Source organism: Cryptomeria japonica, chromosome 5 (genome assembly GCF_030272615.1).
Source record: "Cryptomeria japonica chromosome 5, Sugi_1.0, whole genome shotgun sequence".
In the NCBI taxonomy this organism is placed as follows: domain Eukaryota; kingdom Viridiplantae; phylum Streptophyta; class Pinopsida; order Cupressales; family Cupressaceae; genus Cryptomeria; species Cryptomeria japonica.
This window is the reverse complement of record NC_081409.1, coordinates 180,003,139-180,075,227: the sequence shown is the minus strand read 5'-3', so window position 1 is coordinate 180,075,227 and position 72,089 is coordinate 180,003,139.

Below are 72,089 nucleotides of genomic sequence, written 5' to 3'. Positions count from 1 at the left end.
TGATCTTCTTTTATTTCAACAAATGCCCATCCCTTATCTGCTAGATCTTCATCTGTAACACCTTCATCTGCATAGTAATATGACTTATCTCTATTTTTCTTAAATTTGTATCTCTGATATTCAGAGTTAGGCTTATATGTTCTCTTAGCTTCCTCCCTTAGTCTTGCATGTCTATCAGGACATCTAGATGTTATATGACCAACTTTATAGCAATTAAAACATTTGAAAGGTGCCTTGTCTTCATACTTGCTTCCTACTGGACCTTTAGGCATCTTCCTTGCAAATAGTGCTTCAAGTTCTTCAAGTTTTTCATTTTCTCTCCTCATATCTTCAAGTTATTTTGCATAAAGTGCTTTCCAATCAATTTTGTTAGATGATGATGATGATGATGATGCTGATGATGATGCTTTGAAAGCTAACTCAGTCTTAACTGTAGCAACATGACCAAATTCCTCAAGCTCAAATGCTGAAAGTTTTCCAACCAAAGTATCTCTAGAAACTCATGTACTAGGCATTGTTCTCAACTCATTAATAGCAGTCACTTTCATTTTGTAGGCTAGTGGAAAAGCTCTTAAAACTTTAGAAACAATTTCATCTTCACTTAAAGATCCTCCACAACATTGTATTCGTAAAACAATTTCATTAACTCTTTCTATAAATGCAGAAATTATTTCATCTTCTTCCATTTTTAAATTTTCATACCTGACCCGGTAACATTCCAGTTTTGCAATTTTGATAGTGGTTTCCGCTTCATTCAATGTTTCCAGTTTATCCCAAATAGCTTTAGTAGTAGATCGGTCTCATAATCCCATGATTTGTTGATCTGATAATGCGCTCAGAAATGCTTCTCTTGCTTTGCAATCATTCTCCAAGTCCTTACCCAATGTCGGTGGATGAGGTTGATTTGGAGTAGGAGCAACATAGCCATTCTTAGTAACATCCCATATATCTCTTCTAATGCAGTTCAGATGTTTCTCCATTCTAATCTTCCATATACCATAGTTAGTTCCATCAAGTTTTGGACTATCCTTCCTAAAAATATTTGCTGCCATAGGATCTCCTTAAGTTGTTAGGCTTCTGCAAAAAGAGAACCTAACTCTGATACCAATTTTTAAGGAACTGGAAAGACAACTGAGAGGGGGAGTGAATCAATTGTTAACTAGTTGTATATAAGTTATAACACAAGTGCAAATTATTCCAACTTAAACTTAGTATCGGTAAACCAAACTTAAATGTTGGTAAAATAGATTAACTGCTATAGCAGTACCTGTTGGCAACTGCTCACTCCAATGAGACATTGTAGGTGATTGAAGGTTTTGTCATTGATGGCAACCTTACAATCCTATGACACCGGCAAGGCAATCCACCAGCACACAGACCACCGGCACCGGCAGTGAAAGGAACCATACCGGCACAGAAGCTGATAGGAATTTTGTTGTTAATATATTTTGTTTATTATTGTAAAATCATTGTAAGCTGACTTGGCAAGTTGTAAAATGACTCTTATATAAGAGAGTTCATTGTAGAACATTGTGAAAAAAAAATATATAGATGTAATGTATGGAGGAATGTAATTAAGAGAAATAAGGCAGACCTATTATGTGAATTATAGGTTAAGGGTTTATGTATGAAGTAGAGCTATAAACCGGTACTAGATCTGGCATAGTAGATGCTATTTTGAAGCAGTACAAGACATTGGATTTATATAATCCAATTTGTAAGTCAGTGAGACTTACCATTTTGTAATTGAGTAGTGAGCTTTAGGCACTCGGCCTTCCCGCATGTGCAAGCCCCTCTTGTAGCAGTAATATTCTCTTATTGACTAGTAAGTGAATATTCTGGGTCACAAATCCCACCGAGGTTTTTCCCACACTGGGTTTTCTCGTTAGAATATTGTGTTATGGTGTGTTTTTCATGTGGTTGTTTTTATCTCTGTTTATTGCATTACTTTTTGTTTACCAGTACACAGTATTAATATGCTTTACATGTTTTAAGTCAAGAAAATCTACAAACCGGTTAGATACTAATTCACCCCCCCTCTCAGTATCTGTGGGAATCCTAATAGTACTGGTAAAACTTAATGCATTGAACAGAGAGAGAAACAACATTCACAACACATGACACAGAGATTTTGACGTGGAAACTAGGTAAAGGGAAAAACCATGGTGGGAAACCTTACCCACAATCAGATGATACTACTACAAATAGTAAGTGTATACAAATAGGGTCTTGACATGCAGAAAGGCCAACTACCTAGAGCTCACTACTCAATCACAGAATAGGAGTCACACTGACTACAGTTGGATGGTTAAATCCAATACAATGTACTGCTCAATATAGCATCTATAATGTTGGATTCAGTACTAGTTTAAGCTCTGAACATGAGTGCTAAACACCTTCATAACCTTCCTTCAAGCTTCATATAATGTTTATATGATTTGCACAAGGATCTTCTTATTTTTGTTCTTCAATATACACACACACTCATGCCATATCCATACCGTATCTCATGAATGAGATCTTACATTTATTTATACAAAACCTAAGACCAAATGTTAAGGTCGGTTCACTAAAGATATTACAATTAAATCAATTACAAAATAAGTCTTGATGCGATACAATATGTCGGCTCAATACATTATCCAATCAATAAATCATCTCCATAACATGTCATGCTGATCTGGAATAGATATCATGTACTGGTCCATAACCTAGTCCTATCTGCTGGTAAAGAAAAACATGTCAACCCGATTAGACTAATAATCAAAACACCAAATCCAAACATCCAATCCATGTCTTCGACATAACCAAATGATCTCTAGATGATACCTCATTATCATCACTATTCGGTGAACATATACTGGTGAACAATAAACCAATATAACCAGAGTTCCAAACCAACAATGTAGATCTCCATAAAGATAAGTGTTGACATCAATGACAAAACCAATGCAACACACGATGAAGTCATCCATAATACCAACACATATGCCGCAGAAAGAGGTTCTAGAAGATGTTCTAGATAATGGAAATTATTATCCGACATGGATATGTTCTATTCGAGATCTAGTATCTTTCACTGATAGTCATTTATGTCAATGGAAGATTAGGGTTTTTCTCCAAGGTTAAAAGGTTGAATTGACTTCTTTATTGATCACCTTGCATTTAGAGTGATCAAAGGCATTATGGAGAAATCAAATTTCTTCTTGAGCGATTTCACCGGCGTCTAGAAGAATTTGTTGAAGGTTTTCACCGAGAGCGATCAAAAGGTATTTATCTTTAAACATGGAAGCATGATCATCAGCTATTCCTATTTTTGTTGCAAACTCGACTGTAGTAGAGGTCAAGGACCGCCCTAGGCAAATTTTCAAGCGGTATCCACATGTGGCTACCCTGGAAGATTTGGTTGGAGCATTTTCTCGCATTCCGGAGAGAGTTGTCTATGTAGAAGATGTTAGCACATATATTCATTGTTACATTGAGGATTTGGGAACTTCTAAAATAAAGGGCATTTATATGAGTGAGCTAATGGGAGAATCTGAAAAGATCAAATTGGTATACAAGCATATTGAAGACTTAGGGTTTACCACCATTTTGGACAATCCATAATTTGAAGATGAGATGATTAGGTATGTTTTGAGAAGTACATGGGGAAATTAATATGGTTAGACAGACCCTACAAAATTACCAAGGAAGTCATCTAGGCAATCACTGGTTTACCATCAGTTGGGCGACATCCAGACAAGAAGGTTTCAAATAATTTCATGAACAAGATCACCGACGTAAAATCTGATAGGAGATCTATGAGAGTGAGTACTATTACCAACACAGACATCAAATTAGGTAGCATGATCATCTGGTATAAGGTAAATCAGTTAAACCAACTGAATAATGCTTCCTATTCCTGCATTTTAGCTACATACAAAATGATGAGAGAGAATGTGAAATTGGATCTATGCGGTTGGATGCTAGATGAGTTATTAATAAATCAAGGAAAAATTAAGGGTGAAAAAAAGGGTACCTTCCAGTATGGCAACTTGATAGTTTGCTTAATGTTATTTTTCATGAATGATACACCTAGTTTTGGTAAGAGGCAATGGGAATTTGACATCCTGGTAGGGAGGCAATTGAAATAGTCAATTGCTGCTTCAGGCAATCAGAGAGATGATAAAGTTTGGGGATATTTCAAAGCATTTCAAAAATCTATGAAGTCTAGGGTAAGGGTTCCTGAGAATATTGTAGAAAAATATTCAACTAATATATGCTTCATGGTGAAGAAGGATGAAACACTTATGGAAGTAGTTAAGCCCTGAAATATTTGGATCAAGGAAATGGGCTATGAGGTGGATGCACAGATTCTTGATGCCTATGCAAAAATGTTGATTGATGCACCTATTGATGAAGCAGAGAAGCCTTGTGGTACTGTGCAACAGAAAACACATGAGGTTGAAACAGAGTTCAACCGGAAGAAGAGAGAGAAGGCGGCAAGAAAGGATAGCAAATTTATTAAGAAGGTCTCATAGGCCATAAAAGCATTAATTGGTGTTGTCTCAGAGAAAGGCGGGAAGAGGAAGAATCTAGAAGTACACATTGACCCTGTTACTGCAAAGTTTGAATCTGAGGATGACACACTATTGGCATTTAAGAGGGTTGTTAGGAAGTAAATAGAGGAAACAAAGGTAGAAGCTAAAAAGTAACTAGTTAGAAATGTTACACTCAAAATACCGACACAGAAGCAAGCACCAAAGGTAACACCTTCAGCAACATCCGGTACTGTAAAGAGGAAGAAGAAGAGTGACATCGATTTAGCAATTCAATCTAATAATGTGACTATCATCCCACCTAAAACTTGTGCAGAATTAGTAGGTTAAGTCAATAAGGATGGCATGTTGAAGAATGTACAGTTTTACTATGATCACTTAGAGGATTATGAACAAAGAGAGGTGGAGGAAGCAGTCTTACTATACTTGGATAATTATCAGAAAGCCTTAATAGAAATTGAAAATCAAATACTGGTTGAATTGTATAATGTGTTAGATGTTAGAAGATTGTCAGCTATGCAAGAAGACAAACATATTAAGATTCAAGAGGTATTATCTATTTGTGTTACTATTGCTCCAGAGGAAATGGAAAGAACACTTCAAGTGGCAGATATAAAAGTCTCTAATAGAAAACATAGAATAACTAGCTTGATGCTAGGAAGGGTAAATGAAATAATAAAGGAGACTCAAAAAGCATGGGTTAAATTCTTGGGAGAGAACAGAGGATAATTTACTTCACCGGAATCCAAGACACACACTGTAGACAACCCAATTGAAGGAAAAGGGAAGGGGATTATGGGTACTTCACCCTCAGTTTTGAAAAATATTAAGATAGTGGAAATTGAGCCCCCAATTGATACAAATGTACATACAAATATTGAGATACTGGTTAATACAGAGATTGAACAAGTTAATGTTGTGCAGGATACTAATATTGAGGATAACAGTCCTTCAAATACAAATGTATAGGTTTAGGTCACAGTTCCTATAGAGGAATTGGCAGTTACACAAACTGCACCAAGTGGTGAAGCCACCAGTGCAAGTGAGAAAGCTATAAAGGATAAATTTTCAGAAGAGAAGAAAGGGGAATCCAACAGGGAATCGGTAGTTGGTCCATCATTGTTGTCAATCGACACCTCATAGGTCAAAAAGAAAAACATAACAGAGATGAGTCCCACTGAACTCATGATGATGGCAATACAAAAACTATTGAAGGATGGATCTACAAATAAAGGGATTATTGATAAGTCAATCACTATTTTACAAAGACTAGTCCCAGAGTGCAAGATTGAAAATGAAGCAAGCCCATCCGGCAAGCTTTAAATAATTAGTGAGCATATTTCAAAGGATTTTCAATCCTTACAACAGATTTCAAACCAACAAGCACTAGAGAGATTCACTCAGGCTAAGAGAGCTGCATTTGATCAGTTGATTGAATCTGAGAAGAAGAAGATTGATGAGAAGCTAAAACTAATAGAAAATTCTTTGAAGCAATGTACAAATATTTATAGGGTATGTTGTAACACTGATATACTTATAGCTAATGTGGATAAGAAGATAAAAGAACTTCAAGAGAAAATTGCAAATATAGATAATTCCTTTGACAGATTGATTTCATTGACTACATCAATTGATGGTAAAATTTTGATTTTGGAAAACCAAATTTATTATCTTGAAAAGGAAAGAGACAAAATAAAAAGAAGAGCCAGAACTTCGAGAGGCTTGGTGAGTCCCCGGTTGGATTCACTTAGTGTACATAAGAAAGAATGTATGGATATGGTGGGAAAACCCACACCAGTAGAGGTAAATGAGAAAGAGTCATTTGCACATATATTAAGTAGACTTGTATCTTTTTCTGGCTCATTTAAAATAGGTTCAGATACCTATCTTGAGCTACTGGAGAAGGCTTATCTGGAAATTTTAAAATTTGTCAAGGTCCGGTGAGATATTTTTGAGATGTTCATTGTACAATTTTTGGATCTTTGACATTCTTTTTATAATTTTTGATGGCATTGATATCAAATCGGGAGTGGTATAGATGTGAAAAAGAAAAAAGGAGTTGTATACATTAGGGGGAGATATGGAGATGTGGAGTATTTTGCATTAATGAATATTCAACTCAGGGGGAGCAAGCAGGATGTGTTGGTATTATGGATGACTTCTTCATGTGTTGCATTGGTTTTGTTATTAATGTCAACACTTATCTTTCTAGAGGTCTACATTAATGATTTGGAACTCGGGTTATATTGGTTTGTTGATGAATTGGCATATTGTGGTCTCCGTATGGATATTGGCTTATGCACAGTTACTGATATATGTTTCACCAGCAACTCAGGAAGTTTATGATGACTTTCTATCATCTGGAGATCATTTGGTTATGTTGAAGACATGGATTGGATGTTTACATTTAGCATTTTCCATATTGGACTAATCGGGTTCACATATTTGTCTTGACTGACAAATAGGTCTAGGTTATGAACCAACATAAGAAAACATGTTCCAGATCAGCACGACACATTTTGAAAATGATTTATTGATTGGATAATGTGTAACTGTATTGAGGTCGACATATTATATTGCACTAAGACTTATTTTGTAATTGATTTAAATGTAATATATTTTGGGAGCCGACCTAATGGTTAGGTCTTAAGTTTTGTATAAATAATTGTAAGATCTTGTTTGGAAGAAGTGTGCGTATGTGTTGAGATTATTGTGAAGAGAGAAAACAAGAAGATCCTTGTGCAAATCATGCAAACATCATCTGAAGGTTGAAGGAAAGAATGTTAAAGGTCATGAAGGTGTTTATTCCTCATGCGCAAATATTAAACTGGTACTGAATCCGACATTGAAGATTCTAAATTGAAGCAGTACCTTGATTATTTAATTTAACCATCCAACTATGTAGTCATTGAGCAATGAGCTCTAGGTGGTTGGCCTTTCTGCATGTGCAAACCCCATTATTGTATTCACATACTATCTCCAATAGTATCATCTGATTGTGGGTAAGGTTTCCCACTGTAGTTTTTCCCCTTATAAAGTTTCCACGTCAAAATATTTATGTCATTTGTTCTAGTTGTTGTTTTGCTTTTTGTTTCATGCATTAAGTTGTATCGGTATTACTATAACTATTAATCTATTTTACCGACACTAAGTTTTAAATTGGAGTAATCTATTTTGCATTGCAATTTATTGACAACTAATTCACCCCCCCCCTCTTAGTTGTCCTTCCCAGTTCCTAACAATTGGTATCAAAGCCTTGTCCTTTTTTTGCAGAAGCCTAACAACTTGAGGACATCCTATGGCAGCAAATATCTTTAGGAAGGATAGTCCCAAACTTGATGGAACTAACTATGGTATATGGAAGATCGGAATGGAGACACATCTGAACTGCATTGGAAGAGAGATATGGGATGTTACAAAGAATGGCTATGTTGCTCCTAATGAGAATAACCCTAATCCACCAACCTTGGCTAAAGACTTGGAGAACGATTACAAAGCAAGAGAAGCACTTCTAAGCACATTATCAGATAAGTAAATCATGGGATTATCAAATAGATCTATAGCAAAATCTATTTGGGATAAACTGGAAACATTGAATCGAGGAGATTCCACTGTCAAAATTGCAAAACTGGAATGTTACCGGGTTAGGTATGAAAATTTAAAAATGGAAGAGGATGAAATAATATCTAGATTTATGGAAAGAGTTAATGAAATTGTTTTAGAAATATAATGTTGTGGAGGATCTTTAAGTGAAGATGAAATTGTTTCTATAGTTTTAAGAGCTTTGCCACCGACTTACAAAATGAAAGTGACAGCTATTAATGAGTTGAGAACAATGCCTAATACATCAATATCTAGAGATACATTGGTTGGAAAAATTTCAGCATTTGAGCTTGAAGAATTTGGTCCTACTGCTACAATCAAGACTGATATAGCCTTCAAAGCATAATCATCATCATCTGACAAATCTGATTGGAAAGCACTTTATGCAAAAGAACTTGAAGATATCAGAAGAGAAAATGAAGAACTTGAAGAACTTGAAGAACTATTTGCAAGAAAGATGCCTAAAGGTCTAGTAGGAAGTAAGTATGAAGGTAAAGCACCTTTCAAATGTTTTAATTGCAATAAAGTTGGTCATATGGCATCTAGGTGTCCTGATAGACATTCAAGACTAAGAGATGAGGAAAAGAGAACATATAAGCCTAACCCTGAATATGAGAGATTCAAATCTAAGAAAAACAAAGATAAGTCATGTTACTATGCAGATGAAGGTGTTATAGATGATTCTGATGAAGATCCAGCAGATAGTGGATGGGCATTTGTTGCGATAAAAGAAGATCAATCAGCACCTATTGTCAAACTGGTAGAGTAGGCATTAGCAACAAAAATTGAAGAAAGGGATGAATGGATCATTGATAGTGGATGCTTGCATCATATGACTGGTGATAAAAGCAAATTCTTATCATTATAGGAATATCATCGAGGTCAAGTAATATTTGGAGATGACAAATCTTGTTTGATCAAAGGAAGAGGCACTATATCTTTGGATGGTAAGCACAATACTAACAATGTTTATTATGTTCAAGGTTTAAAGCATAATCTTTAGAGTGTTGGTTAGTTAGTGGAAAAAGGATTTCAATTACAATTCAAGAATGGAAAATGAAAAATCATAAACGGAACTGGATTAGAGATTGCAACCGGTAATCAGACTAAAGGTAATATCTTTCATTTGAATGTTGGCATATGTGCAGAGTTGGATGACATGATGATATTGTATGTTGTCATTGATGTCAATATGTTGAAGTATGAACTAGTATATTGAAGAAAGCAAACTGGCAAGAGAACCGGTATAATGGTATGAATCGATATATGCAAAAAGGTGAACCGGTATGTTGGAATGTGAACCAGTATATGCAAAGTTTGTATCAGGGTTTCATTTGATATGACTACCGATTGGTAGTCTTAGCTTTAGGGTTTTCAGTTGATGCATTTCAAGTCTGTGTGATTCAACTGATGACATCCTGTAATGAGTTAGCATTGAAATGAAGATCAGATCATGTTGCCACATCAGCCTTGTGCGTGTGAAGAATTTCCTTGAGGATCTTGCATGAAGAAGATTGATTCTATCTACCTCGAGAATGTACAAAGTCTCAGTAAATGGTGGAGAGTGCGTGATGGGTTATCAACTTCCAGAAGTGGTGAAGAACGAACAATGGAGAACATCTTGATATTTGTTCAAGATTGTTTTACCCTGTGTAGTGAGATTTAACCGTCAGGATTGGACCGACTGTATTGTTAACCCATATGCTTAGGGTTTTAGGTTTTGGTTATCGACCTAATCGTTGTCTATAAGGTCGATGATGATTCTCATTTGATGTTGTTGGCAAATGAATGTGTGTGAAGTGATTCTTGCCAGATCAGAGAAAAGAGTAGAGACCTACAGAGTTTGATTGCAGAAGTAAAGGAACTGAAGTGGATCTGCCTTGGCATTGAATGTTGTTATCAAATTAGTGTATTACCTGTTGACTTCTAACCATTTAGCAGTTGGAAAATCCCTTTACCAGGTAGCTTGAACAATTTTTTTGTAAATCCTTTAACAAGGTGACTCAAAATCATTGAGCTCTTTAAAATCCTCTAAAAAGGTAACCTTTAATAGGGTTTTAACCTCTAACCTGGTATTTAGCCATCCCTTAACCAGGTGATCCCTAGTAGGATCAGTTCCTAGCAGAACCTATTATAAAGTCTTTAATAGGACTAGGCTCCTAATAGAGTGAACTTCAGAAGAGTTCAAGAACAAGTTGTGGGTATTCATCCCCATCATGGTTTTTCCCAGTTGGGTTTCCATGTGAAAAATCAGTGTGTTATGTGTGATCCTTTTTCATGTGATGTTTTAGTGTTTTTTGTTAAGCTGTAAAGCATGTTGATCCAATGGTCATTGTATTCTGATGTTTACTTGCTTAAGCATATGGGTGAAGTTGAGATGAGATGTTAGGTCTGAAGATGATCTAGATGAATTGGTTTATGTCTTTCACAGTCATACTATGTGTTACCGGTAGTGCCTTGTTTTAGATCGGTGATATTGTTTGTCAATCAGTGGAGTCTTTGTAGTTTAAGTTGTTTAAGGAAGTTTTTGTCTATACTGATTCACCCCCCCACCTCAGTATCTATTGGGTATTTATTGTTCATCATTATTCATCAATTGGTATCAAAGCATCCTCCAGGTCCTCTGTGCTATAAGCTTAACCGCTTGAGGAAAAGATCCTATTCTAATGATGAAGAGGGAAGGTCCTAAGTTCAACAGAGATAACTTTAAGATATGAAAAGACAGAATGAAGATATACATTAAAAGCATGGGTGCTCAACACTGGAACTAACGGAAGCCCAAAGCCTCTCCTCTGTAAAACCCCTTCCCAAAGTGTGCACACGCTGGATGAGATTCTCCGGTTACCCGGGTCGAGAGAAGGAATATCAAACAAGGAGGAACTCAATGAAGGAATCTCAACTAGAAGCAAGATTAAGAAAAAGGTGGATGTTGGAAGTCAAAATAAAAAGCAAGGAAGGCCATCCCTAAAACATCAAAGGGAATAGGAAAGCTGGAAGAACCATGTTGATGGAACACAGTGTTTCATCAAGTCAGCCCTATCCCCAGTTAAAATATGAAGATTATATCCTGGAATATCAGAGGGCTAAATGCCCCCCATAAGCAGGATGTGTTATGAAATGTCATCAGAGATCATAAACCGGATGTGGTCCTTGTTCAAGAAACCAAGATGTCTAAAGAAAAAGTTAAAGGATCATAATTTTCAAAAAAAATGGACTCATAGGAACTAACTTGGAAGGTGCTTCTAGAGGAACTGCGATTTTTTGGAACAAAAATACTATAATAGGAAAGGAAATCATCTTTGCCTTTATCAAGAACTCGGTTTTGCTTGAGCATATTAAGGACAACTTTGTTTGGGTGTTATCTAATGTCTACGCTCCTAATACTAAATTTGGGAGAGCTAAATTCTGGAAAAGCCTTGCCACTGACAGACTCCAGTTTGCTGATCAAAGCTGGATTATTATGGGAGACTTCAATACCCCGCTCAAAGACAAAGATAAGATGGGAGGAATCTCCCTACATCTTGATGGAAAACAAGACCTTATGGATTTCATTAATGACCAAGCTCTCATTGATATTGATCTCCAGGGAATCAATTACACATGGACCAATAAAAGAACCAGAGCTGGTTTGATTCAAGTTAGGCTTGATAGATCTTTAATTTCTCCTAACTGGCTTTCTAAGTATAGTTGCTCCCTTGGTTCTGTCATCAAAATCAGTTCAGACCATTTCCCCATCTCATTTTCTGCCAACTCTTTTTTGGCTAAGAGAAACTTCCCTTTCAGATTTGAAAAAGCTTGGCTTTCCCATCCTTCTCTGGAAGACTGCATTACTAAATGGTGGAACTCTGAAGTGGAGGGTAAGGCTCTTTTAGAATTGCTAAAAAGCTCAACATCATAAAAGCCAAAATTAAAACCTGGAACAAAGAGATTTTTGGGGACATATTCAAGAACAAAACTCAAGTCAAAGTTGAATTAAAGTATGTTCAGGATAAAATCCAAGAGGTGGGGTTGACCGAAGATCTTAGGATGGCTGAAAATGATCTGTTATCTAAATACCACTCCATCATCTCCAATGAAGAGACTTTCTAGAGACAAAGATCTAGAGCTTTGTTCCTGAAGGGAGGTGATAAAAACACCTGCTTCTTTCACTTAACCGCCCTTAAGCACAGGGCAGCCAACAAAATATCCAGACTCACTTGTAATAAAGGTGTCCTAATAGAGGATTGTGGCATTAGGAAGGAAGATCTCGAGCATTTCAGTACCTTGTTGGGTGAAGTGGACAACCTGTATTACAGTAAGCAAAATACCCTATTACAAGCTATCCCTTCTATCCTGTCGGAAGCTGACAATCACCTCTTATCCCATATTCCTACTAATCCTGAAATTAGAAAGGAAGTGTTTTCCTTTCAAGGTGATAAATCCCTTGGCTTGAACGACTTCCCCATGTTTTTCTTCCAAAAATTCTGGCACATTGTGGAGGCTGACATTTGCAATGGTGTTAAGGAATTCTTTGACTCCAAAAGACTTCTCAAGGAACTGAACGTCACTTTCATTGTCCTTATCCCAAAGATCCCTGGAGCTGATTCTCTTAACAAGTTTAGACCCATCAGCTTGTGTAACTGTGTCTACAAAATCCTTTCAAAGGTTTTGACTTCCAAGTTGCTAGATGTTCTCCCAAGGATTATCTCTATCCAACAGAATGGCTTTTTCCCCGAAAGACAAATTTTGGACTCTATTATCTCTATTCATGAAAATATCCACTCCTTGAAAGTGGTGAGTAAACAGGGATTCTTCCTTAAGTTAGACATGGCTAAATCTTTTGATATAGTGAACTAGCAGTTCCTCCTCAGGATCATGAAATCGTTTGGTTTTGGCAATAAAGTTATCTAGCTCTGTTCTCAACTCATGGAAACTTCCTCCTCTGCTATCATTGTTAATGGCTCCCCGTCTAGTTTCTTCAAAAACTCCAGAGGTCTCAGACAGGGAGACCCCATCTCCCCTATCCTATTCACCATTCTTGTTGAATGCTTGGGTAGATTCATCCTTAAAAATGTGGAAGAAAGAAATATTAAGGGTCTGAAACCTTCTTCATCCAATGTTGTTTGCTCTCATGAACAATTCATTGATGACTCTATAACCATGGGGGAAGCCACCATCTTGGAAGCCAAAAACATGAAAATCATTATAAATACCTATGAATCTACCTTTGGTCAAAAAATCAACTGGGATAAAAGCTCTCTATTTTTCATCAACACCCCGGCCCAAAGGCAAATTAGGATTGGTAGGATTCTTGGTTGTAACATATCTGAGTTTCCCTCTACCTATTTGGGGCTTCCTCTTTGTCTCAAGCCTGAGGATTCCTTCTAGAATAAGTTAATTGACAGACTCAACCTGAAACTCGCTGGCTGGAAAGGGGTTGTTCTTAGTCAAGCTGGTAAAGTCACTCTGCTCAAAGCCACTCTCCAAAATCTTCCTGTGTGCACTCTTAGCTTGTTCAAAATCCCCTCAAAGTTTGCAGAAGCTATTGAAAGAATCCAAAAAAAGTTCCTTTGGTCAGGTGTGGAAGTTAAAAATAGAATCCCCCTTATAGCCTAGAATAACATTTGCTCCCCTAAGGCCTCAGGTGGGCTAGGCTTAAGGAACACTAGTTCTATGAATAAAGCTTTATTAACCAAGTAAATTTGGAGATTCAAAGGGGAGGAAAGAGAATGGAACTCTATTTGAAAAAACAAATATCTCTATATGTAATCTTCTGAGGAAGAATTCTTTGACAACTCTTTCTCTATTGATGGATCAGCCATTTGGAATGTTGTGCAATCTGCTAAAGGCTGGGCTGCTGCTGGTAGAACCTGGAACCTTGGGGATGGGAGGAAAATAAGATTTTGGGAAGATAGATGGATCCTGGATAAACCTCTAGAGGAAATCCCTATCCTTAAAGATTGGAAAGATAGTTTCAAATGTAGGTACAGTGAAATGGTAAGAGATTACTAGATAAATGGGGACTGGATTGAGTTTAGCTAGTAGTGCTTGGATCTCAAGTTCCTTCAGATTGCTCTTTCTGCTAAAATCCCTAGAGACTCTGTTTCCTCTGTTGTGGCTATTCACAATGTCCCGGTGGAAGCTACTCCCATCTAGGCTAAAGTTTGGAATAAGAACTTAGTTCCCAAAGTCAACATCTTCTTTTGGATTTTCATCCAAAATAAGATATTAACCCTAGATAATCTTCATAAAAGAGGCTTTATTTTTCCTAACATGTGTTCTCTTTGTTGCAGGGATGAAGAGACAGCTTGCCATATTCGCAACCAATGCTCTTTTAGCCAGGACATCTGGAAAATCATCCTGTCTAGGTGGAACCTGAGCTGGGTCTTCTCGAACTCTCTTGGTGGCACTTGGCTTCAATGGCATTGTCCTAACTCTAATCCTAAAATTGTGGAGACCTAGAGACTCACTCTGCCATTTTTTATTTGGAATACATGGAAAGAGCGCAACAACAGGATTTTCAGGGACAAAAGGGCTATTCCAGAAGTGGTTGCAGACAAAATCCTTAGGAGTATTTTTGAATGCCTCTATGGTACTGATCAGGGACTTGCTGCCAAACGGGATTTCAAAGACAAATGGAATCTTTCTACTACCACTATTAGCAAGGAGAAAGGCAGAGAAGGTCTTGTCTGGTGTTTCCCCCCATAGGGATGGATTAAGGCCAACTTTGATAAGGCTTCTAAAGGAAATCTGGGTAAAGCTAGATATGGGGGCATTATCAGGAATTTTGCTAGAAGTTGCCTTAAGGCAGTGGCTGGTCCTCTGGGGAATCAAACTAGCCATTTTGTTGAAGCCTCCGCTGCCTTGCATACTTTAATTATAGCCAAAAATCTCAATTATGATAAAATATGGCTTGAGGGGGATTCACTTAATATTATTAAGTGTTTAAAGGGGGAAACGAAGCCTTCTTGGTCTGTTGAGAATATCATCATGAAAGCTAGAGAGATTATCACCAGTTTCAAATAAATTATTATACAACATGCCTTCAGAGAGCAAAATAGTGTTTCTGACTATTTAGTGAATATTGGAGTTAACTCTGACGCTCAAATGATTTGGCACGAGGATCATCTCAATTTAAATATTAAAGAGATAATCAGAAAAGACCGTTATATGGGGAGAGAAGGACAATTAAATTATGACAAGTAAAAAGTATCATTTACGCCTTGCTAAAAAGGACATCATTACCTGGCACTGCAGCAAATCTCCTACTATCTCAAATAATCTACCGCACACTTTGTGGGTTACTCATAGCAAAAATTTGAGTTGCATCGGGAAAGAAGGTCTCAATTCGCAGAGAAACGGAGTCGATAGCTTGCATTTAAAAATGGGAGGAGATCTAAGATGCAAAGAACCTGACAACACGTCGACCTGAAAAGAAATGCCTAAAGTCTAGGAAAAGCTGGAGAAGGGCTCTCTCACCAGCTTCATGGAGAAGCTTGAGGACTATGACAAAGGTAGGGTTAACTTAGCTGTTTCCAAGATTTCTGAAAACTAGTCTAATGGCTCTTTTAAACTTTATGGAGTTAAATTTAAGTTGGACACTGGGCTTATTTCAACTATGACTAGAATGCCCCACATAGAGCTTAACTTCTTTCGAGACCTCAAGGTCTCCAACAATACGGTTACCTTGTTCCCGCGGAAAGAGAAAGAGCGGGCCAAAATTGGCAAGGCTACCGGGGGCTACTACGATGCTACAAACATTAAGAAGTTGTGGGGTTGGGTCCTAAATGCAATCATGGAGTATATTATGATTGAAGGCTACTTCTCCAGGGCCCACACCTACCACTTCATGCTCTTAAACCATTTTAGACATGACAAAAAAGTGTCTTTGCCCTACTACCTTTTTCGATCCCTCTCTAGGTCCCTGAACAAGCATAGGACTAACCGTTCCAGCCTGATTCTCCACTGCGGGCTCCTACTGCTCATCTATGAGCATTACAAAACCCTCGCTCTACAGGAAAATAAGTGGATTTCCACTTCCCCAGGTAAAAGGAGGATGGAAGAGGGAGATACTAGCAAGGAGAAGGCGTCATCCAACAAGAAAAGGAAAAGCGCCCCCGGGCTGGAAACTGAGGACATTGTCAAGGAAAGCAACGGTATGGAGACAGACGACACCAACAGTGAAGACAACTTGAAAGAAGAGGAGCTAGGAAATGAGGAAGAAAGTGGAGATTATGAGCCTTGTCAAGATAGCCCTATTCTAAGTGATCACCCTGGTAAGGACAACAACCATCTGATGGAGGAGATGACTCCTAAGGATAATGAGAAAACCAAAGTTAATTCTAAGAAGGAAACAAACAAAGGCTCTAAGAAGAACCTGACTAAGGAAAGGGACAGCAAGGACAAGTAAAGTGCTGGTGAGGGGCTTATCCTGGATAATCTCAAGAAGCTCTCGGAGGCTAGAATGAATTTCGACAGACGGACTTATGAAACCCTAAAAAACCTAGAGAAGAAAGGGATAAATTCGGATAAAAAGAGGGAGGATGAAAAAAAAGAGCATATTAATTGGAAGCAAGAAATGGAGAACAAGGTAAAATCACTGGAAGAGGGAAAAGAAGTGATGAAAAATCTGATGGGATTTATCTCAAGTATCCTCTTTGTTGTCACCAAAAACCTGGAAGACATTGCCAAGGTCTTTGACCATACTCCTAAACCAGTTGTGGATCTTGACCTGGAGGAGGAGACCATCCAGACTGGAATTGGTTGTGATGCTACCTCAGTAGGCAGAACTACGAAGAGAACTAGGCCCAGTATCAAGAAAGTTGTGCCTGCTGCGGCCAAGGACCCTCCCAACTTCAAAGACAACATCAAAGAGCTGCAAGACATTAGCAGCACCCTGGCTAAAGCCCTAGATAAAATCTAATTCTTGGATGGCCTGCTGGCTTTTTGCGGCTTTTGTGGGTTTTTTTTGGTTTTCCACTGGTTTTTTCCTTTTAGTTCTGTTCCTCTCTGTTTCTCATGGCTTTGTTGTTTAAGTCTTGCTTGTAAAGGGTTTCGGTGTCCCTTCAAAACCTACTTTTTCATTAATCAAAAACACTGGAACTATGTTAAGAATACTTATGTTGTTCCTACCGGTACTCTCAATGATGATAAAAGAAGAGAAATTCAAGAGAATGGGTAAGTCATGGAAGCTCTTATCAGCAGTCTATCTAATATTGAGTTTATAGATGTTCAGGATAAAGACAATCCCAATGGTGTATGGTATACTCTAGAGTCTATCTGTGGTGGTGATGAGCATGTGAAGTAAGCTAAGGAAGAAAGCCTTAGAGGAAAGTTTGAAGACATGCAGATGGTTGAAGAAGAGACCATTCAACAATATGGGATAAGAATTAAAACTATTGTTGGAGACATCAAGAGTGTAGGAGGTACAATGGATGATTCCACTATTGTTAGAAAAGTGTTGAGATCCTTATTACTAGTCTATGCAATAAGGGTTGTTGATATTCAGGAGTTGAGATCTATTGACAAGACAAAGGTATCCCTTGATTCTATCATTGCTAAGTTGACCGCATATGAGCTAAATAGTTATGATGGTAGGGTTCAGAAGATTGATTCAACCTTTAGAGCATCTGTTGCACTATCTAGAAAGGGAAAAGAAGCTAGTACCAGCTATGAACCAAGACAAAGCAGAGATATGGATGATGAGGAGATCTTGCTGGAATTTGAAGCTCTTCTAGCTAAGAGACTTCCTAAGGGAACTAGAAAATACAGAGGAAGCTCCCTTTGAAATTCTTTTCTTGCAATAGGATAGGACACATTTCTGTCAACTTTCCTGATAGTGATAATAAGGACAAATCGGAGAAGTTTAGAAAGTTCAAAGGAGGAAATAGGAGAAACTATCTTGTTGCAGTCGATGAAGGTGTCACTGATGATGAATCAAAAGACGAAGAAAGTGAAGACATAGTGTTTGTAGCCATTAATGAAGATGTGTTAGACAAGAAGGCTCTTTTCTCCTGCTTTGATAATTCTAATGAGTGGATTATTGATAGTGGATGTTCTCACCACATGACTAGTGACCGGAGAAATTTTTTGTCTCTGGAAGAGTATGATGGAGGTGTAGTCCGATTTGGTAATGATGCACCATGTATGGTAAAAGGCAAAGGGTCCATCTCTTTAAATGGAAAAAGTAGTGCTGATAATGTGTATTGGGTAGAAGGTCTCAGGCATAACCTTCTAAGTGTTGCCCAGCTGAATGATAAAGGGCTTACTCTGGAATTCAAAGATCGAGTATGCAAAATAAAAGGAAAGAGTTGTGAACTGATGGCCACCGATATGGAGACCAAAGGTAAATTATTTCAGTTAAATACTAATATCAGTCATTGTCTAATGGCTAAGTTTCATGATAGTTGGCTATGGCATAGGAGACTCTACCATGTAAATTTTGATAATATTGTGAAGGCCAGTAAGATCAAGGCAATTAGAGGATTGCCTGTGCTGAACAAACTGGAGAATCCTCTGTGCAAAGAATGTCAAGTGGGGAAAATGTCTTCCTCAACCTTCAAAGGTAAATCTTTCATAGTAGATAATTTACTTGATCTTGTGCATATTGATTTGTGTGGTCCTATGAAAACTAGGAGTGTTCAGGGAGATAGGTACTTTATGATTCTTACTAATGATTGCTCAAGAACGATGTGGGTCACATTCTTGAAAGATAAGTCTGAAGCTTTTGGAAAGTTCAAAGCCTTCAGAGCACTAGTTGAAAAGGAAAGCGGTAAGAGGATCAAATGCCTTAGAACTGACCAAGGAGGTGAGTTCACTTCTAGTGAGTTCAATAAGTATTGTGAAGAGAATGGCATCAAGAGGCAACTATCTACCCCCAGACTCCACAGCGGAATAGCCTAGCAGAAAGGAAGAACCAGACTATAGTTGAAGCAACCAGAATGATGTTGATTCAAGGGAAGGTTGCTCACACTTTTTGGAGAGAAGTGGTGAGCACTGCAGTCTACACTATGAATTGGGTACTCATCAAGAAAGGTAAGGATAAAACTCCTTATGAGTATTGGACTGGTAAGACTCCTGTAGTAAGCTACTTTAGAGTGTTTGGTAGCAAGTGTTATATCAAGAGGAGTGAACACTAGAGCAAGTTTGATGCAAAATGTGATGAGGGAATATTCCTAGGGTATTCCACCAAGAGTAAATCTCTCAAGTGTTTCAACAAATAGGACTCAAAGAATTGTTGAAATTATCAATGTTAGAATTGATGAGACCACTGAGAAACCTAAGGAAACTGGTAGTGAATGAACGGTAGATGAACTGGATGTAACCTTCTGGGAACTGGTTGCGAAACAACCAAGTACAAGTAACAATGTTCCTACACCAGTAGATGCTTATGTAGATGAAGATGAAGATGAGGATGAAGAGGAAAAGAAAGAGGAATCAACCAAGATCATTCCTAGGTATGTAAAGCTACATCATGATCCAAAGCAGATCATAGGGGATAAGGATGCAGGAATTCTTACAAGAAGAAAGGTCAGAGAAAATTCTTACATGATCTCTGAATTTGAGCCCAAAACATTTAAAGAGGTACACAAGGATGAAGATTGGATTACGGCTATGGAAGAGGAACTTGACCAGATAGAAAAGAATGGTACATGGTCTTTGGTACCCAGACCTAAGCACAAAAATGTTATTGGCACCAAATGGGTTTTTAGAAACAAGTTGAATGAAGATGGCACAGTGGTAAGAAACAAAGCAAGATTGGTATGTAAGGGGTATGCTCAAGAAGAAGGAGAAGACTATGGAGAAACCTTTTCTCCAATAGCTAGATTGGAAGGAGTTCAAAAGCTACTTGCATATGCAGCCTTCAAGGGATTCAGAGCATATCAAATAGATGTAAAATCTGCATTTCTAAATGGAATACTTGAAGAGGAGGTGTATATAGAGCAACCAAATGGGTTTTCCCTATGAGAAGACAGTAATATGGTGTGTAGGATACATAAATCCTTGTATGGATTGAAACAAGCACCTAGAGCATGGTATGAACGTTTACACTCCCATCTTGTGAAGATTGGATTTGAAAGAACCAGTGAAGATAGCAATATCTATTTGGAGTCAGAAGGAGATCAGATTCTAATCTGAGAAGTGTTTGTTGATGACATAATTTTTGGTGGAAATGACAAGATGAGCCATTTGTTTGCAGATGAGATAAAGAAGGAATTTGAGATGTCACTAATCAGAGAGATTAAGTTCTTCATTGGACTACAGATTCAACAAATGAAACATGGTATCTTTATCACTTAGTCCAAGTATGTGAAAGAGGTGTTAAAGACCTTTGGCATGGAAGACAGCAAACTGGTTGGTACACCGATGATGACTGGTTGTAAATTGCCAAAAGAAGATGACTCAGTGCTGGTGAATGAGAAGGAATACCTGTCAATGATTGGTAAGTTGCACTATGTAGTACACAAAAGACCGGACATAGCACATGTAATGGGCATTGTTGTACGTTTCCAAAAAAGTCCAAGAGAATCCCACTTGGTAGTAGTCAAGCAAATTCTTAGATATCTAAAGGGAACTATAGATTATGGATTGTGGTATCCATACAATAATGATTTCAATCTCAAAGTGTTTACCAATGCTGATTGGGCTGGTAATGTGGATGAACGGAAGAGCACAATCGGTGGTGCATTCTTTTTTCGTGGTAGAAGCATAGTTGTATCTCTCAGTCTATAGCAAAAGCAAAATATGTAGCAGCATTTATGAACCACACTCAGACAATTTGGATGAAGCATGTATTAAGTGGTTTCAAAGTCCCTGTATCTGAACCGATGAGTATATTTTGTGACAACACAAGTGCAATTAATATTTCCAAGAATCTGGTATTGCATGCTAAAACCAAGCACTTCAAGCTCAAGTATTATTTCTTGAGGGAGAAAGTTTAGATCAAAGAGGTTGTATTGGAACATGTTTCCAGTAAAGAGGAGTTAGCAGATATATTCACCAAGCCTCTACCTAAGGCTACATTTTTCTATTTAAGAGGTGAATTAGGGGTGCTTCCCCTTCAAGAGGTGAACTAAAGGTATGTGCTCCACATTAGTCAGGTATTGCATTGTCAAATCTTTTCAGGATTGGTGTGTTGAAGGATGCTACTCCTCAGGGGGAGTAACATAGTGGAACATGGATGTTTGTGCCTCCACTTTGGCATTATTGTCAAAGGGGGAGAAGATGTGAAACAGAGAAGATATCTGCAGTATTGAAGACATATAATATGGAAGAGATTGGGGAGAAGATGTGAAGCAGAGAGATATCTTTGTATATTGCCATCAATGCCAAAGGGGGACATTGTTGGCAAATGTGCAGAGTTGGATGACATGATGATATTGTATGTTGTCATTGATGTCAATATGCTAAAGTATGAACTCGTATATTGAAGAAAGAAAATTGGCAAGAGAAATGGTATAATTGTATGAACCAGTTTATACAAAAAGGTGAACCGGTATATGCAAAGTTTGTATCGGGGTTTCATTTTATATGACTACCGGTTGGTAGTCTCGGCTTTAGGGTTTTTGTTTGGTGCATTTCAAGTCTGTGTGATTCAACTGACAACATCTTGTGATGAGTTAACATTGAAATGAAGATCAGATCATGTTGCCATGTTAGCCTTATGCGCGTGAAGAATTTCCTTGAGGATCTTGCATGAAGAAGATCAATTCTATCTACCTCGAGAATGTGCAAAGTCACAGTAAATGGTGGAGAGCATGTGATGGGTTATCAGCTTCTAGAAGCGGTGAAGAATGAATGATGGAGAACGTCTTGAGATTTGCTCAAGATTGTTTTACCCTATGTAATGTGATTTAACGGTCAGGATTGGACCAACTGTATTGTTAAGCTAGATGCTTAGGGTTTTAGGTTTTGGCTACCAACCTAATCATTGTCTATAAGGTCAATGATGATTCTCATTTGATGTTGTTGGCAAATGAATGTGTGTGAAGTGATTCTTTCCAAACCAGAGAAGTGAGGAGAGACTTGCAGAGTGTGATTGCATAAGTAAAGGAACTGAAGTGGATCTGCCTTGGCATTCAGTGTTGTTATCAGATCAGTGTATTACCTGTTGACTTCTAACCATTTCAGTAGTTGGAAAATCCCTTTACCGGGTAGCTTTAACAGGCTTTTTGTAAATCCTTAATAGAGTGACTCAAAATCATTGATTTCTTTAAAATCCTCTTATAAGGTAACCTTTAACAGGGTTTTAACCTCTAACTAGGTATTTAGCCATCCCTTAACTAGGTGATCCCAAGCAGGATCAATTCCTAGTAGAACCTGTTGTAAAGTCTTTAATAGGACTAGGGTCCTAACAAAGCAAACTTTAGAAGAGTTCAAGAGAAACTTGTGGGTATTCATCCCCACCGTGGTTTTTCCCAGTTGGGTTTCCACGTGAAAAATCAGTGTGTTATGTGTGATGCTTTTTCATGTGATGTTTCAGTGTTTTCTGTTAAGCAGTAAAGCATGTTGATCTAATGGTCATTGTATTTATGATGTTTTACTTGCTTAAACATATGGGTGAAGTTGAGATGAGATGTTAGGTCTGAAGATGATCTAGATGAACCGGTTTATGTTTTTCACAGTCATACTGTGTGTTACTGGTAGTGCCTTGTTTTAGATCGGTGATACTATTTGCCAGTCAATGGAGTCTTTGCAGTTTAAGTTGTTTAGGGAAGTTTTTGTCTATACTGGTTCACCTCCCCCCCCCCTTCTTAGTATCTATTGGGTATTTACTGTTCATCATTATTCATCATTGAATACCAGCAATAAGACATGTTTGATTGCTTAGATTGATGAAAGTTGGTTATGGCATAAAAGACTTGGTCATGTGAATTTCGATTGCATTGTAAAGATCAATTCAACCAAGGAATTCAGGGATTTACCTAAAATTGTGAAACCTCATAATTCGGTATTAAGGAATGTCAAATGGGAAAGCAAGTTAGAACAATATTTAAGAGCATTTATGAGAAATCCAATAATATTCTTGATTTAATTCATACTGATTTATATGGTCCAGCAAGAACAAGAAGTTCGTAGGGTGATAGATAATTTATGCTAATAATTGATGATTATTCTAGAATGTGTTGGGTTACTTTTTTCAATGAGAAATTAGAAGCTTTAAGGAGATTCAAGATATACAAGGCAATGGTAGAGAATGAAACTGGTAAGAAAATCAAATGTTTGAGATCTGATCAAGGAGGAGAATTCACATCTAGGGAATTCAATACATACTGTGAAGAGAATGGAATCAAAAGACAACTATCGGTACCCCAGACACCCCAACAGAATGGAGTTGTGGAAAGGAAGAACATAACTATATTGGATGCAACAAGAACCATGTTAATGGAAGAAAATCTACCTCATATGTACTGGAGAGAAGTAGTGAATACAGTAGTTTATACTTTCAACAAAGTTCACATCAAAGGTGAAACCAATAAGACCCCTTATGAACTATGGTTCAGTAATGTTCCTACTCTTAAATATTCCAGAATATTTGGAAGCAAATGCTATATTAGGAGAGATGATTCTATTGGAAAATTTGATCCTAGAAGTGATGAAGGAATATTTCTTGGTTATTCAATTAGAAGCAAGGCATATAAATATTATAATAAAAGATTGCAAAAAATCATTGAAAGTACTAATGTGAAGATAGATGAACACTTTAGAGGAGAATCAAGATCTGAACTGACAGTAGAACTGATTATAAATCAACCGGCATAGATTGCAGCAGAACAAAATGAAGAACCAGTCACATCAGCATCATTAGAGAACTCAATTGTGATTGAAGAGCAATAGCCTATGAATGGAAATAAAAAAAAACCCAGGTATGTAAGATTGAATCATTCAGAAAATCAGATAATTGGAAATAAAAATCAAGGTGTTATGACAAGAGGAAGATTGGGAAATCAAGAGGTATGTTTAATCTCTCAAGTTGAACCAGCATCATTTGTTGAAGCATGTAAAGATAAACATTGGATAAAAGCAATGGAAGAAGAATTAGAACAGATTGAAAAGAATAATACTTGGATATTACTTCCCTGGCCTAAAGACAAAACTATAATTGGAACTAAATGGATATTTAGAAATAAACTAAATGAAGACAATGAAGTAATCAGAAATAAAGCAAGATTAGTTTGTAAAGGTTATTATCAAAAAGAAGGAATTTATTATAGTGAAACCTTTTCACTGGTAGCGAGAATTGAAGTAGTAAGACTATTTCTTGCATTTGCAGCTCACAAGAACTACAAAGTTTATCAGATGGATGTAAAATGTGCATTTTTTAATGGAGATCTTGAAGAAGAATTTTACATTGAGCAGCCTGATGGATTTTCATTAACAGATGATAAGGATATGGTTTGCAGATTAAGAAAAACTTTATATGGATTGAAGCAAGGTCCTAGAGCATGGTATGCTAGACTGGATAAATATCTTTTAAAGCTAGGATACATAAAAGCTAATGCTCACAATAATTTGTATTATAAAATTACCAATGATAACATTTTGATTATTGAAGTATTTATGAATGATATCATTTTTGGAGGATAAAAAGAGTTATGCAAAGATTTTGCTAATAAGACGAAGGAAGAATTTGAAATGTCTATGATTGGAGAAATGAAATTTTTTCTAGGTTTGTATATTTCTCAAACAGATAAAGGTATATTCATTTGTCAAACAAAATACTTGAAGGAACTTTTGAAGAAATTTGGAATGGAAAACTCCAAATCAGTAAGCATTCCTATGACTACAACTAATAAATCAACATCAAAGGATGATTCACCACATATAAATCCAACAAGGTACAAATCTATGATTGGAGGATTACTGTATTTGACACAAACTAGACCTGATATAATGAATACAGTATGTATTTTTTCAATATTTCAAAGCAATCCTAAAGAAAATCATGAAATTGCAGTAAAAAGGATTTTTCGGTACCTACAAGGCACAACAAATCTTGGTTTATGGTATCCTAAGGATGACAATTTTGAGTTATGTACGTATACAAATGCAAATTGGGTAGGAGATGTGGATGAGAGAAAGAGTATCATTGGTGGCGCATTCTTTCTTGGCAGAAGATTAGTTTCATGGATCAACAAGAAGCAGACTTGCACATCATTATCTACAGCACTGGCAGAATTAGTTGCAGTAACAACTAATTGTACTCAGGTATTATGGATCAAGCAAATGTTGAAGGATGTCAAGGTAAAATGTAATGAACCGATACTTATTTACTATGAAAACTCAACAGTAATAGATATATCAAATATTCTGGTATTTCACTCTAAAACAAAGCATACTTCTATTAAGTATAATTTTCTGAAAGAAAACGTTGAAGCAAATGAAGTGACATTGGTTTATGTGAACACTAAAGAGAAAATTGCAGATATTTTTACAAAGATTTTTCCTAAGGAAACATTTCAATATCTCAGAGAGAAGCTTAAGGTAATCACCCCACCGACAGAGACTTAAATGATGCAGATTGACATCAAACCAGCGGGGACTAACTGAAAAAATCTTTTTTTCGGTTTGATGAAGGAGAGCTACTACTCAGGGGGAGTAGTTAGTTGTATGTTATGTTCCGATTTTAATTTTTAACTGCTTTGGCATTTGATTTCAAAGGGGGAGAGATGTCTATGGAAAAACACTGTACTTTGAATATTGGGGAGAGATGTATTTTGGTTTTGGTTATATTGTTTATGTTTTCAGTACAGAACTTTGTGTTGATCTATTTAGGGGGAGATTGTTGGCATTCTGTTTTTGGCACTTAGATGTTTTTCCATCTAGTTTTTCCATCAATGCCAAAGGAGGAGATTGTTGGTATTATGGATGACTTTGTCATGTGTTGTATTGGTTTTTTCATTGATGTCAACACTTATCTTTTTGGAGGTCTAAATTGTTGATTTGGCACTCTGGTTATATTGGTTTGTTGATGAACTGACACATTGTGGTCCCGGTATGGATATTGGCTTATGCATAGTTACCAGTATATGTTTCACCGGCAGCTCAGGAAGTTGATGATGACTTTCTATCATTTGGAGATCATTAGGTTATGTCGAATACATGGATTGGATGTTTGTATTCAGCATTTTGCATATCGGACTGATCAGGTTCACATATTTGCCTTGACCGATAGATATGTCTAGGTTATGAACTGGCATAAGAAAACATGTTCCAGATTAGCATGACATATTTTGGAAATGATTTATTGATTGGATAATGTGTAAAATTATTGAGGTCAACATATTGTATTGCACCAAGACTTATTTTGTAATTGATTTAAATGTAATATCTTTTGGGAGACGACCTAATGGTTTGGTCTAAGTTTTGTATAAATAATTGTAAGATATTATTTGGAAGAAGTGTGCATATGTGTTGAGATTATTGTGAAGAGTGAAAACAAGCATATCCTTCTGTGAATCACACAGACATCATCTGAAGGTTGAAGAAAATAATGTTAAAGGTCATGAAGGTGTTTAGTCCTCATGCACAAAGCTTAAACCGATATTGAATCCAACATTGAAGATGCTAAATTGAAGTCGTACATTGATTATTGGATTTAACCATCCAGCTGTGTAGTCAATGAGACTCCTAATTTTGTGATTGAGCAGTGAGCTCTAGGCAGTTGACCTTTCTATATGTGCAAACCCCACTATTGTATTCACATACTATCTGCAGTAGTATCATCTTATTTTGGGTAAGGTTTCCCACCATGGATTTTCCCCTTATAGGGTTTCCATGTCAAAATCATTGTGTCATGTGTTGTGGATGTTGTTTTTCTTTCTGTTTCATGCATTAAGTTGTACTGGTATTACTATAACGGTTAATCTGTTTTACCTGCACTGTGTTTTAAGTTGGAGTAATCTATTTTGGGTTGCAATTTATTGATAACTGATTCACCCCCACCCCCTCTCATTTGTCCTTCCCAGTTCCTAATAGGATGGAACTGGCAGATGAAATCTTGACCATTTTTCATATGAGTGTTGCCATCAATGTCAAAGGGGGATATTGTTGGTAGTTGACACTCAATTGGTTGGTTTCACTATGTTGTCATTGATGGCAACATGGTCTTGTGTTTCGGCTTCATGTTTTCGCTCAGTTGTGTACCGGCAAGCACTTCACAAACACTACACTAGCGCCGACACTGGCAAGACAAAAGGATTTCTTTGGTTACCAGCAATGTAGGCCGATATGATTTAGAAAAGGTTATCGGTATTGGAGGCCGACATCTCTTGGATCTAGCATCAGCAATTGGTTTTAATATTTATGCATTTATGTTATTTGGCCGACATGTAATTTGATATTGTATATATCTTTGTAAGTCGACATAAGGCATGATAAATTGTACAGGGTATACAGGTCAATTGGATTAGATCATTTTGTGAGATACATGAGATAGAAGATTATGGATATGCAAATGTAATATAATGCAAATATATCAGAGAGATTATGTATGTGAGGATATTTATGTAAGGGTTATTCTGGTAAAGGGTTTAGGGTTTCAGACCAGAACAAATAGAGCTTAAACCGGAACTATATTCTGGCATAGAAGATTCTATCTTAGCAATTCACACTTCTCTAGATTGTCATCTAAATTTTTATGTAGTTAGTGAGGGTCCTTTTGTCATTGAGCAGTGTGCTCTAGGCTGTAATCCTTCCTGCAAGTGTAGACCCCTCATATTTGTAATATGTCTTTATATGGCCAGTGGATTGATATTGTGGGTCACAAATCCCACCGTGGTTTTTCCTCTTTGATGTTTTCCACGTATATTTATGTGTGTTATGATTCTCATTTATATGATTGTCTTATTGGTTTCTTTTCTTCTTTCAATTATGTATGTACCAGTATACTGGATGGTGTATGCATGTTTTAATAAGGCTAAAATAGATCATTCTTGTATAACACCGATTCACCCCCCCTCTCAGTGTTATTGGATTCCAACATTGACAAGAGAAAAAGAGGTTGTAGCCAAGGATAAATACCTCTTGAATATGAGAGAATCATTGAGCAAACAAACAACTTTAGACAAGGATTGACATCAAATCATAAGCAACCACCACTCAACAAAGGAAAAGTGGAACCTTAGAAAGGATAAGAGAGATCAATGCCCCCAAAGTGTAGGTACAATGAGAAGAATTACACAAACTCTAAGGAGAGATTAGACATAATCAATGCACAATGCACTCACATGAAGGAATATTCCATGCAAGAAAAGATATGATGATATGTAAAATGCAACTCTAAAGAAGGGGTAATCTTGAAAGAGAGAAGGAAATAATTAGATGAAGGATCACAATCTCCCCTTAGGAGAGATTAATCATAAGATACATATCATTCCATGCAATAAAGGACATCAAGTATGAAAAATGTAACCCCTAAGGGAATAGTGAAGCCTTGGATAGAGAGAAGAAATAGGATGATATTCATCCCCCCAAGTGATGGGTTGGGGTTTTGGATAGACTAGCCTAGTCTATGCTCTTGGGTCATTTCCCTGGATTACCAGGTGTTCTAACCACACCCTAGGGTCTCTAGGACTTCCTTTGCTTGTGGAATCCCCTGACCTTGCCCAATCCACCCACCAACAAGTTGAAAAACTACTCCTAAGGTCTCACCTACTCATGAGATACAAGAACCCTTAGGCTAATAAGGGTTTGGCTTGCTCCACGCCTTCCTAGGTCTTAGCAAGGATAGGTCAAGTCTAAAACATGGATTTTCCACCCATTCATGTGCCTCCAAGAGGTTTCAATATTTCAACCCCTTACCAATTTCACAATTTGGTCTTTTTGCCTACAAAATAGGGTTAAAAGGATTGTGACCAATTAGGCCTCCTACCCGGTCCTTTAGGGCTCCCTCTTGCAAATAATGCATTTTCATGTGAAACCTCCCAAAAAACATACCATTCATTTGGCAAGGACTCGAGGATTTTTCAATTTTTAGGCCTCCAAGTGTCTGTACACTACCTTAGGTGGATTTTAAGGGTTTTTAAGAGGGTTTTTAGGCCTGCCAGGGTCACAGTGTAAGTTTGATGTTCTAGCCACCACCTTGTTTGGATTGTTGGAGGCTCCTCCTTCACACCAATGATGTTTTTCTCACCCCTCTACAACTCCTCCAATGGGTGCTTCCTCCTCTAAACTTCCTTGCTCTCCAAGACCTATGTAACTTGACCCTTCCTAGCGGGGCACTGTCCAGTCTCGCCTAGAGGTGGGTCTTTATATGGCCTCCTCGCATTTTCAAGGGCCCTTCTTGCATTGAACTATAGTACAAGGTTTTTACTCTCATTTCCAATGGTTTCATGGTGATTCCACAATGGGGAATGGAGTTATGAGCCCATTTATTCAAACCAATCCAAAACTGGACAGTGAGAAGCAATTTACAAAAGATTTACAAACACACCACACTTGCCAAATAAAAACCTAATCTATATGCCAAAAATGAAATTATTTACACCATATAAGACACTCCACACATTTTTGAATGCCAATCAATCCATTAACTATCTTCCTTTACCCCATTTGTGCCGACTGACAACAAAATTGTAGTCATAGTCAAGTCACTTTGCTTGGGCCGTACAGTATCTGACATCCAACCCATTAACTTAGGGTTTGAAATTACTTATACTACCCTCTCCTTGGTTTGTGTGCCCATATTATGGTTTTCCACACCAAACTAAATATTTTGACCTCATGGTGGAAAAGTTGCTTGACAACTTTTAAAAGTTGTCATGAAACTTTTGCAACTTTTGAGCAACTTTCCCAATGTTGTTTTTCTTGACTCCTAGACCCACATTGGGCCAACCTAAGGACACCACCATACTATGAAGGACCCTTAAACACTTCAAATTCACACATACCCTCTATTTCCAAGAAATCATCAAATTTGACTCATGACCCTAAGACCTCAACTAGGACCCTAACTAGGACCTATGAGCACATGGCTCTTTATTTTATATACAATGGCTTCATAAAGAAGAAAGAACACACACAAAAGAAAATGGTGGGAGCCCTTTGAAGGGTTCTCCTACACCATACTCCCTCTCGGCAACAAACTAAAAAATTAGGGGAGTGAGAAGAGCAGGATTAATGCCAAGCTTCTTGAACTTGCTCTCCTCCACCCAAGTAGCTTCAGATACTAGTTGATCTACCCATTTCACTAAGTGCTCCATGTAGATTTGGTGTCTAGTATACTTCTTCACCCTTGACTCCAACGTCTCCTCTGCTATAGGCTACTTCACTTGAGGTAAGGTATTCACATCCAAGTCTTGTAGTACCTTGACTTGGTTCTCAGTTTGCCCTTCTATCTCACCCTTGTACATGATCAGATCAGCTACATTGAAGACTGGTGAAATGGCTAAGTCTAAAGGAAGATCAACCTTATAGGCCTTCTCACCATATTTTGCTAGAATTCTACAAGGTCCTACCCTCTTCATTTGTAGTTTGGTAGGCTTACCACTTTGCATCCTAGCTTTGCTCAAATGGACCATCACATAGTCACCCACCTTGAACTGAACCTCTCTCCTTTTCTCATCCATTTTGGCCTTCAGTTTTTGAGTGGATTCAAGGATGGCTTTCTTGACTTGCTCTTGGACTTCCTTCATGGTTTGAGTGAAGTCCTCTGCTTGCTCACTCTTCATCTCCATGGAACCAAGCTCCCTGAGTTCACACACTCCTCTTGGATGTCTACCATAGACAACCTCAAAAGGACTTCTGCTAGTGGTCCTATTTACACTGTCATTATATGCATACTCTGCTTGAGGAATGATTAGGTCCCATGTCTGCCCATACTCCTTAGTTAAACACCTCAACAAATTGCCTAACACCCTATTGATGACTTTAGTTTGACCATCTGTTTGTGGATGGTAAGCTGAGCTAAATGAGAGGTTAGTTCCAAGTCTCCTCCATAATATTTTCAAAAAATGGCCCATGAACTCATTGTCCCTGTCTAAAACAATGCTTAAAGGGAGTCCATGAATCCTCACAATCTCCTTAAAGAAGAGATGTGCAACATAGCTAGTATCATATGTAGTTCTACATGGAATGAAATGGTTCATCTTGGAAAATCTATCTACTACCACATACATACTATCCATACCTATCTTTGTCTTGGGAAGTCCTACTACAAATTCCATGCTTATAAATTCCCAAGGCCTATTAGGGACCGACAATGGTTGATAGAGACCAGCATTGCTTGATCCTCCTTTTTCCCTTTGACACACACCACATTGCTCCACATATCTCTTCACATCTCTTGGCAACTTGGGCCAATAGTAGTACCTTTGTACTAAATCCAAGGTTTTGTTGACTCCAAAGTGTCCACTTAAACTACCATTGTGTTTCTCTTGGATGAGGTTTTCCCTCATGGATCCTCTTGGCACACACAATTGATTACCTTTGAACAAGAGACCATTTTGGAGAGTGTAATCTTCATACTCACCATGGAAATGGTTCTCAAACTCCTTGCAAATCTTGTAAGCTAATGAGAAATCTTCATCTCCTTCATAGAGGTCCTTGAAACCTTCTATTCCTATGCTCTGCAACTGTACTTCTTGAAATGTCAACAACTTCCTACTTAAAGCATCTGCCACCTTATTGAGTCGCCCCTTCTTATGTTTGATGGTGAAGGTGAAGGATTGGAGGTATTCCATCCATTTCAAATGCCTATTGCTAAGCTTCTCTTGAGTGTTAATGTAACTCAAAGCCTGGTTGTCTGTGAACACCAAAAATTCCTTTCAGAGTAGGTAATGCCTCCATTTCTTTAGAGACTGCACTAATGCATACAACTCTAGGTCATAGGCTGTGTACTTCTTCTTTGCTTCATTGAGCTTCTCACTAAAAAATGCCTATGGTCTTCCCTCTTGACCCAATATACCCCCTATTGCAATTCCACTTGCATCACACTCCAATGTGAATAGCTTATCAAAAGTAGGTAAGAGAAGGATAGATTTTGTGGCTACTTCTTGCTTCAACAATTGAAATGCTTTGTCAGCCTACTCAGTCCATTTAAACTTAGTTTTAAGGCATCCTTTTATGGTGTCAAGGACTTGTGCACATATACCACTGAAGTTCCTCACAAACTTCCTATAGAAATGGGCTAAACCATGCAAATTCCTAACTTCAATCCCTATTCTAGGTGTAGGCCAATTCAAGATTTCCTCCACTTTGCTTCGATCCATCTTCAAGGTTCCCTTAGACACCACAAATCCTAAGTAGACTAGCTCTTTCTTCAAGAAATCACACTTCTCTAGGTTGATGCATAACTTCTCCTCATGCAACCTCTCTAAGACTAGCCTCAAATTCTCAAGGTGCTCCTCTTTGGTTATGCTATAGATGAGAATGTCATCTAGGTACACCGCCACAAACCTGCCTATGAAGTCTTTTAACACCTCATTCATCAACCTCATGAAGGTGCTTGGGGAATTGGTGAGTCCAAATGGCATCACAAGCCATTCATATAATCCCTCTGTGGTCTTGAAAGCAGTCTTCCACTCATCTCCCTCCTTGATTTTAATCTGGTGATAACCACTTTTAAGGTCCAACTTGGTAAAATACATAGCACCTCCTAAACAGTCCATCAAATCCTCTATTCTAGGAACAGGAAACCTATACCTTATGGTGATCCTATTGATTGCCCTTGAGTCAGTGAAAAGTTTCCACTTGCCTCCCTTCTTTGCTGCTAGCACTAACAGGGACTGCACATGGGCTAATGATCTTCTTGATCAGTCCTTGTTCCAATAACTCATACACTTGGCTTGCTACCTCCTTATTTTGGTCAGGTGTGAGCTTATATGGAACTTTGTTAGGTAGGGATGCTCTGGGAACAAAGTCTATTTGATGACTTATAGACCTTCATGGTGGGAGTGTTGTAGGTGCTCTATCACTCACTATGTCCTTATACTCCTGCAACATGTGCTTCACCTCCTTGGGTATCTCTACCTGCAAATTGTCTTCTTCCTCCTTTGGCTTCACAAAGATGGCACACTTCATTATCTCCTCCTCATCTAGCAAGTTTAAAAACTCTTTACCAGTAGCCAATAAAACACTAGGTGTTCTTGAGGTTCCCTCTTCATTCTCTATCAAGGATTGAATCTTGAAGGTCTTGCTATCCTTCTTAAAGGAAATGGAGTTCTCCTCTCCATCATAGATCACCTTCCTATCAAATTGCCAGGGTCTACCTAGCAATAGGTGACAGGCATCCATGGGTAACACATCACAAAGGATCTTATCCTTGTATCCTCCAATAGAAAACTCTACCCAAGTCTGTTCATTGACAAGCATACTCTGTTCATGATTCAACCATGTCAACTTATATGGGTTAGTGTGGGATATCCTTGTGAGTTTCAACTTCTTGACTGCCTCCTCTAATATTATATTTTTAGTTGACCTTGAATCAACTATCACCTTGCAAACTTTACCAAGAATCTAGCATCTCACCCTAAACAATGCTCTCCTATGCTTAGGTTCATTCTTCACTCATTGTCTTATCAAGACCCTATTGAACATTAGATTTTCTCCAATCTCTGATTCAATATGGTCTACCTCAGGTGTCTTTCTTCTTGAAGAGTCTTCATGTGCATAAGCAACCCTCTTTCCACTATTTGATGAGGTAGGCTTGTCAGGGCATCTATATGTCGGGTGTCCCAATTGTCCATAGTTGTAACATTTCATGGTTGCAAAGTAGGAGTTACCTCTGCTCGTACCTCTACCCCTACTTGGACCACCTTATGCACCTCTTCCTCTATAATGGCCCCCTCTGAGATTGGTTTCACTACTATGCTCAATCAATTTGGCTTCTCCTTGGTTCATTTGCTCATTTGTCTTTCTTTGGTAACCACCTCGGTGATTCACTTGATCTCTACCTCTACCTCTACCCCTATTATTTGAGTCTCCTTTCCTTTTGTTCCTCTCTTCTACCTTGGCAACAAGCTAATGACATTTTTGAATAGTAGTAGGAGTCCATAGGCTTATCTCCTCTCGAATGTTCCACTTTAGGCCACTTAGATACCTAGCCACTTTAATAGATTCATCTTCTTGGACTTTGGATCTAAGACAAATTTTTTGAAATTCTTTGGTGTAGGAGGTCACATCAAGGTCTTTTTTCTTCAATCCCTATCTTTTCTTATGAAGTTGGACTTCATAATCCTGTAGTAAGTAGTTATCCTTGATCTTACTCACCATGGCCTTCCAATTGGCAATAGGTACCTTCCCCATACTAACTCTCTCTTCTTGCAGGTACTTCCACCATGTTAAAGCTTCTCCCCTTAATCTTGATTTGGCAACTTTAACCTTTTGAGCCTCTGTCACTCCCTCACACTCAAAGTGGTTTTCCATGCCCTCAATCCATTCCATAATAGTGTCAATGTCCATCCTTCCACTAAAATGTTGCAATCCTTCAAAAGCTTTGGTGTTCAAGTCCTTAATAGCCTTTACAAAAGGTTCTTCATTGAACAAGGGATCTGGTTCAGGTATAATGTCATCTATGTCTATAGTTTTCTTCCCTTTACCCTTGGTGTCTTCACCCCAAGGTCCTTGTGTCCTCTAATCCACCACTTCCTGCAGCTTATCCCTTATCTCACTCATAGCTTCTTCAAGGAGTCTATTCTTCTCTTTCTGCTCTTCTACCTCCCTAGCTAGCTCTGCATTAGTGACCATTTTGCTTTCCCCTACTGATTCACTAGAATACAGAGACTTACACGATCCACCAAACCTTTAAATTGCTTTGATACCAATCTGATGGGTTGGGGTTTGGGATAGACTAGCCTAGTCTATGGTCTTGGATCCTTTCCTTGGATCACCAGGTGTTCTAACCACACCCTAGTGTCTCTAGGACTTCCTCTTCTTTTGGAATCCCCTAACCTTGCCTAATCCACCCACCAACAAGTTGAAAAACTACTCCTAAGGTCTCACCTACTCATGAGATACAAGAACCCTTACTTAGGCTAATAAGGGTTTAGCTTGCTCCACACCTTCCTAGGTCTTAGCAAGGATAGGTCAGGTCCAAAACATGGTTTTTCCACCCATTCATGTTCCCCCAAGAGGTTTCAAGCTTTCATCCCCTTACTGATTTCACAATTTGGTCTTTTTGCCTACAAAATAGGGCTAAAAGGATTGTGACCAATTAGGCCTCCTACCCGGTCCTTTAGGGCTCCCTCTTGCAAAAGATGCATTTTATTGTGAAACCTTCCAAAAGACTTGACATTAATTTGACAAGGACTCAATTATTTTTAAGGTTTTAGGCCTCCAAGTGTCTGTACACTGCCTTAGGTGGATTTTAAGGGTTTTAAGAGTTTTTAAGAGGGTTTTTAGGCCTGCCAGGGTCACAGTGTAAGTTTGATGTTCTAGACACATTCTCTAGATTGGTGGAGGATCCTCCTTCACACCAATTATTCTTCACTCACCCCTCTACAACTCCTCCAAAGGGTGCTTCCTCCTCTAACCTTCCTTGCTCTCCAAGACCTCTGCAACTTGACCCTTCCTAGTCGGGCATTGTCCAGTCTCGCCCAGGAGTGGGTCTTTATATGGCCTCCTTGCATTTTCAAGGGCCCTGCATGCACTAAACTATAGTACAATTTTTTTACTCTCATTCCCCATGGTTTCATGGTGATTCCACAATGGGGAATGGAGTTATGAGCTCATTTATTCAAACCAGTCCAAAACTGGACAGTGAGAAGCAATTTACAAAAGATTTACAAACACACCACACTTGCCAAATAAAAACCTAATCTATATGCCCAAAATGAAATTATTTACACCATAGAAGACACTCCACATAGTTTTTCATGCCAATCAATCCATTAACTATCTTCTTTCACCCCATTTGTGTTGACTGGCAACAAAATTGCAGTCACAATCAAGTCACTTTGCTTGGGCCATACAATATTTGACATCCAATCCATTAACTTAGGGATTTCAATTAATTATACTACCCTCTCCTTGGTCTGTATGCCCATATTAGGGTTTTCCATGCCAAAATAAAGATTTTGACCTCATGGTGGAAAAGTTGCTTGACAACTTTTAAAAGTTGTCATGCAACTTTTGAGCAACTTTCCCAATGTTTCTTTTCTTGACTCCTAGACCCACATTGGACCAACCTAAGGACACCACCATGCTATTAAGGACCCCTAAACACTTCAAATGCACACATACCCTCTATTTCCAAGAAATCCTCAAATTTGACTCATGACCCTAAGACCTCAACTAGGACCCTAACTAGGACCTATGAGCACATGGCTCTTTATTTTATATACAATGGCTTCATAAAGAAGAAAGAACACACACAAAAGAAAATTATGGGAGCCCTTTGAAGGGTGCTCCTACACCATACTCCCCCTCTATAACAAACTAAGAAATTAGGGGAGTGAGAAGAGTCAGATCAATGCCAAGCTTCTTGAACTTGCTCTCCTCCACCCAAGTAGCTTCAGATGCTGGTTGATCTGCTCATTTCACTAAGTGCTTCATGTAGACCTGGTATCTAGTAGACTTCTTCACCCTTGACTCCAAGATCTCCTCTGCTCTAGGCTGCTTCACTTGAGGTAAGGTATTCACATCAAAGTCTTGTAGTACCTTGACTTGGTTCTCAGTCTTCCCTTCTATCTCACCCTTGTACATGATCAAATTAGCTACATTGAATACTGGTGAAATCACTAAGTCTGAAGGAAGATCAACCTTATAGGCGTTCTCACCATATTTTGCCAGAATTCTACAAGGTCCTACCTTCTTCATTTGTAGTTTGGTAGGCTTATAACTTTTCATCCTAGCTTTGCTCAAATGGACCATCACATAGTCACCCACCTTGAACTGAACCTCTCTCCTTTTCTCATCCATTTTGGCCTTTAGTTTTTGAGTGAATTCAAGGATGGACTTCTTGACTTGCTCTTGGACTTCCTTCATGGTTTGAGTGAAAACCTCTACTTTCCCACTCTTCATCTCCATGGAACCAAGCTCCCTGAGTTCACACACTCCTCTTGGATGTCTACCATAGACAACCTCAAAAGGACTTCTGCCAGTGGTCCTATTTACATTGTCATTATATGCATACTCTGATTGAGGAATGATTAGGTCCCATGTCTGCCCATACTCCTTAGTTAAACACCTCAACAAATTGCCTAACACCCTATTGATGACTTTAGTTTGACCATCTATTTGTGGATGGTAAGCTGAGCTAAATGAGAGGTTGGTTCCAAGTCTCCTCCATAATGTTTTCCAAAAATGGCCCATGAACTTGTTGTCCCTATCTGAAACAATGCTTAAAGGGAGTCCATGAATCCTCACAATCTTTTTAAAGAAGAGATGTGCAACATAGCTAGCATCATGTGTAGTTCTACATGGAATGAAATGACTCATCTTGGAAAATCTATCTACTACCACATAGATACTATCCATACCTGTCTTTGTCTTGGGAAGTCCTACTACAAAGTCCATGCTTATACATTCCCAAGGCGTATTAGGGACCGGCAATGGTTGATAGAGACCAGCATTGCTTGATCCTCCTTTTGCCCTTTGACACACACCACATTGCTCCACATATCTCTTCACATCTCTTGGCAACTTGGGCCAATAGTAGTACCTCTGTACTAGATCCAAGGTTTTGTTGACTCCAAAGTGTCCACTTAAACTACCATTGTGTTTCTCTTGGATGAGGTTTTCCCTCATGGATCCTCTTGGCACACAAAACTAATTATCTTTGAACAAGAGACCATTTTAGAGAGTGTAATCTTCATACTCACCATGGAAATGGTTCTCAAACTCCTTGCAAACCCTATAAGTTGATGAGAAATCTTCATCTCCTTCATAGAGGTCCTTGAAACCTTCTATTCCTATGCTCTGCAACTATACTTCTTGAAATGTCAACAACTTCCTACTTAAAGCATCTGCCACCTTATTGAGTTGCCCCTTCTTATGCTTGATGGTGAAGGTGAAGGATTGGAGGTTTTCCATCCATTTCAAATGCCTATTGCTAAGCTTCTCTTGAGTGTTAATGTAACTCAAAGCCTGGTTGTCTGTGAACACCAAAAATTCCTTTCAGAGTAGGTAATGCCTCCATTTCTTTAGAGACTGCACTAATGCATACAACTCTAGGTCATAGGCTGAGTACTTCTTCTTTGCTTCATTGAGCTTCTCACTAAAAAATTCCACTGGTCTTCCCTCTTGACTCAATACACCCCCTACTGCAATTCCACTTGCATCACACTCCAATGTGAATAGCTTATCAAAAGTAGGCAGGAGAAGGATAGCTTTTGTGGATACTTCTTGTTTCAACAATTGAAATGCTTTATCAGCTTGCTCAGTCTATTTAAACTTAGTTTTAAGGCCTCCTTTTATGGTGTCAAGGACTTGTGCACATATACCACTAAATTTCCTCACAAACTTCCTATAGAATTGGGCTAAACCATGGAAACTCCTAACTTCATTCCCTGTTCTAGGTGCAAGCCAATTCAAGATTGCCTCCACTTTGCTTGGATCCGTCTTTAAGGTTCCCTTAGACACCACAAATCCTAAGTAGGCCAGCTCTTGCTTCAAGAAATCACACTTCTCTTGGTTGATGGATAACTTCTCCTCATGCAACCTCTCGAAGACTAGCCTTAAATGCTCAAGGTGCTCCTCTTTGGTTCTGCTATAGATGAGAATGTCATCTAGGTACACCACCACAAACCTACCTGTGAAGTCTTTTAACACCTCATTCATCAACCTCATGAAGGTTCTTGGGGCATTGGTGAGTCCAAATGGCATCAAAAGCCATTTATATAATCCCTCTGTGGTCTTGAAAGCAGTCTTCCACTCATCTCCCTCCTTGATTCTAATCTAGTTATAACCACTTTTAAGGTCCAACTTGGTAAAATACATAGCACCTCCTAAATAGTCCATCAAATCCTCTATTCTAGGAATAGGAAACCTATAAATTATGGTGATCCTATTTATTTCCCTTGAGTCAGTGCAAAGTCTCCACTTGCCTCCCTTCTTTGTTGCTAACACTATTGGGACTGCACATGGGCTAATGCTCTTCTTGATCAGGCATTGTTCCAATAACTCTTGCACTTTCCTTGCTACCTCCTTATTTTGGTCAGGTGTGAGCTTATATGCAGCTTTGGTAGGTAGGGATGCTTTGGGAATAAAGTCTATTTGATGACTTATAGACCTTCTTGGTGGTAGTGTTGCAGGTGCTCCATCACTCACTATGTCCTTATACTCCTGCAACATGTGCTTCACCTCCTTGGGTATCTCTGCCTGCAACTTGTCTTCTTCCTCCTTTGGCTTCACAAAGATGGCACACTTCATTATCTCCTCCTCATCTAGCAAGTTTAAAAACTCTTTACCAGTAGCCAATAAAACACTAGGTGTTCTTGAGGTTCCCTCTCCATTCTCTATCAAGGACTGAATCTTGAAGGTCTTGCTATCCTTCTTAAAGGAAATGGAGTTCTCCTCTCCATCATAGATCACCTTCCTATCAAATTGCTAGGGTCTACCTAGAAATAGGTGAAAGGCATCCATGGGTAACACATCACAAAGGATCTTATCCTTGTATCCTCCAATAGAAAACTCTACCCAAGTCTATTCATTGACAAGCAAACTCTGCTCATGATTCAACCATGTCACCTTATATAGGTTGGTGTGGGATATCCTTGTGAGTTTCAACTTCTTGACTGCCTCCTGTGATATTATATTGTTAGTTGACCCTGAATCAACTATCACCTTGCAAACTTTACCAAGAATCTTGCATCTCACCCTAAACAATGCTCTCCTATGCTTAGGTTCATTCTTCACTGGCTGTCTTATCATGACCCTATTGAACATTAGATTTTCTCCAATCTCTAATTCAATATGGTCCACCTCAAGTGTCTTGCTGCTTGAAGAGTCTTCATGTGCATAAGCAACCCTCTTTCCACTATTTGATGAGGTAGGCTTTTCCGGGCATCTATATGTCAGGTGTCCCAATTGTCCACAGTTGTAACATTTCATGGTTGCAAAGTAGGAGTTACCTCTACCAGTACCTCTACCCCTACTTGGACCACCTTGTGCACCTCTTCCTCTAGAATGGCCACCTCTGAGATTGGTTTCACTGCTATGCTCAGTCAACTTGGCTTCTCCTTTGTTGCTTTGCTCATTTGTCTTGCTTTGGTAACCACCTCGGTGATTCACTTGATCTCTACCTCTACCTTTACCCCTGTTATTTGAGTCTCCTTTCCTTTTGTTCCTCTCTTCTACCTTGGGAGCAAGCTGATGACATTTTTGAATAATAGTAGGAATCCATAGGCTTATCTTCTCTTGAATGTTCCACTTTAGGCCGCTTAGATACCTAGCCACTTTAATAGATTCATCTTCTTGGACTTTGGATCTAAGAGAAATTTTTTGAAATTCTTCAGTGTGGGAGGTCACATCAAGGTCTTTTTGCTTCAATCCCTATCTCTTCTTATTAATTTGGACTTCATAATCCTCTAGTAAGTAGTTCTCCTTGATCTTACTCACTATGGCCTTCCAATTAGCAATTGGTAGCTTCCCCATACTAACTCTCTCTTCTTGCAGGTACTTCCACCATGTTAAAGTTGCTCCCCTTAATCTTGATTTGGCAACTTTAACCTTTTGAGCCTCTGTCACTCCCTCACACTCAAAGTGGTTTTCCATGCCCTCAATCCATTCCATAACAGTGTCAATGTCCATCCTTCCACTGAAATATGGCAATCCTTCAAAAGCTTTGGTGTTCAAGGCCTTAATAGCCTTTACAAAAGGTTCTTCATTGAACAAGGGATCTGGTTTAGGTATAATGTCATCTATGTCTATATTTTTCTTCCCTTTACCCTTGGTGTCTTCACCCCAAGGTCCTTGTGTCCTCTGATCCACCACTTCCTGCAGCTTATCCCTTATCTCACTCAAAGCTTCTTCAAGGAGTCTATTCTTCTCTTTCTACTCTTCTACCTCCCTAGCCAGCTCTGCATTAGTGACCATTGTGCTTTCCCCTACTAATTCACCAGAATACAGAGACATACACGGTCCATCAAACCTTTAACTTGCTCTGATACCAATCTGATGGGTTGGGTTTTGGGATAGACTAGCCCAGTCTATGGTCTTGGATCCTTTCCTTGGATCACCAAGTGTTCTAACCACACCCTAGGGTATCTAGGACTTCCTCTGCTTGTGGAATCCCTTGAAATTTCCCAATCCACCCACCAACAAGTTCAAAAACTACTCCTAAGGTCTCACCTACTCATGAGATACAAGAACCCTTACTTAGGCTAATAAGGGTTTGGCTTGCTCCACACCTTCCTAGGTCTTAGCAAGGATAGGTCAGGTCTAAAACATGGTTTTTCCACCCTTTCATGTTCCCCCAAGAGGTTTCAATCTTTCAGCCCCTTACTGATTTCACAATTTGGTCGTTTTGCCTACAAAATAGGGCCAAAAGGATTGTGACCAATTAGGCCTCCTACCCAATCCTTTAGGGCTCCCTCTTGAAAATGATGCATTTTCTTGTGAAACCTCCCAAAAGACCTGACATTCATTTGGCAAGGACTCAAGGATTTTTCAAGTTTTAGGCCTCCAAGTGTCCGTACACTACCTTAGGTTGATTTTAAGGGTTTTAAGGGTTTTTAAGAGGGTTTTTAGGCCTGCCAGGGTCACAATGTAAGTTTGATGTTCTAGCCACCTTGTCTAGATTGGTGGAGACTCCTCCTTCACAGAAATGATTCTTCACTCACCCCTCTACAACTCCTCCAAAGGGTGCTTCCTCCTCTGACCTTCCTTTCTCTCCAAGACCTCTACAACTTGAACCTTCCTAGCCAGGCACTTTCCAGTCTCGCCTAGGAGTGGGTCTTTATATGGCCTCCTTGCATTTTCAAGGGCCCTTCTTGCATTGAACTATAGTACAAGGTTTTTACTCTCATTCCCCATGGTTTCATGGTAATTCCACAATGAGGAATGGAGTTATGAGCCCATTTATTCAAACCAGTCCAAAACAGGACAGTGCGAAGCAATTTACAAAAGATTTACAAACACACCACATTTGCCAAATAAAAGCCTAATATATATGCCCAAAATGAAATTATTTACACCATAGAAGACACTCCACATAGTTTTACATTCCAATCAATCCATTAACTATCTTCCTTTATCCCATTTGTGCTGACTGGCAACAAAATTATAGTCATAGTCAAGTCACTTTGCTTGAGCCGTACAATATCTGACATCCAACCCATTAACTTAGGGTTTTCAATTAATTATACTACCCTCTCCTCGGTTTGTGTGCCCATATTAGGGTTGTCCATGAGAAACTAAATATTTTGACCTCATGGTGGAAAAGTTGCTTGACAACTTTTAAAAGTTGTCATGCAACTTTTCCAACTTTTGAGCAACTTTCCCAATGTTGCTTTTCTTGACTCCTAGACCCACATTGGGCTAACCTAAGGACACCACCATGCTATGAAGGACCCCTAAACACCTCAAATGCACACATACCCTCTAGTTCCAAGAAATCCTCAAATTTGACTCATGACCCTAAGACCTCAACTAGGACCCTAACTAGGACCTATGAGCACATGGCTCTTTATTTTATATACAATGGCTTCATAAAGAAGCAAGAACACACACAAAAGCAAATGGTGGGAGCCCTTTGAATGGTACTCTTGTACCACCAAGCATAGAGGCGAGCATGAATTTTGTTTTTGTTATAATGTGAAGAGGATCTTTATCCTCAAAGCATGCCAAATCTATGTGAATTTAAATAGAATACAAGGGAAGTCCCCCAAAAGAGCTATATGCCAAGAGAAGGGTTTAGGCCGAAAAGGATTAAAAAAATCATGAATCCAATTTCACAATTATTGAATTTAGGGGTAGAACCAAGAAAAATGGGTGAATTTTTTTGGTCATGGGTAGCAAGGGCCGGTAAATTCTAAATGTTATAGTTGAGAACCCAATGACAAGCCTTGGAAAAGAATACACCAAGTAAAATGGGTCAACTTAGGCCCAACAATGAAAGACCATATAGTTTGAAATATGTGATACCATATGTGGTACGATGACTACAAATACCACTAGATATTTAAAGTTGGGACTATGGGAAAATGAGGCACAAGACAATGGTAACCCAACTTGGGCTTGTAATTGTAAAAGGGTGTGTTGGGAAACTAACACCAATATTTCTCCTAGGGTTTGATAGATTGAATGCCCAACTTGTGTAGCATATTTAGAGGCAGATCCCATAAGACAAGGTCAAATGTCCATCAATCTAGTTGAGCAAGATGAAACTACATTTTCATGTCCTCCCAAGAACAAAGATGCGTAGTAGCTCTGGAGAAAAATTCCCTAGGGGTGCGAATGTTGCGCTTGTGAAATCATAAAGAACTAACCCTAGTAACATGGGCTAAAGGTATCCCTTAAATATGGAAAAGCATCGACCACCAAATATTATGTTGATTCAAAGAAAGACTATCCCTAAATCCGACACCATTTTAATGGAGCCAGGGTTTGACAACTTCCCAAACACACCAAATACTTTTGGCAACAAAAGTGTCTTGAATGTGCACTATGTATTTCATGACAAGAAGGGCTTGAAAGTTGATCCCCTTCAATGAAGACCTATTGGCCAGAAATATAGTAGAAATGCAATGTTTGAGAAGAATTTTTTAGGCCTCATCACTAGTGATGGCTCGAATGACCCATTTAGCATATAGATAAAAACCTTGATTCTAGGTAGAAATAAGGCTAATCCCTTTGGACTCCCTAGGAGAAAACAAAACTCCCAAGAAACTTTATGAAAGCAATGATGGCCACCTATTGAAGCCCACAAAAAATCTCAAAGAAGCTTCTCAAGTTTATTATAAGAATCTTTTAAGGGGGGAATAGGATGAGTAGTACACATGAGTTGTAGAAAGAGCCCTTGAACAAATCTAAAATTTACCAACCAACGAAAGTGTCTTAGTAATCCAGTAAGACAAAAAAAAATCAATTTTGGTGAGAACCGCATTCCAAAGATCCAAAAGAGAACCCTAGAAAGAAAAGGAATGCCTAGAAACTAAAACAGTTTCCCATGCTAAATCCATTTCCACCCATATTAGAGAATTTGAGGGGTCGAGAGAAAGGATTGCCTATATTGGGTTTTGTGCCACTAAATTACCAACCCAGAAGTTGGAAACAGAAAGTGTCAAGGAATTAAAGAGCTTCATGGAAATTATCTTCATCCTCAGAAAAAGGGTGAGGAAGGAATCATTTGGAAAATATCCATTGACAAGCTGAGAAGGTGACTTAGGCAGGGAAATCCCCCTGATGCACCCAACAAAGATGGCAATTGCAAGAAGGTAATCAAAACCTTCAACAACCAACACATACAAAGAGAAAGCCAATGAGCAACTTTGTTGGATGAAGAAAAACAATCCAAATGATTAAGATTGATGGTCATTGATGGTGATACAAGCTAAGGCGTCTCCAAAAAGGGTAAAAGCACAATGATATGTCACACTTTTATAAAGGAAGTGGCCAACACAACTAAAATTCTTTAAATTCGACCACATAAAAGTGACATTTCTAAATTGAGTTCCAAAATGATGTAAACTGATCAAATGTAGAAATGTTAATGAAATTTATGTATGTTATTTTTATTTTTTTTTTTAAAAATTGATATTTTTTTATATATTCAAAGATAGATTTTTTATTGTTGAAAATCATGGGTTCTAGTCAACATCATGAAAAAAATGAAAACAAACTTATTTTTTTATAACTTTTATTTGTCAAACAAAGGACATGTATATGCAGTGCTAAAAAAAATAAAAAAATTCATGTATATTTTTCTCGTAATAATATTTTTAAGTCCAATATAGCTGAATTTGGTAGTTTTCATTTGGTGTCACATTTTGTCTACTAAATTTATCATTATCAAAAAAAAAAAAATTGGAGAAAATTCTCTCATCTAGTGAAAAATATTTTTTAAAATTTGTTTTAATATCATTTAATATTTTTAAAATTTCAAACCAGCATCTTCTTTAACTTAAAAACCCTACTTGCAATGTTTAAAATATAAAAATATATTAAAATTAATCAAAATATTAAAAAATTAATATGTCTATATTCCTGACTTTGAGCTCTACAAAAGGGTATGTTTTATTTATGTAAAAAACATTCTACCTAAAGAAAAATTGAGTAGAAGTGAAAAATTTTAGAAATGTAGACAAAATAGGTGATTTGGTTCTACATCACCTACCACATAGGTGAGTTCGGCCAAACTATTTTGAAATATTTTGAACTATTTTGAAATATTTTGAACTATTCTGAGTTTGGGTGCTTACAAAATATCCGAATTATATAGCCAATAGTCTGGCCGAAATTTTGGCACCATTTAGGCACCACGCCCACGCCACCAGGCACCACAGAAGAATGGAATAATTCAGCCCAACTCAGTCTACGTTCAACCGAACTACACCCAATTAGCCCCAAGTGTGACTCAATTTTCTGTTGGCAACAACAATGAAGGAAAACTCAGAGGGGGGGTGAATCAATTTTCATTGAATTTATCAAACTTAACTTCAAATGCAAATTTTATAAATTACAGCAACAACAAAGATAAGAAAACTGATAGTACAACACACAACACCAAGATTTTGACATGGAAAACCCAGTTAAGGGAAAAACCATGGTGGGTTTCTACCCACAATAAGATGATGTTATGTAGTAGTATGTGAAAATATTACAATGGGGAATGCACATACATTCATGCTCACTACCTAGAGCTCACTGCTCAAAATATAATAACCCGAAAGGATACAACCCTCACTAACTTACAACAAGATTCAGACTACAATCTAGAATGAATGAACTGCAATGATAACATCTGCTAATGCCTGATGATAGTTCCGGTAAAGAACATATGTTTGCTCTGCAACCCTCCAAAATTTTGCTCAATCACATTACCAAAGGATAAATTCCTTTATTCAGTCATACACCACTCTCTGATAATGCAAACATAACCTTAATACACAAATTACATGACTCTTATCACCTATTTATACAATTCATCAACCTTGACAACAAGGTCAACTCAACCCTCAGCTAACAATTACAAAATTACATTATGTTGGCATATGGACACTCCAATGAGACATTGTGTGTGATTGAAGGTTTTGTCATTGATGGCAACCTTGCAATCCTATGGCACCGGCAAGACATTATACCGACAAAACATTATTCAAGCAAGACAGTGCACCAGCATCAGCATGATCACTCTACACCGGCACTGGCACAGAAGATGTACACTGCCACAGAAGAAAATATGTATACCAGCATAGAGGCCAACAGGATTTTTGATATGTAATATTTTTTTTATTTATTGTAATCTGACTTGGCAAATTGTAAAATGACTCTTGTATATAAAAGAGATCATTGTAGACATTTGTAGGATATGGATAGGAAACAAAAAAGAAAAATATAAGGCAGACCTAATGTGCAAAATATAGGTCAAGGGTATATGCAAAAGAACAGAGCAAGAACCGGTACTAAATCTGGCATTGAAGATGCTATTGTAAAGTAGTACAGAATATTGGATTTGTGTAAATCCTCATTGTAAGTCAGTGTGACTTCTTATTGAGCAGTGTGCTCTAGGCAGTTGGCCTTCCTACATGTGCAGGCCCCTATTGTAAGTAATATTCTCTTATTGGCCAGTAAGTGAATATTGTGGGTCACAAATCCCACTGAGGTTTTTCCCACACCAGGTTTCCTCATTAAACATCTTGTGTTATGGTGTTCCTTTCATGTGGATGTTTTTGATTCTGTTATTCTTACATACCGGTATACTGTTACTTTATGTTCTGCATATTCGGTTTTAAGAAAATTTCATTACCGGTCAGATACTGATTCACCCCCCCCTCCTCTCAGTATCTGTGGGAACCCTAACAATTGGTATCAGATCCTGGTCCTCTATTTTCAGAAGCCTAATAGCTTGAGGAAGATCTCGACACCGGTAAAGATGGAAAATCTGATGAAGCAACTTGAAGAAGCTCTTACTGACTATGATGTAGAAAAATTGAAAAATATCAAATTAGAAGATGATTTAAAAGCAGCTCAGGACATTATTCAAGCACTTCAAGAAAATCTTACTGTTACAAGAAATAAGAGAAGAGAATTTTGTGAAAAATTGCAAAATGAGAATGATGAAAAGGAATCACTAAATGATATGATAAGCAAATTGAAACAAGAGATCATGACAACAAAAAATGAAATGCAAGATATGACTATGAGATTTTGCAAAGAGATTGAGGACAGAAAGAAGAATGAAGAAGAATTGACCAGAAGACTAAGTGATGTAGCAAATGAGAACACAAGACTTAGCTATGAAAATGACATGTTGAAGACAGATCTGATGCATACTCAGAATGACTCGAATGAACTAATGAGACAAAAAGAAATCTTGGAAAGGGAATTGGAAACTACAAATCAACACAAAGAAAAATTCAAGAAAAGCTCAGAAGAACTTGGTACCTTATTGAAGAATCAAAAACCCAAAGGTGACACTTCTGGAATTGGAATTGAAGTTGGAGAAAGCTCTGGTACTGCAAATACCCAAGATCACAGTGAACCGGTAAGACCTTCTAATGCTTACAAATTCAATGGAAAATGCTTTAACTGCAATAAATATGGTCATAGGGCAAATGAATGTAGATCTAGGAATTATCAGAACATCAATCCTCCCACCGGTCAATGCTCCAAATGCAACAAAATTGGTCATACCACTGAAAATTACAAAATGAATGTAAGATGTTATGTTTGTGGAAGATTTGGTCATTTATCAAATAAATGCAGAACACAAACCGGCATAGGTTATGGGAAAGTTATTCAGAAAAATAATGTAACTTGTTGTGCATGTAACAAGATTGGTCATATTGCTAAATTTTGTAGAAGTAAAGGTACAGCGGTAGACAACAAAAGTACTAGTTTGAAAGGTAAAGAAAAGGTTGAAGAGGTTAAGCAAGAATTCTCAAAGCAATGGATTAGAAAAGGTGATCTAAATATTGGGGATACTCCTCCACCGGTAGAACCAACAAATGCTCCACCGGCAGGACAATATGATGCTCCACCGGTAGGACAATATGATGCTCCACCGGCAAGACAGAGCAATGCTCCACCGGCAGGACATTCTTCACCAAATTAAAGAAAATTATCTTGAGGGTTTGGCAATCTAATGACACATGTGCTATTCTTCCCTCGGTTACAAAAAAGAAGTTGAAAATCATTCATTACTAGTAAATAAAGTTAAGCTAATACATTACCAGCAAGCAATTAATGTGGTAGGTAGCAGAAAAGACTTTATAAAATAAGGTTTTTGGCTCCATTTCACTTCACCGAACATTCAAACTTTCAAAGAGCGTGAAGATTTCCGAGCTAAGGCATTTTTGAGCAAAGAGGAAAAGCACTTCAACAATCAATCCATTCAAAGGCAGAAAAAGGTATTTATCATCATGGCATCCTCCTCTGCAACTGAATTCATAGCAAACCTTATAGTAGTCAAAGTTATAAAATGACCTAGACTCGTGTTTCAGCTAGTTCCCGAGGTAGCTAAGAAAGATGACAACACAGGTGCTTTTTCAAAAATTCCAAAAGGTGTTGTTTATGCAGAAGACCCTAGAATGTATATTCATTGTAACATAGAGGAATCAGGTGACGAAGAAATTAAAAACATGTATAAGTCTGTCATATGTGACAATTCCGAAAATGTGAAACCTGAGCATAAAATTGTTGAAACCCTAGGATTCACTGAAATCCTTTGCATTCCTGAATTTCCCAAGGAAGTGGTTAGGATAGTTCTGAGCTAGGTACATGGTTCATTCTTTTGGCTTGACTCAGTGCATAAAATTACAAAGGAAGTTGTGAAAGCAGTAACAGGGTTACCCTCCACCGGTAGCAGACCCGACAAAACCAAGAAGGTCTCCAATGACTTAGTAACAAACTTAACTAGTGCAACATCTAACAAGAGATCATTGAGGGTTAATGATGTGACCGATACAAATGTTAGATTTGTTAGCATGATTCTAGGTTACAAAGAAACTCATGCTAATAGGCTTAACTCAGTTTCCAGTTTATGCATAAAGAGTGCTTATGACATGGTTAAGGACAATGTAAAAATTGATATCTGTGAATGGTTAAAGGATGAGTTAATTGACAATTTAGCAAAAATCAAGAAGGATAAGAAAGGAACCTTTAGATTTGGAAATTTACTTGTATGCTTAATGCTACATATAACCAAACAGGCTCCCGGTATAGGCAACAAGGATTTTGGATTTGACATACCGGTAGGAAAACAATTATCTGACTTATTCAACAACATGGGTGAAAACTAAGAAAAGAATATCAATGAGTATTTTCAAGCACTAAAGGTCAGAATGAATAAAAGAATCAGACTATCACAGGAAATTGTCAACAAATACAAGGATGATATATGTTTTGTAATAAAAAAGGATGAGATCTGGATGGAAGCAGTCATCCCAAGGACAATCTGGGTAACAGAGATGGGATATGAAATAGATGACCACATAGTGGAAACTTATGCCAAAGCACTTCTGGAAGCCCCCAATGAACCAAAGGAAGAAGTATTTGGTAGTGTTGAGCCCATAGAAAGTCAAATTCTATCTAAGAAGAGAGTGAAAAAGGTTGAGGCATTTGTGAGAAAAGGATCCAGACAAGCAAAAGCCATAAAGGAAGATGTATTAAAGAAAACCGGCATAACTGAAGATGAGTTGGCAGCCCAACAACCTGAAGCTCATCTATCACCGGTAGGTACCTCCTCAGAAGGAGATATGCCAGCAACCTTCAAAAGAGTTGTCAGGAAAAGAGACCCCTCACTGGCAACCACTCTTTCACCTAGAAGGACAAGACAGAAGCAACAAGCCGTGAGATATTCGGTCAAGAAAGTCACACCTAAGAAGAAGCTGACCCCCAAAAAGAAGAAGAAGACAAACACTGACTTGGCCCCTCTTGACATATTACTGAATGAGATCATAGAGGAAGGTAAATTGAAAAACATAGAGAAAATATATGACACTTTAACAGATGATGAGAAAGGACAAGTTGAGGAGAGTGTTATATTACACATGGACATGTATAAAAAGTTTTTGATGCAAGTCCTAAATGAAATTCCTGATGATCTATACAAAAGACTTGAGGCCAGAAGGCAAGGAATAATTGAGTTGGATAAGAAAATTAAAATAAAAAAATTACTTGCAGTATACCCAGTTAACTCACCTAAGGAAATTGATGATCTGATAGCTCAGGCCAACCGGACAGTTTTTTCCACTGCACACCGGCAAATTTCACTAATGGTAGGTAGAGTTACAGAAGTTTCAAAAGAAATAGAAAATGGTTGAGATATATTCTTGGTTGAAAAAGAAAAACAAGAAGAATATAGGAATCCCAAGCCCATTCTGGTATATCAGAAGGATAAAGGGAAAGGTAATGTTGGTGGACCACCAAGTATTAAGATTAGAGACAACTTACCCCCACCTCCTTTAAATACTCCACCGGTAAAAACAACAACTACAGAAGATCAACCGGCAGCTGAGAGTATGGATACAGAGGATAATAATCCTAATCCTGAAGTCCTATATACTGTGAATGTTGATACTCAGAAGATCAACATAGTGGTAGATAAGGATACACCAAATAAATCAGGTATAGCCAAAGAGCCTTTGGCAACAGAAAACATAGAGCAACCGACAGTAGATACAGAGAAAAAGATGGAATCTGGAACACAAACAGAGAAACCAACAGAGCTAAAGGCTCCAAAACAGATGCCACTAGTAAGAAATGAAGCAGGAAAACCAGTGCTTAAAGAAATGCAGACACAAACAGACTTACCAGAGGTCAATACAAGCTTGGTCACTTCCACCGGCACTCAGTTTGTTGGGTCACCATCAAATGTGACTGAGGTATTACTTGAATCTATCAAGAAAATAACTGATTATAGCTCACAAGCTTATAAAGCGATAGATGATTCAATTCCATTTTTGAAATCAATAGCTCCTAATTGTAATATAGACAATAAAGATTCTTTAGGCCAGTTGGATACACTTTGTAAATATATTTCTGGAAATTTTGAGAAAACAAAGGTAGAATCTATAAAAGAAATTGTAGAAAAAGAGAAACAGAAATTCTTTGAGGAAGGAATAAAGAAGTGTAACAGGGAATTTGACACACTTCTACCGGAACTGTGTAATTTATTGAAAGAGTACAAAACTTTGTACAAAGACACCTGTAAGATAAACTTTTTGACCATAGATGTAGAAAAAAAGATGAGCAAGGTACAGGAAGAGATCAATAAACTTGCAGATAATTTTGTTAACTCATCCGATACATTATCAGTTTTTGAGGAAAAGATAACAAATTTTGAGGAAGAATTGCTCAAATTAGAAAGAGAGAAAGAGAAAATAATAAACAAGGCAAAATTCTTGAGATCTAAACTAAGTCCAAGATTGGACTATTTAGCATCTCTACGGAAGGAAATCTCAGAGGTACTAACATAGGGAAGCAAAACACCAATAGAGCACTTGCAGCATCTCACCGGTACAGTATACAAAATTGAGACAGCAATAAAAGACAGTAAGAAGTTTATGGATGGTATAAACTTAATTTTGGGAGATATTCTTCAGCTAATAACTACCCAACTACAAGGTTGAGGTTATGGATTGGTAAAACTACAAAATCTACTAACCTTTGTCATTGATGCCAAAGGGGGAGTAGTAGGATGAGAAAATTCAAAACACAGGGATCACATGCTCAGGGGGAGCTCTCACATTTTTGGTAACATTTTTGGTCTACACATTTTTTTGGATTTTTTTTTTTTGAAATTTCTCATGAGTGTTGCCATCAATGCCAAAGGGGGAGATTGTTGGCATATGGACACTCCAATGAGACATTGTGTGTGATTGAAGGTTTTGTCATTGATGGCAACCTTGCAATCCTATGGCACTGGCAAGACATTATACCGGCAAAACATTATTCAAGCAAGACAGTGCACCGGCATTAGCAAGATCACTCTACACTAGCACCGGCACAGAGGCCGACAGGATTTTTGATATGTAATATTTTGTTTATTTATTGTAAGCCAACTTGGAAAATTGTAAAATGACTCTTGTATATAAAAGAGATCATTGTAGACATTTGTAGGATATGGATAGGAAGCAAAAAAGAAAAATATAAGGCAGACCTAATGTGCGAAATATAGGTCAAGGGTATATGCAAAAGAACAGAGCAAGAATCGGTACTGAATCTGGCATTGAAGATGCTATTGTAAATTAGTACAGAATATTGGATTTGTGTAAATCCTCATTGTAAGTCAGTGTGACTTCTTATTGAGCAGTGTGCTCTAGGCAGTTGGCCTTCCTGCATGTGCAGGCCCCTATTGTAAGTAATATTCTCTTATTGACCAGTAAGTGAATATTGTGGGTCACAAATCCCACTGAGGTTTTTCCCACACTGGGTTTCCTCGTTAAACATCTTGTGTTATGGTGTTCCTTTCATGTGGATGTTTTTTATTCTGTTATTCTTGCATACCGGTATACTGTTACTTTATGTTCTGCATATTCAGTTTTAAGAAAATTTCATTACTGGTCAGATACTGATTCACCCCCATCTCCCCTCTCAGTATCTGTGGGAACCCTAACACATTACACGATACAAAGATTGACCATTAGACAAATAAAATGATATATATGACATAACATGGACCTAAATCAAATCTCCAAGAACGCAACACCACTAGAAAAATTGTCAAGATCAATTGCAACACGCTACACCACCAAGTATACCGCATAACACGAAGAACATCACCAAATCATGAAAACCACCATAAACTTGCACAATGATCAATGGATCATCAAAACAAATAGGACATAATTAGGAAACACCAGCAAGCACATTAGAATCATTTGTAATAGTTGCACCAACACCACTCATCAAATCTTCATCGATCAACATCTGAAGCTCAAGAATACTCAAATAGCAGAAACTATCACAAAGAAAGATGACTTGCAGAGAACCAAATCATGAACCATTTGAAATGAAGATACACAAGAACATCCCAAACAATCTCCCAAAATCACAACTCAAGATCTGTTCACATCAAAATACACTAGAGGAAATACCAAACTCTACAAAGCATTGATAAGAAAAACCAAATCGCAAACCAAATCACATGATTTGATCAATTAAGCTTCTCGGATCACTCAAAACCAATACAAAAAGATGTAATGACACTAGAAATATTCCATACACCAAACCATGATCCCAATAAACCAAACTACAACCACTAGAGAAATAAATCATAGGAATATATTGACGTCAATGAGAACAACATAGCCAAGTAGCTGCAATGTCCAACAATCTCCCCCTTTGGCATTGATGACAACATATGAGTGTGAAAAACTATCAATGTAAAGAAAGAAAACATCTCCAACAAGCTCCCCCTAAGATTAAGAAAATAAAATAGTTTTTCATATGCTTCTCTCCCCCTTTGACAACAATGCCAAAGATGCTCAAAATAGAAAACCAAACTCTCCCCTGAGCTAAAACATATAACCAGTGTAGCCACATACCAACTACTACATCCAAGGAGCATCATAAACTCATCAATTAGAACAAAAGATAAGACTATGAATTCCACCTGATTGATACAACTCAATGCATCTAGTTCCTACCAGGAGGGGTAGATACCCCTAACTTGTCTCTCAAATAGACAAACATGTCTATAGGCAAAGGCTTAGTGAAAGTATCAGCAATTTGTTCCTTTGTAGACAAATATTCTATCTTTACTTCCTCTTCACTAACTTTCTCTCTCAAGAAATGATACTTGATTGATACATGTTTAGTATTTAAATGTTGCACTGAGTTCTTTGACACATTTATAGCATTAGAATTATCATAGTATATGAAAGTAGGCTCATCATAGATAACTCTGATATCCTTCAACATTTGCTTCATCCAAACTACTTGGGTGCAGTTACTAGCAGCAGCAATGTACCGAGATTCAATAGTAGATAGGGAAACTAAATCTTGTTTCTTACTTGACAATGAAACCAATTTATTACCCAAAAAGAAAGCACCACTAGAGGTACTCTTATGGTCATCAACATCACCAACCCAATCAGCATCAGTTTAATCACACATGAAATCATCATTCCTCAAATACCACAAACCACAATCCATAGTTCCTTTCAGGTATCTGAATATCCTCTTTATAACAGTGACATGAATCTCTTTCAAATCAGCTTGATATATAGTAGTCATGCACACAACATGCATAATGTTAGGTATAGTCTGAGTTAGATATAGCAGTCCACCAACCATATATCTGTATAAGGTCTGATTAGCTTTCAAAGATTCATCATTTTTAGACAATTTGTAGCTAGTCACCATAGGAGTTCCAACTGATTTAAAATCTTCTAATCCAAACTTCTTCAGTAACTCCTTCACATATTTAGTTTGAGATATAAAAATACCTTTTCCAGTTTGTGAAATCTACAATCCTAAGAAAAATTTCATCTTTCCTATCATAGACATCTCAAATTCTTTCTGCATATCACCGACAAACTTCATGCTCAAGTTATCATCTCCTCCAAAGATAATATCATCAACTAAAACTTCAACAATTAAAATGTTGTCATTTTCAATTTTGAAATATAGATTATTGTCAACAGTACCTTTATTGAATCCCTATTTTAGCAAATCAAATCTACCATACCAAACTCTAGGGGTTTGTTTCAATCCATAAAGAGATTTCTTCAATTTGCATGCCATGTCTCCATCATCTGATAATAAAAATCCATCAAGTTGCTCAATGTAGACTTCTTCCTCAAGATCACCATTCAGAAAAGTGTACTTGACATCCATTTGATATACCTTGAAATCCGTATAGGAAGCATATGAAAGCAATAGTCCAATAGCTTCAAGTCTAGCTACCAGAGCAAAAGTCGCCTCATAATTAATTCCTTCTTTCTATGAATATCCTTTGCATACCAGCCTTCCTTTGTTTCTGACAACTTCACCAACTTCATTCAATTTATTTCTGAATACCCATTTAGTACCAATCACATTCTTGTTTTTAGGTCTAGGTACAAGCTCCCATGTGTCATTCATTTTAATCTGATTCAATTCTTCTTCCATAGCCTTAACCATTTTTCATCTTTGCAAGCTTCAACAACATCTTCAAGTTCAATTTTAGAAATCAAACATACCTCTTCAGCAACTAACCTTCTTCTAGTCATCACACCTTTGTTTTTATCTCCAATGATCTGATTTTCAAAGTGATTTTATCTTTACATACCTTGGGGTCCTCTCATTATTCTGATTTTCAGGTTCTTGTACCTCCTCACCGGCAACAACAACATCCAGATTAATAGTCTCTACCAGATCATTCTGCTTTAATTTTTTGGTCTGATTTAGTGTTAAAACAACATCCTAGTCATCATACCCGCATACTCTGATTTCTTTCCTATAGTTTTCATCAGCTTTCACATTTGCACTTTCCACTATCTTTCTCAATATCTTGTTGTAGCACCGGTAAGCTTTTCTCTTTGTTGAATATCCCAAGAAAATTCCTTCATCACTTCTTACATCAAACTTTCCTATATCATCATCTCTCTTGATATAAAAATTGCTTCCAAAGATTCTTAAATATCTCACAGTAGGAACATGACCAAACCATAGTTCATAAGGAGTTTTACCGGTATCACCTGGGTAAAATTACAAGCCTATATCACACTTTTATAAAGGAAAAGTTTAATACAACAATAACTGTTCAATTTCGATGCCATAAAAGAGGCATTTGTATTTTGAATTTGAAGATGATGTAAACTGATGAAATGTGTAAAATTTGATGAAGTTTAAGTTTATTATTTTTTAATTTTTTTTTGTCAAGGATAGATATGTTTATTTTACTTTTAAAGTCAATTTTTTTATTGCTGAAAATCAAGGGTTTTAGTTCCCACCAAAAACCAAAATGTAAATCAACTTATTTTTTTCTAATTTCGATATCCCTAAAAGATGACATACATATACAAAGCATAAAAAATAAATAAATAAAAATTTGATGTATATTTTCTTCATTATAACATTTTAAAGTCAAACATACTTGAATTTAACAGTTTTTATCTCTCACCACATTTTGTTTATTTAATTTTTTATAATAAAAAAATAAAAAATACCCTTTTGGAGAAGACTCTCTCCTCTAGTGAACCATATTTTTTTCAATTTTTTTTAGGTGATTCAATATTTATTTTGGTTTTTCAAACCAGCCTCTTACAGAGCATTAGAATACCTACTTGGAGTATTTTTAAAATAATATATTAAATCTAATCAAAACATCATAAAAATTATATGAGTAGTTTCTTGACTTCGATCTCTACAAAAGGATATTTTTTGTTTTTCTAATAAATTGAATTTACTTGTACAATTTTGTTGCAGAAGTCAGATGTTTCAGAAATTTATCAAATTTGGTGACGTGGCTACCACTTAGGATGTTCCAGTCGGAAGGTTTCCGGCCAGAAGGGTTTCAACCGGAACCCTTCTGGTTGGATCATTAGAGGGTAGTGCGACCACTCATTTGAGCGACCATGCCTCTTCAAACCCATACAAATTCAATTTTTTTTGTTTGTTTTAAAATATGAAAATAAAGGTGTGTGAAATAATATAATTCATTTTTGAATTAAATCAATTGTTTTTGCAAATAAAAGTGGCATTTTTTATATAAAGTGACGAAGATTTTCAATTTTTTTAAAGATTTTGGTAGAAGGCTTCAAATTTTTTCTAGTATGTTATATTAATTATTTTTTCGATTAAATAAATATCTAATATTAGAAGGCTTCAAATTTTTTGAAGTATGTTATATTAAACTAAATATTATTTAGATTTTATTAAACTTTATTTTTAAGATTTTTGTAATTATTTGTAGTTTTTTTACTTTTTTAATAATTGAAATTAAGGGGTCATTCGGGTCTTTATAACTCCTAGTATGTACTAGGGGGTATGTCACATACCTACTAGAACTTTAAAAGGGATCATATGGGGTCCTAAGGGGTCACACATGCGTGGCTCCTTAGAACCACATATGACCCCTTAGGACAATATATGATCCTATGGGGTCATATGGTGTCCAAGGGGGTATGTTGTACCTATTGGGACTTTAAAGGGGGTCATATGGGGTCACACATATGACCCCTTAGGATGCTATATGATCCTATGGGGTCATATGGTGTCCTAGGGGGTATGTTGTACCTACTAGGACTTTAAAAGGGGTCATATGGGGTCCTAAGAGGTTACACATGTGTTAGAACATGTGAGGCCCCTTAGGACCCCATATGACCCCTTAGGACGCGATATGATCCTATGAGGTCATATGGTGTCCTAAGGGGTCATATGGTGTCATTAGGGGTCATCTGGGGTCCTAAGGGGCCACATATGTGTGGCCCCTAAGGGCCCCATATGACCCCTAATGACACCATATGACCCCTTATGACACTATATGATCATATGGGGTTAAATGGGGTTAGTAGGGGTGATGTAGAGGATTTGTTGTTGTGCCCAACTTGATTGATTTTCTCCCTTCAAAGGGGCTTCATTAGACACCATCCACTGGTGTAATGTCTCCAGCCTTCCCAAGGCTTGGTATCCTTCCCAAGGATATCTCTCAAAAAGACAACTCCCAAGCGACAATGAGTCTTCTACTCCTACTAACTCAACCCTTCCAACCTAGAACACCTAACAACCCCAAACCCTTAGCAAATATGATCTTTTGCTCAAATGGTGAAGTATTACATTTATAGATGAAACATCATGTGAGACAATGTATTTTCACTGACTTGGACCTCTTGATCAGGTTCTGCAAGACCCCCAATGTCTTTTACCCTTAGAGACCTAGTAAGGGCTACAAGCAATTAGGCCTCCTATTTGGGTTTTTTCACAATCTCTTCCAGTATACCTTAATAACCCCTAGAATAAATCACATATTTGGATACCCTTTTGGATTCCCTTAAAAACTTCACACTTTGGCATCTGGGTTTTGTGTTTAAGAGGTTTGTCTTCATTACCCCTAATTATGCCTCTTTAGCTGGTATTGGAGGTTTGACACTAAAAGTCTTCACCAATCATATTAGAAGGAATATTGGGCACTTTTCTAAGGTCTATACATGTTCAAGGGTCCCTCCCATTCCAATTTCACTCACCTTTCAATACGTTGTCTAAGGGTTTCATCCACTTCTTTTGTTGCACAAGCTTGCCACATAAGAGATGTCAAGCCTAGGGCATCATCTTAAAAATTGCAATTGACACTTCTTGCCTCCCCTGCCACTTGTAACACTTAATATACAGTCCAATTCAACAATCCCTAAGGTTTCAGGCCATTCCAAAGATGGAATGTTGAATTGTGACCCCTTTCGCATCAAAACCCTGGTTTTAAGGGTTTCTTAGGCCAGCGATAAAGAAAATGCTCTCACTTTCGAAACAAGGAGTTTAAAGACCTCACACCAATTCCAAATGAAAGATTATTTAAAGCCTCAAATTTTCCTGTACTTAATTCATGCAAACCATCAGTACAAAGTGCAAAAACTATAAAGAAAATGGAGTAAATTGCAGTTTTAGTCTAATTTGAAAGCAAGAATTTCATCACCAATTTTTTCTAGCCTATTGGCATCATTCCTCAGGCTTATATCATGCCAAGTAACTCCTCCAACCACCCCTAATATGTATATTCAACCAACTAACCGTTGGGTAACCAAAAATGCAAAAACTTGTCAAAGTTGCTCATGACAACATTGTGACTTTTGACCATTATTACAATTTGGCTCTTGTCTTGAATGAACACACAACATATCTAAGACTACTAAACACCAAAAACACAAATTAAATGCCCATATAAGTCTTTGGACCAAATTTACACATCTGGAAGCCTTATGGCTTATTACATTCTCTTAGGACCACCATGGACATCACCGTGGATCAACATGGATCAACACACATACTACCACAAAATATCACCATGGAATAACACACATCCAAATGATGCAAACATGTATCCTACTACCCCGACACCATACTCCCTAGGATAGGAAAACTCAAGTCCCTTGAGTTTCTAATCGGATTATTGTAATTCCATGCTTGATGATATCACCTTCAGACATCCATGTAGCTTCATATTAAGGAATCCGCTTCCATTTGACCAAGTAGTCCTTGTACACTCCTTTTTTTGGTTTTTTTTATCACCTTGGAGTCAAGAATGCACTCTAATTCCAACGGCTTGCTACATGGGAGATCCTTCACCCAATCTACATCCTCCTCCACAAGAGATGAATTAGGTGTTGCATCAATCAAAGACCTCTTGAAAGTTGTTAGATCACACACATTGAAGATGGGGGATATTCCCAAATTTTGTGGAAGTTCAACTTCATATGCATTGTTGCCAAAATTTGTGAACCACCCGGAGAGGACCTATTTTCTTCATGAGTTGTTTAGAGGGTTGGCCCTTGGGTAGTCTCTCTTTCCTTAGGTAGGCCATCACCAAATCCCCTACTTTCAATTGAACATCTCTCCTCTTAACATCTGCTCTGAGTTTGTACTTTTTAGCACTTTGTTGAAGTGAAACTTTAACTTGATCATGAATCTCCTTCATAGTGATGACAAAGTCTTCTCCTTGGGCACTACTTTTGTCCATGCCTCCAAGATCTCTGAGTTCAAGTATCCCTCTAGGATGTAATCCATACACAACCTCAAATGGGCTCCTCCCTATACTCCTATTGACTAAATCATTGTATGCATATTCAACTTGTCCAATCACCAAGTCCCAACCTTGTCCATGCTGCTTGGTAAGGCATCTAAGGAGATTGCCAAGAGATCTATTAACCACCTCAGTTTGTCCATTAGTCTGAGAGTGGTATGCTAAAGAAAATGACAGATTGGTACCCAATTTCTTCCAGAGAGTCCTCCAAAAATGATCTACAAACTTGGAGTCTCTATCAGTGACAATATTGAGAGGCAAACCATGTATCCTTACAACCTCTTTGAAAAATAGACCTGCAATATGAGATGCATCATTTGTGCATTTACATGGCACAAAATGAGCCATCTTACTGAACCTATCAACAATTACAAAGACACTATCAAACCCCCTAGGAGTTTTGGAAACCAAGTACAAAATCCATACTAAGGCTTTCCCAAGGCTTAGTAGGAATCGGTAAAGATTGATATAATCCAGCATTAGTTGAAACACCTTTTGCCCTTTGACAAATAGGACAATGCTCAACAAATCTTCTTACTTTTTCTTGCATCTTAGGCCAAAAGTAAAACCTTGATACCCGCTCCACAGTCATTTTGGTTTGGATAAGACCATGGAGCAAGTATTGTTCTTTTCCCTAATGATATTCTCCCTCATAGAGCATTCAAGAATGCATAGTTGATTCCCCTTGAAGAGAAATCCATCCTGCAACATGAAATCAGGAAACTCAACATGAAAAGAGTTAGCAAACTTAGTACATACTTCATATGCATCTTTAAAATCTTTATCTTCTTTGTACATGGCTTTAAGAGAATCAGCACTAATGCTTTACAATTGAATTTCTTGGACAGTGAGGGTTCTTCTACTCAAAGCATCTTCAACCTTGTTAGACACACCCTTCTTATGTTTTATGGTGAAGGTGTAAGGTTCGAGTTGCTCAACCCACTTGATGTGCCTTTGATTCAACTTCTCCTATCCATTAAAAAAACTCAATGCATGGTTATCAGTATAAATAATGAACTCATTTGGAAGAAGGTAATGGTGCAAATTTTTGAGTGCTTTCACCATTGCATAGAGATCAAAATCATAGGTTGAATACCTTTGCTTAGCCTCATTCAACTTCTTTGAAAAGAATGCCACCGGATGCCCTTCTTGGCTAAGGACTGCACCTATTGCCTTCTTGCTTGCATCACATTCAACTATAAAAAAGTTGATCAAAGTTAGGGAGTCTCAAAGTGGGAATTTCTACAACCTTCCTCTTCAAAATCTCAAAGCCTTAGGATGCCTTCTCTGTCCATTCAAACCTGCATTTGATTCCTCCTTTTATAGTGTCAAGAATAGGAGCACAAACATGACTAAAACCTTTGATGATTTTTCTATAAAAAGAAGCCAATCCATGAAAGCTCCTAACATCACCTACTTTCCTAGGTGTAGGCCATTTGTATAGTAGCTTCAACCTTTGAAGGATCCATTTTCAAACATCCACTAGAAACCACAAAGCCTAGATACACCAATTCAGTTTTTTATGAATTCGCACTTCTCTAGATTGATTACCAATTTCTCCTCATTAAGTCTCCTCAAAACTTGATCCAAATGTTTCAAATGTTCTTTGTTGGACCTGCTAAACACCAATATGTCATCAAGATAAACAATAAAAAAAATTCCAATAAATTCAACCAATACCTCATTCATGAGGCACATAAAGGTACTAGGTGCATTTGTGAGCACAAATGGCATCACCATCCACTCATACAAGCCCTCATTAGTTTTAAAGGTTGTTTTCCACTCATCACCAGGTTTGATTCTGATTTGATGATATCTTTATTTCAAATCAATCTTTGAAAAATAGAATGATCCTCCAAGATAGTCCATTAGGTCTTCAATCCTAAGCATAGGAAACCAGTACCTAATTGTGATCTTGTTGATGGCCCTGGAATCGGTGCACATTCTCCAAGTTCCATATTTTTTTAGTTCCAACACGATGGGTACAACACATGGGCTCAAACTCTTCCTAATCAACCCCTTATCTATAAGTTCTTGCACTTGTTTGCTATCTCTTCATTCTGACTAGGAGTCATCTTGTTGGCAACTTTGTTAGGCAAGGTTACACCAAGGATTAGATCAATTTGATGATTGATATCTCTGATTGGAGGTAAGTTATCAGACATGTCTTTGGCCACAACTCCCTTGTATCTATCCATCATGACTTGTACTTCACTAGGAATCTCCTTCTTTTCACTATTTCCTGATTTAGGTTCATCCCTTGGGTGCAAAACTAAAGAATAACCTTGGGTCCCCTCTTTCTTGAGGATTTCTAAAAAACTCCTTACCACTAAGAAACATGACATTTGGACTAACAATCTTCTCTTCCCCTTGATCAAGTAAAGGATCCATCCTAAATTGTCTACCATTATTGATAATGATGTACACATTCTTCTCCCCCTCATGTTGTGCTTTGACATCATATTTCCAAGGGCGACCTAAAAATAGGTGACAAGCATCCATAGGGAGGATATCACACAAGATCCTATCCTTAGAATCCCCCATTTCAAATTCTACCCAAGTTTGTTCATCTACCACTACATGATGCCCCTTGTTAAGCCAAGACACCCTATAAGGACTCACATGTGGTAACCTTTTCAATTTTAATTTCTCTACCATTTCTGAAGCAACAATATTCTCTATGGATCCAGAATCAACAATTACCTTACAAACCTTATTGTGAGACTTACAAGTGGTCTTGAAGAGTGACTTCCTTTTGTTACAATCTAGAGTTGTTGTTGCACCAAAATTCAACCTATCAATGCCCAATACAAGTACTAGACTTATAGAATCCACAAGAGGGTGTTAAACCATGTCATGAATCCCCGTAAGGGACACTAGCCCACTGCCAACAATCCCCCTCCTAGTGTCACTTGCCGCAACCTGCATGATTTGAACATGTGACCAAGCTCTGATACCACTTGTTATAAGTTAGGGTTACCGTTGCACCAAAAGATCAACCTATCAATTCTTGATACAACCACTACACTTATAGAATCCATAGGATGTTGTTAAACCATGTCGTGAATCCCCACAAGGGACGCTAGCCCATTGCCAACACCTTTGTGGAGGCTCCTTGTGTTGGGGTACCTTCAATAATGTCCTTTTTAGAATGAGACTATCTCCACTCAAGGTAGGACCTGCATTTCCCATGGGAGAATTGACACTTTGACTATCATCCTGTTAGGTCCCGGAGACATGAGAGGGGGGGGGGGTGAATCAGTTGTCTAACAAATTCAAACCAAAAACAACTTTACCAACTTTAATGATTAATACCGGTAAACCAGTCTTTTATGCTGGTAGACAATTTTATCAGTTAATTCTAATACCAGTAAAGATTAAGGCATGAAACAAAAAGACGAAGTCATCCACAACACGTAACACCAATATTTGTATGTGGAAACCCTATAAGGGGAAAAACCATGGTGGAAAACCTTACCCACAATCAGATGATACTACTATAGATAGTATGTGTATACAAAATGGGGTCTGTACATGCAGAAAGGCCAAGTGCCTAGAGCTCATTGCTCAAACACAAATAGGAGTCACACTGACTACAATTGGATGATTGAATCCAATAAGGATGTACTGCTCAAATTAGCATCTTTCTATGCTGGATTCAATACCGGTGTAGTTCTGATTGTCTTCACAAAAACATTCCTTCAACCTTCAAAAGATGTCTGCATGTATAGCTTTTCTTATTCACATATACCTTCACACAATTCTTTTTCGCATTCACCACACTTGATCTTACAAATAAGATCTTACATTTATATCATAGCCTAAGACCAATTATAGTAGGTCAACTCTAAAGGATATTACAATAAAATCAATTTACAAATAAAACAATGTCTGATGCAATAACTGATTCAACATGTCAGCTTGATGCATTTACAACAATAATAAGACATCTCCATAGCGTGTCATGCTCATCTGGAAAAGATAAACCTGCCGGTGTATAACCTGGACCTATTTACCAGAAACAGCAAATATGCAAATACGAAATATGTCAATGACCAAAACTCCAAGACAAAGTGTCCAAATGGTGTCTTCGACATAACCAAGTGTTTTCCATGCTATTCCAAGTGCCGATGAACATTATATCTTGTCGATGTACCAGATACCAGTGACTGTGCATAAGTCACTTGCTTGCTAGTGAATGTTGTTGATTCTCCAAAGTGTCATAGTTGATAAGTGTTAGTAGGTGTTGACATCAATGACAAAACCATACCAAAATACCAACAATCTCCCCCTTTGACATTGATGGCAACACAAGATGGAAAAACTATCAAAGTGCCAAAAAAAAAATGCCAAATACCAAATACCAATAATCTCCCCAAAGTAGCAATCTCTCCCCCTGGGAGTGACATGAGTTTTCCTTGTGTTTTTCCATACCAATCTCTCCCAGTTTGACATCAAATGCCAAAGCAATATAAAGACCATTTTTTAGATACAAAATACCAACCAATTCACTATACCAACTACTCCTCCTGAGAAGTAGCTTTCTCATCAAAGCTGGAGTAAAAGATTTCTTTGTTATTTTTGTTGGTTGATGACTATCATCAACTCTCTAAGTTTATACTGGTGGGGGTATGACCCCAAGCTAGTCTCTGAGATATTCAAAAGTCTCTTGAGGTAGAGGTTTAGTGCAAATATCTACAATCTTCTCTTTAGTATTCACATAAACCATTTTAATCTCTTTTGCTTCAACATTTTCCCTTAGAAAATTCAGTTTGATAGAAACATGTTTGGTTTTAGAATGTAATACCAGATTCTTAGATATATCAATTGCTGCAGTGTTATCACAATAGATGGTAATAGGTTCCTTGCATTTTACCTTTATGTCTTTCAACATTTTCTTAAGCCATAGTACCTATGTACAGTTGGTTGTTGCTGCAACATATTCTGATTCAGCTATTGATAAAGATGTACAACTTTGTATCTTACTCAACCAAGAAATTAATCTGCTTCCAAGAAAAAATGCTCCACCGGTGGTGCTTTTTCTATCATCCACCTCTCTTGCCCAATTTGCATCTGTGTATGCACATAATTCAAATTTTCCATCTCTAGGATACCAGAATCCAAGATTTGTAGTGCGTTGTAAGTACTGAAAAATCCTTTTTACTATTGATTCATGATTTTCTCTAGGATTACTCTGAAATCTTGAAACAATACATACTGCATTCATGATATCAGGTCTTGTTTGTGTCAAATATAGTAAACCTCCTATCATAAATTTGTACCTAGTCGGATTAACATGTGTAGATTCATCTCTTAGTGATAATTTGTCATTTGTAGTCATAGGTGTGCTTGCCGGTTTACAGTTCTCCATCCCAAATTTCTTTAATAACTCCTTCAAGTATTTGGATTGACTCAAGAATATACCTTTATCAGTTTGTGAAATCTACAATCCTAAAAAAGAATTTTATTTCTCCAATCATAGACATTTCAAATTCTTGCTGCATTTCAATAGAAATTTTTTTACATAATCCATCTTCTCCTCCAAATATTATATCATCAACAAAAACTTCTATAACCAAGATGTCATCTTTAGTCACTTTATAGTATAAGTTGATGTCAGTATTACCTTTAGAAAAACCAATCTTCAAAAGATACTTATCCAATCTTGCATACCAAGCTCTTGGAGCTTGTTTCAACCCATACAAAGCTTTCCTTAACCTGCAAACCATATCATTGTTATCTGTCAAAGAAAATCCATTGGGTTATTCAATGTAAACTTCTTCTTCAATATCTCCATTCAGAAATGCACATTCAATATCCATTTGATATACTTTGTAGTTCTTGTGTGCTGCAAAAGCCAAAAATAATCTAACTACCTCAATTATAGCTATCGGTGCAAAGGTTTCATTATAATCAATTCCTTCTTTCTAAGAATATCCCTTACACACTAGTCTTTCTTTATTCCTGATTACCTTACCATCTTCATTAAGTTTGTTTCTGAATACCCACTTTGTTCAAATCACATTTTTGTCTTTAGGTCGGGGAACTAATGTCCGTGTGTTGTTCTTCTCAATTTGTTCTAGTTCCTCTTCCATAGCTTTAATCCACTGTTTATCTTCACATGAATCGTTAATTGATGATGGTTCAATTTGAGAAATAAGACATACCTCTTCATTTTCAAGTCTTCCTCTTGTCATAACTCCTTTATTCTTGTTCCCAATTATCTGATCTTCAGAGTGATTCAGTGTTACATACCGGGGTGTCTTCATTTGTTGTTGTTCCTTAGTTATTGTGGAATTTTCAAATGATACCAGTGTAACTGGGTCTTCATTTTGTACTAGTGGGTTCAATGTAGGTTCATTTGTTATAATTTATGTTGTCAGTTCAGAGTCTATATACCTTGAAGTTCCTCTGAATTGTTCATCAATCTTCACATTTGTACTCTCAATAATTTTCTGCAATCTTTTGTTAAAATATCTATATGCCTTGCTCTTAGATGAATAACCAAGAAATATTCCTTCATCACTTCTAGGATCAAATTTTCCAATATACTCATCCCTTCTAATATAGCATTTACTTCCAAATACTATGAAATATTTAAGAGTAGGAGTAATACCAAACCATAGTTCATAGGGGGTCTTACCAGTTTCACCTTTGATGTGAACTTTGTTGAAAGTATAGACTGTTATGCTAACTGCCTCTCTGCAATACACATGTGGTAGATTTGCTTCTGATAACATACTTCTGGCTGCATCCAAGATAGTTATGTTTTTCCTTTCAATGACTCCATTCTGCTATGGTGTCCAGGGTGCTAATAGTTGTCTTCTGATTCTATTCACTTCACAGTATGTATTAAATTCCTTAGATGTAAATTATCCTCCTTGATCTGATCTCAGACATTTTATTTTCTTACCGGTTTCATTATCTACCATTGCTTTGAACAGATTGAACTTTCCAAGTGCTTCTAATTTTTCTCTGAGAAAAGTAACCCAACACATTCTAGAGTAGTCATCAATGATTAGCATCAAATATCTATCACCTTGCAAACTTTTAGTTCTAGTTGGACCACATAAATCAGTATGAATTAAGTCAAGAGCATTATTTGATTTTTCTGGAATAATTTTAAAAGTATCTCTAGCTTGTTTTCCAAATTGACATTCCTTACATACTGTATTGTGAGGTTTGAGAATTTTAGGTAAATATCTAACTACCTTAGTAGTACTAATTTTTACCATGCAATCAAAATTTACATGATAGAGTCTCTTATGCCATAGCCAACTTTCATCAATATGTGCAATCAAGCATGTCTTTTCACTGTTATTCAAATGAAATATATTACCTCTAGTTTGATTACCGGTTGCAATTTCCAAAACAGTTCTATTCATGATTTTGCATTTTCCATTTTTGAATTGTAAGTGAAATCCTTTCTCAACTGATTGACCAACACTCAAAAGATTATGCTTTAAACCTTCCACATAGTAAACACTATCAGTATTATGCTTACCATCAAGAGATATTGTACCTTTACCTTTGATCAAACAAGCTTTATCATCTCCAAATCTTACTAAGCCTCCATTATATTCTTGAAAGTTCAAGAATTTACTTTTATCACCAATCATATGATGTGAGCATCCTGAATCAATGATCCATTCATCCTTAACTTCAACTTTAGCTGCCATTACCTTCTCTACCAGTTGAATAGTAGGTGTCGATTGATCTTCTATTATAGCAACAAAAACCCATCCATTGTCTGTTGGATCTTCATCAGAATCATCAGTCACTCCTTCATCAACAAGATAACAAGATTTATCTTTATTCTTCTTAAATTTGTATCTTTGATATTCAAGGTTAGGTTTGTATGTTCTCCTAGCCTCTTCTCTTATTCTAGCATGTCTATCAGGGCATCTAGAATCCATATGACCAATCTTATTATAGTTAAAGCATTTTAAGGGTGCTTTACCTTCATACATACTTCCAACGGGACCTTTAGGCATTTTTCTTGCAAATAGTGCTTAAAGTTCTTCAAGTTCTTCAAGTTCTTCATTTTCTCTCCTTCTTTCCTCAAGTTCTCTTGCATAAAAGGATTTCCAATCAGACTTGTCAAATGATGGTGCAGATGATGTTGATGCCTTAAAAGTTAAATCTGTCTTTATAGTAGCAACAGGACCAAATTCCTCAATTTCAAAAGCTGAAAGTTTTCCAATCAATGTATCTCTAGTTACTGATGTATAAGGCGTTGTTCTTAACTCATTTATAGCAGTGACCTTCATTTTATATGCTGGTGGCAATCCTCTTAAAACTTTTGAAACAATTTCATGTTCACTTAAGGTTCCTCCACAACATTTAATACCCAAAACAATTTCATTAACTCTTTCCATAAAAGCAAAAATCCTTTCATCTTCTTCCATTTTCAAATTTTCATACCTGACCCAGAAGCTTTCAAGTTTTGCAATTTTGATTGTGGAATCTCCTTCATTAAGTGTTTCCAAATGATCCCAAATAGCTTTATCAATTGATCTATCTGATAATCCCATGATTTGTTGATCAGTTAATATGCTCAAAAGTGCTTCTCTTGCTTTGCAATCATTTTCTTCATCTTTAGCCAAGTTTGGTGGATTAGGCTAACTGGTTGTAAGAGTTGTATATCGATTCTTTGTAACATCCTAGATGTCCTTTCCAATGCAATTCAGATGTGTCTCCATTCTGATCTTCCATATGCCATAGTTGGTTCCATCAAGTTTAGGATTGTCCTTCCTGAAATAGTTAGTAGACATTGGATCTGCTCAAGTTGTTAAACTTCTACAAAAAGAGGACTAGGCTCTGATACCAGTTGTTAGGTCTCAGAGACAACTGAGAGGGGGGGGGTGAATTAGTTGTCTAACAAATTCAAACCAAAAACAACTTTACCAACTTTAATGATTAATACCGGTAAACCATTCTTTTATGCCGGTAGACAATTTTATCAGTTAATTGTAATACCAGTAAAGATTAATGCATGAAACAAAAAGACAAAGTCATCCACAAAACATAACACCAATATTTGTACGTGGAAACCCTATAAGGGGAAAAACCATGGTGGAAAACCTTACCCACAATCAGATGATACTACTACAGATAATATGTGTATACAAAATGGGGTCTGCACATGCAGAAAGGCCAAGCACCTAGAGCTCACTGCTCAAACACAAATAGGGGTCACATTGACTACAATTGGATGGTTAAATCCAATAAGGATGTACTGCTCAAATTAGCATCTTTCTATGTTGGATTTAGTACCGATGTAGTTTTTATTGTCTTCACAAAAACCTTCCTTCAACCTTCAAATGATGTCTACATGTATAGCTCTGCTTATTTGCATATACCTTCACACAATTCTTGTTCGCATTCACCACACTTGATCTTACAAATAAGATCTTACATTTATATCATAACCTAAGACCAATTATAGTAGGTCGGCTCTAAAGGATATTACAATAAAGTCAATTTATAAATAAAACAATGTCGGATGCAATAACTGATTCAACATGTTGGCTTGATGCATTTACAACAATAATAAGACATCTCCATAGCATGTCATGCTCATCTAGAAAAGATAAACCTGTCGGTGTATAACCTGGACCTATTTGTCGGTAACAATAAATATGCAAATGCGAACTATGCCAATGACCAAAAATCCAACACAAAGTGTCCAAACAGTGTCTTCGACATAACCAAGTGTTTTCCATGCTATTCCAAGTGTCGGTGAACATTATATCCTGCTGGTGTACCAGATACTGGTGACTGTGCATAAGTCACTTGCTTGTCGGTGAATGTTGTTGATTCTCCAAAGTGCCAGAGTTGATAAGTGTTAGTAGGTGTTGACATCAATGACAAAACCATAACAAAATACCAACCCATCCTCTTGCACAAGTTGGTTCATTCTTTCTGGTCCATGTGAACTAGAAGATTTCTCATGGGCATCTACTCATGGTATGGCCCACTTGGTTGCAACTATAGCACTTGCCAGTCAAAACACCCAGACCTCTACCTTGACTTCCTTGTCTACCCCTGCCAAAAGGACTCCTTCCTCCTCTAAACCCTCCATTCCTATTATTGGATTCTCCATTGGGCTCTTGTTGACTAGAATCACCATTTTTGTTAGGAGTGTTCCATCCTCCATAGCCCCCTCTACCTCTAAAATTTTTGCCTCCTCTTCCTCTATTGTTTTTCTCTCCTCTCCTCCTTATCTTATCTTCCACTCTCAATGCCAATTGAAAACACTTGTGTATAGTGTCCAGAGCCAAGATGCTTATCTCATCTTTAATGTTTTGCTTAAGCCCATTCAGGTATCAAGCCACCTTCTCTGCCTCCTCTTCATGCTTCCTTGATCTAAGTCTTAGTTTGTGGAATTCTTGAGTGTATGCACTCACATCTAACTCTCTTTGTCAGAGATTTTGTAGCTTCTTGTACATCCGCACCTCATAGTCTATTGGTAGGAATTGGCTCTTGATTTTGTTCCTCATCACCTCCCAAGAGGATATCTTCTTCTTCCCTTCATTCACCCTTTCTTCTTGTAGTACCATCCACCACAACAAGGCAAACCCCTTGAGTCTAGATTTAGCCAAACTCACTCTCTTCTCCTCAGGAATTTATTTGTACCCAAAGTGGTTGTTGAGTGCTTCTATCCATTCAAGCACCTCTTCTCCATTAATGATACAACCATAGGTAGGCAAACTCTCTACATTGTCTCTATTTACTGACTTCAAAGCATCCAAGAACATTTTTTGATCAGGTGCCATCTACTGAGCCTCTTTAGCAATAGCCTCCTGCTCCCCATTCTCTTTCTCTTCCTCTGAGTCATCATCCCATGCTTTGTCCTTTCCTTTGGACTGTCCAATCTCTTTGAGTTTCTCAAAAAGCAGCTCCTCTACCATCTTCTTGATGGCCTCTGGGTTCACTTCCTTAGGAGGCATTGTGTCAGCCTCTTCTCTAAATTTTGTGTCTGGCATACATTACTTCACCCCAAGTATCAGCTTTGATACCAATTTGATGCAAAGGGTTTGGTGTTGTGCACAAGGGGCTTCATTAGACACCATCCAATGGTGTAATGTCTCCAACCTTCCCAAGGCTTGGTATCCTTCCCAAGGATCTCTCTCAAAAAGACAACTCCAAAGTGACAAGTTGTCTTCTACTCCTACTAACTCAACCCCTCCAACCAAGAACACCTAATAGCCCCAAACCCTTAGCAAATAGGATCTTTTACTCAAATGGTGAAGTATGACATTTGTGGATGAAATATCATATGAGACAAGGAATTTTTACTAACATGGACCTCTTGATCAGGTCTCCAAGACCCCGAATGTCTTTTACCCTTAGAGACCTAGTAAGGGCTACAAGAAATTAGGCCTCCTATTTGGTTTTTTGCACAATCTCTTCTATTATACCTTAACAAACCCTAGAATAAATCACATATTTGGATACCCTTTTGGATTCCCTTAGAAACTTCAGACTTTGGCATCTGGGTTTTGTGTTTAAGGGGTCGCCACATTACCCCTAATTATTCCTCTCTAATCGGTATTGGAAGTTTGACACTAAAAGTCTTCACCACTCATATTAGAAGGAAGATTGGGAACTTGTTTGAGGTCTGTACATGTTCAAGGGTCCCTCCCATGCCAATTTCACTCACCTTTCAAAATGTTGTCCAAGGGTTTCATCCACTTCTTCTGCTGCACATGCTTGCCACATAAGAGATGTTAAGTCTAGGGCATCAAAAATTAAAAATGACACTTCCTACCTCCCAAACCACTTGCAACATTTAATAAACAAGACAATTAAACATTCCCCAAGGTTTCAGGCCATTCCCAAGATGGAATGTTGAATTGTGACCCCTTTTGCATCAAAACCATGGTTTAAAGGGTTTCTCAGGCCAACAATAAAGAAAATGCTCTCACTTTCAAAACAAGCAGTTTCAAGACCTCACACCAACACCAACTAAAATATGATTCACAACCTCAACTTGTCCTATACTTCATTCATGCAAACCATCCATACAAATCCATACAAAGTGTAGAAACCACAAGGAAAATGAAGTAAATTGCAGTTTTAGTCTGATTTGGAAGCAAAACTTTCATCACCAGTTTCATCTAACCTATTGGCATTGTTCCTTAGGCTTATATTTGATGGTATAATGAAAGAATAAGTATCTGGTTAACTACTAAGAGGGGGGTGAA